We start from the raw sequence: 70898 nt of genomic DNA, 5'->3' as shown, positions 1-70898 counted from the left end.
CAATTTTTTTAAAAAAATATCATATTTTCATCCTTATACTTTAAATAAACTGTTCGGAAGGATATTAGAGTAAGACTACCTTGCTTACTTTGAATTATCTCCCACTATTACAGAAGACTCAATAAGAAGTCCATATACTCTCATATCGGAGCATAATTTTACTAACAAAAGTGAGGATTTGGTGGAAACAGCATGTCACACTCTTGCTGTGTCATTAATTATTATCATTAATTCTCATTGGTGATGCTATGCAGATTTTAAATCAGAAATTATGAACATTATTTAATGGGTAAAGAATGGGCCTCATCTTTCCAAATAGTTTCTCTAGACCAGATCTCATCTCTTTGTTTTTCAGGCTGTAGATGATGGGGTTTAACATAGGAGTTAAGATGCTATACTGAATAGAGATAATTTTATCCAAATCCATGAAGGATTCTGAACTTGGCTTCATATAGCGAAACAAACCTGAAATGTAAAATAAGCACAGGACAATAAGATGGGAGCTACATGTGGAAAAAGCTTTCTGCCTGCCTACTGATGATTTAATTTTCAGAATAGTTAAAATGATGTAAATATAAGAGACAAGTGTGATGAGAAATGAGCCAGAACCAAATACCATCACAGATATTAGAAGAACAATATAATTTGTGAAGGTATTTGCACACGACAATGCCAAGAGGGAAGGAAGTTCACAAGTATAGTGTCTGATTATATTGTTGCCGCAAAAATGGAGATTTAGCAAAGGTACTGCATTCAGTATACCATGAAATAATCCAAGAAGCCAAGCTCCACCCACCATTTTAATGCATATTTCTCTTGTCAGGTATCTGCTGTAATTCAGGGGATCACATATAGCAACATATCGATCATAGCCCATTGCTGAGAGGATGAAGACCTCTGCAGCAGCAATTTGTAAAAAGAAAGCAATCTGTGCAATGCATCTTTCCCAAGAAATGGTTTTCTGATTTGTAATAAAGTTTGCCAGCATCTTGGGAACAGTTACTGAAGAATAGCAGATGTCAGCAAAAGCTAAATGGCTGAGAAAGAAGAACATGGGGGTTTGAAAGTGAAGCTCAGACCTGATCACTAATATAACACTTATATTTCCCAGGATAGTGAGTACAAATATGATCATAATCAAAAGAAGAAGAAAATCCTCTATGTATGGATCATTTGAGAGTCCCAACAAAATAAACTCCATTATTGCAGTTTGGTTTTCTATTTGAGATGATTTGAGAACCATAGGATCTGTTAGAAAAGAAAACAAAAATGGTAAAATGTCAAATTAATATTGAACGCTACATGGAAATTCATTATGCTGGATTTCCTAATTTTTCTTTCTTTCATAAGAGAGCCAACTTAAGTGTTGCCTATTTTCTTGAAATTTTAATTCATTTTTTGTTTTAAAGTATACTTGTTAGTATCATTTGCGTATCTAGCTGGGCTTTTATGAAGTAATACATTTTCTTTGATTACAGCACTGAAATTCAAGTTCTTTGCATAGGATAAAATTCTATTTGAATTAAACTTTTTATTAGTTAATATGTATTATGCCAAGAAAAAGTAGTTTTAAGGAAAGATTAATACACACTACTATAAATGTCTATTCGTTCAAAATGCAGAGATTTCAAGATAATCAAACATGTTAAACTTTTTTTCTTTTGACAAAACTATCTCCTTGTCCTACTTGGCCTTTTTTTACCCTGAGTTTTTATGATTTCTCACTCCAGTAAGAATTTGGATTATTGAATCTTGCTTATCTATTTTTAAAAAAATCTTAGCCAAGTGTATATAAATGGAGATATCTGCTGTGAAAAATTGAAAAAAGAAAACACTAATGGTTGAAAATTACAAAAAAATATATCTAAATTGATATAACATCTACATCATCTTTGCTTCTTATAAAATGGGAGGGATTGTGTGACATTTAAGATTAACCTATTTTTTAACAGAATATACTTATATGTAACTCAAAGTTTAAAAAATACTGAATGTTAAGATTGAGCAGAATTAATTTTACTAACCCCCTAAAACAGGTTGGGTTCAATCATGATCTATATGTAACAGCCAAATAACCCAACTGTAATATTGCAATTCAAATTAGGTTTGATTGAAAAAAAAATTTCGCAGTCATCTGTTCTTAATTCTGTCAAGTATTGCAGTAAGCTGTGAAAGAAGACCTAACCTGTGTTAGAGAACTGCCTATTCATAAAACTGCTTTCCTTTCTCTTAACCCACACTCCACATTAGACATGCATTTACCTTGCAGGAAATAGTTCTTTTACAGTAGAAAAACACTCTGTATCTTTGGCACCCTCATCTAAATGTGCAAGAGGCTTTCTTTGAGCAAGATAATTAAAAAGGATAAATTCATACTACTATTTGTAGCAGAGCAGAGAAAACCAATTGGGAATGGATCATCCCCAGATAAAAATACACGAAAGGTAGACATATCAAAGATATTTTGCTTAGTTCTTTTTTCTTTTTCTTTTTTCTTTTTTTATTTAAAATCATAGCATATATATATGATTTGTTGTTATTGTTTCGAAATCCACACAACATAAATAATGGTATATGAAAGAAATAAATATTTCTGAATTAAACCAAATTATATTTAATCTCCACAAAAACAAAGATACAAAAAAGGATAAAAGCCACACCAAAATTGAGAATACTTTTGAATAATCCTATGTCCAATATGATAATCAGGGAAGGGTTCATAATACTCATCCCTCATACTACTACTGGTGTAGTGGGTAAGAAACCAAATTAGAAACTGGGAAACCATGAGTTTTAGTTCTGCCTTCAGCAAGAAGACAGTTTGATGTCAGTCCTTCCAGCTAAAACAGATAAGAAACATGATTGGACAAGCTAATTCTACTTTATCGTAAGATTACATTAATATTTAATGTTAAAATGTTAGAAGATTTAAGAGAAAGGGGCGTTGTCTTACCTGAACGCCTTTTCTCAGCATGATGATGGAGAATCCACAGATGGGTTGTCTTAATCTATCTGCTCCAATTAGACTAAGTCTGAAATTTAGTACCGCCCCCTCTGTGCCAACTGCACCCCAGTTTTAGGCTAAGGCGATACTCAGACTTTAGTCCGACGCGTCTGAACAATATGGGAACCAGGCCAACTGACCTAATGGGAGGGAGTGGATTCTCCATCATCATGCTGAGAAAAGGCGTTCAGGTAAGACAACGCCCCTTTCTCCAGCATGATTGGATGGAGAACCCACGGATGGGACATACCAAAGCCCTGTGTCCCTAGGGTGGGGAATTAGATTGGGCCTGGGTCCCATCCAACGTTAATGCGTGTTCTAGAACCTTGCGGCCAAATGAAGCCGTAGAAGATGCATATATATCCCTCTTGTAGTGACAGACAAAGGAAGAGGGCGATGCCCATGTTGCTGCTCTACAAATTCCCTCTACGGAGGCCTGAGTAGACCAGGCAGCTGTAGTAGCTGCGCCCCGGTGGAATGGGCCGTGATATGCCTGGGATCTCGCAGTGACTGAGACTGGTATGCCAGAGAAATACAAACTCTAATCCACCTGCGTATTGTGGTTGAAGAAACCTTCTGACCTAGTGATGAAGGGTGATAGGACACAAACAGAGCCTCTGTTCTGTGGAAAGATGAGGTTCTCTGTATATAACAATATAAGCCCTGCGCACATCCAATTTGTTCCACTGAACCTCTATATCATTAGATGGGTTAGGACAGAAGCCTGGCAAAACTATTTCCTGAGATCTAGGATACAAGGACTTGACCTTAGGCACGAAGGAGGGGCCTAGCCTAAGGGTTACCCTGTCCTTATGGAACGTACACAGGTCCTTCCTCACTGAAGAGTAGCCAGTTCAGATATCCTTCTCGCTGAAGTACAGCAACAAGAAATTCCACCTTCATCGATAACTGTTTAAACAAACCAGTGTCAATAGTTCAAAGGGTGTGAAACAAGAGCCTATAAACCTGATGAAGATCCCACGAGGGGTATCTATGTACAGTTGATGGTCTGACGTTGTTAGCTCCTTTTAGGAAGGAGCGTATCATAGGGTAATGTGTTAAGGATTCATTGCCACAGGAAATAACTGTGGCAAGTGCTGCTACCTGCCTGTGGATGGTGCTTGTGGAAAGCCCTTTGTCTAGACCATCCCTCAGGAACTCCAAGATAACTGGCATTGAAACTGCCAAAAGGTCAATTTTTGGAACTGAACACCAATTACAGGAGTCTCTCCATGTGGCATCGTATATTCTATTCGTCGAGGGTCGCCTGGATTGCTGAATCATAGCTATGACCCTTGATGAATATGAGTCTCAGCCTAAGGCCTGCCTCTCAAGTGCCAGACGGTTAACTGGAGTCATTGAGGGTCTGGATGGCGTAGTTCCCCCTGAATGTGGGAGATGCGATTTGCTGGGATCCTCCATGGAGATGATGCGGAGAGCTCCATCAGGTCGGCGACCAAGAGCGTCTCGGCCAATGCGGCGCAACCAGGAGGACCTCTGCTCGTTCGCGAAGGATCTTCCTGATCGTGGCAGGAAGAAACGGAGAGGAGGGAAGGCATAGAGCAGTTCCCTGGGCCAGGGACTGCGGAGCGCATCTGTTCCCTCCGCTGATGGAGGTGGGAACCCGGAAAGGAATCTGGGAAGTTGTGAGTTGGTTGGGGAGGCAAAAGATCTAAGGTTGGGGAACCAAACCTGTCCACGATCTCTCTGAACACCTTCGGATCCAGCTGCCATTCGGAATGGTCCATGGTTGCTCTGCTTAGTGAGTCCGCCTGCTGGTTGGTCACTCCGGATATGTGCTCCACCCTGATGGAGGCAAGATTCAGTTCCACCCAGGACCCCAGCAATTTGGCCTCCTGCATGAGAGGCCTGGACCTTGTCCCCCCTTGTCTGTTGACGTGGGCCTTGGCTGTAATGTTGTCGGTTAAAATCAGGACATGTTGGCCCTGTACTATATCGGTGAATCCCTTTAGGGCCATATGTATGGCTCTGAGTTCCAGCCAGTTTATATTGTTCTTTAGGTCATGTTTGGACCACCGACCTTGAGCCCAGTGCGTGTGGAGGTGTGCCCCCCACCCAAACAGGCTTGCATCTGTGGTAATGGTTAATCCTGTCTGGTTCTAATACTGCTCCCCATGACAGCGCCGGGGAGTCCCACCATTGAAGGGAGTTCAAGTCTCTGAAATGGAAGGAGAAGCCATGTAATTCTCTGGCGTGGAGGCGTGCCCATGGCACAATTTGCACGCAGGACACCGTCTTCCCCAGTAGCTGTGATAGGGAGGCCAATGTGACTACTCTGGCCCTTTGGATCCGACGTACAAGAGTCTGAATAGAGTTCCTTCGGTCCTGAAATAGGTAGACCGTACAATTGTCCATGTCTATAACAGCGCCCAAATGGAGGAGCCGGGTTGTTGTATGACTTTTCTGGAAATTAACAGAAAACCCGTGCTCCTGAAAGACCTTGATGGCTAGGGCGAGGTCTGACTGAGCGTTTCGGAATGATGATGACTGAATTAGTATGTCATCTAAATAGCATTGAATTCTGATTGGAATTTGTCTAAGGTGGGCTGCGAGCACTGCCAGTACCTTGTAAATACCCTCGGTGTCGATGAGAGGCCAAATGGTAGGGCTCTGTACTGGTAGTGGGCATAGCTGAATCTGAGGAATTTGCGGTGGTTAGGAAACATGTATCAGTTAGGTCTATTGAGGTAAGAAAGTCACCTTGCCTGATGCTGGCCAGGATTGATTGAAGTGGTTGCATCTTAAACTTCTTATACCTCAAGTAAGGTTTAGACCTTTCAAGTCTAAGATTGCCCTCCAGCCCCCCAAGTCTTAGGGATGACAAAGAGGTTTGAGTAAAACCTTCATCCTTCTTGGTCTTGTGTACTGGTTCAATTGCTCATTTGCTCGTATTTGTAATAAATGAGCTATGGCCTCTGACATAAAGTCAGCCCTGGACCTGCTCGCTGGGATAGGGCAAGAGCGGAATTTGTCAGGTGGTTGAGAACAAAATTCTAGTCTCAAACCTTGCATGACAGTGGCTAACACCCATGCATCTGTAGTGATGGCTGTCCAAGTGCTGGAATAAGGGGCCAGCCGGCATCTGTAGTGGTGACTGCCCAAGTGCTGGAATAAGGGGCCAGCTGGCTTCCTATGGGAAGTGAGACTGTGAGATCACTTGCCTCATTTAGAGGAACGGCCCCTCGGCCTTGAAGGGGCTGCTTGGCCTGGATCTGTGGTCTGCTTCTGCATGCTGAACGATCCTGCTGTAGAGGGATGCCTGGGCCCAGTCCCAGGATGGAGCTGGTCGAAAGGCAGCCTCCTGTAACTGCTCTGTGATATGAGTTAACCAGAGTTTTACATTTGTCCTTACCTTCAGTTAAGTATGGTTCTAGTGCCTTACCAAAGAGATGTCCACCTGTGTAAGGTTTAGAGGCCGTAGGCCACTTGGTCTTGGTGTCTGCTCACCAATTCCTGGGCCAAAGGAGCCTTCGTGCTGAGATGTCTGCAGCGATGGTCTGGCAGTGTATCTAGCCATGTGCAGAGAAGCGTCGGCTAGGTACTGGGATGTAGCCACTAACTTACCCAGATTTTGGTGAGCTCTGAGCTGGTCCAGAGGGATCCTGTCCTGGAGCTCACGTAACTCAAGGGCTGAAAGCCTGGCGAAGAAGGCCATGGACATTGCCGCCTTTGTTGCCCAGGCTGATGCCAGATGGGAACTACGCAATGCGGAGTCAATCTTTTTATCCTCCGCCCTAAGTGCCTCATTTATGTCCCCAGGGATATTAGCATTGGGAAACAATGAGTTCAAGACTCATCAATCTCAGGAATCTCCAATAGGGAGGCCTGAGAATGGGCAACATTGAATAATGTTCCCTCTACTGCACCAGGGCTTAAGAAGGATCCTAAGTTCTCCCATTGTTCTTGAACTATATTCAGAAAAGGGGAGGGCAGGGAATATTGTTCTGCGAGACTGAGGGCTCGGTGTATATGGTGTGGTGACCCTTGGACGTTGTAGGTGGGGTCTCCTGTTCTTGGGGGAGGTTTGCAGTAGTGCAGGCCCTGAGTAGCAAGGAATTAAGGAATGAATGGTCAAAGAGACCGACAGGAGGGGTGGGGTCAGAGGGAGTGATGCCCTCGTCCTCAAACAAAATCAGGCCAGATTGTTCAGCCCCTATAGATTCCAAATCCGATGAGGGATCCTCCATCAAATCTGGAGATTGTGGATGATACGCGCCTGGGGGGGTGGCTTTTTTTTGGGAATCCATCCAGCGAATGGATTCCCAAAAAAAAAAGGCCATTAGAAGAAGAAGGCCTTGAGGCCTGTGGCCTAAGCTGCGATGAGCCCTCATTCCGAGGAATCGCTTGGGCTCCTAACGCAGTGAATGGATTCCAAAAAAAAAGGCCATTAGAAGAAGGCCTTGAGGCCTGTGGCCTAAGCTCCAATGAGCCCTCGTTCCGAGGAATCGCTTGGGCTCCTAACGCAGTGAATGGATTACAATTAGGTGAGCTGAGAGAGGCTGAGGCAGGCCGAGGCCTAGTAAGGCCTCCAGGCTTTGAAAATTGGATCGGTGCCAAAAACTTTCTCCTGCTGCTGGGGCGGTCTGCTGAGGCCGAGGGACCTAGAAAAGGCTCCCTCCAGGCCTGATGAGCCTCGTCGTCCCTTGCGGAGCCCCCCAGTCAATTGGCAAGCTTACCCCTGCCTCTAAGGCCTCCAGGCTCTGGTTAGAAGAATGGAGCCTCTGATGCAGAGGAACGGCCCCTGGTAGGAGATTTCTCTTGCTTCTGGGAATCCAATTTTCAAGCTGATTGTGAAGCTGAAAGGCTCTCAAAGGGAGAAAGGGAAAGTTTCCCCCCCCCCCAAAGGGAGGTTTTGTCAGCCTGTCAGCCTGCTAGGCTACAGGTTGGGATGAAATAAAATAGGAATACACAGTCTTCTGCTCCAGGAGCGAAGAAAAAACGCGTCTTAGAGCAAAGAGACTAAGTCTAAAACTGGGGTGCAGTTGGCACAGAGGGGGCGGTACTAAATTTCAGACTTAGTCTAATTAGAGCAGATAGATTAAGACAACCCATCCGTGGGTTCTCCATCCAATCATGCTGGAGAACAACAGATTTGTAAGTGATCTTGGAGATCTTCTAGTCCAATCCCCTGCTCAGGCAAGAAACTCTATACCAAGGGTGTCAAATTCGCAACATCACATAATGTGTCACAATGTATTGTGACTTTTTTGCCATTGCCGGCAATGAGGTCAGCTCAGTTTCACTATGATGCATCTGGCCCATAGGCTGGCAGTTTGACACCCTGCCCTATACCATTTCAAACAAATGGCTGTCTATTATCTTCTTTAAAACCTCCAGTGGTGGAGGCAAGTCATTTCACTGATTGTTCTGTCAGAGAATTTCTCCTTGGTTCTAGGTTGCTTCTCTCCTTGATTAGTTTGTATCATTGCTTCTTGTCCTGCCTTCAGGTGTTTTCGAAAATAGGTTGACTCTCTCTTCTTTATGGAAACCCCTTTGTGGCAACCCCTAAGACTGAAAGTACAAACTTCCCACCTGCCACTTTTACTTGCTTGATCCACTGGAGTATTGGTTCTTAATTTATTTTTGTAACTGTTAAGTGACTGTGGGCTTCTGCCCATCTTGTCTGATTATTTCTAGGTAGCATCACTTCTTCTCTTTCTCCATTTCATTACATGCAGAGGCTTAGGAACAGTCTGCAGGAATGAAATTTCAAACCACTTTTGAAATAATGGCAAGAAAACTGCAAAGATCAGTTCAGGCAGTTACCAAGTATCAATACTGACTTGAGGACACACAAGAGATGCAAAGTCCAATCTATTTGGGAAGTTCATCTTTGAGTTCTGTTTTTAATATTATTTTCATATATGAATGCTGCTTCCTTGCCATGTTGTTATTGTACAAGATTTGTACAAATGGGTTTGTCCCAATTAAAGGTCCATTAGAGAAATAAATTGGGTAGCCCAACCCAGCGTGAAGCATTGGATTAAAAAAAACCAGTAGTCCTCATTCCAGATAACATTCTTTATATCTGCACAGCATTATTTTCATCCTTGGTTTTTTTTTGGGGGGGGGGGGAGGATTATTATTTATGCTCTTTATGTACATGCTTTGGAGGAATAATGGATTGGTTTCAGATCCAATAGATACATAATGATAACTATCCTGAGAGACTAAAATGAAAAAAAAGTATGGTACCCATCATTTACATAAACAGCTAATAAAATTACTATTACAGTAATATGGCAACAAAAAATAAAACCACAGTGGATATTTTCTTGATTCTTTAAAAAAGTGGACTCAGATGGATATCAGTGTGACATCACTTTGCTTCCTTTGAATTATTCCTTACTATTACAGCAGGGTGCAACATGAAATCCTCATACCTTCATATCAGAACATAATTCTAATGTTGAGGACTTGGGGAAGTAGCAACAGTCATTCCAGCTGCCTCATTACTTCTTATTCTTTTCATTGTTGGAGCTGTTGGGATTTTAAGAAGAGCAGCCAATACTTTTTCATGACTAAAAAATGAACCTACAGTTTCCAAATAGTTTTTTTACACTAGAATTGATCTCTTTGTTTTTCAGACTGTATATGATTGGATTTAACATGGGTGTTAAAATGCTATACTGAATAGAGATCACTTTGTCCAGATTGATAAATGATTCTGAACTTGGCTTCATATAGCGAACAAAAGCTGTAATGTAAAACAACCCCACAACGATGACATGTGAACTGCATGTGGAAAAGAGTTTCTGCCTGCCTTCTGCAAGTTTAATTTTCAGGATGGTTGAAATAATATTAACATAAGAAATCAGAGTGAAAAGAAATGAGCTAAAACCAAACATAAACACAAATATTAGAAGAACAATGTAATTAGTGAGAGTTTCAGCACACGACAAGGCCAAGAGTGAAGGAAGCTCACAATTATAGTGTCTGATTATATTGTTGCTGCAAAACTTGAGGTTTAGCAAAGGCAGAACATTCCCTATAGCACATAAGGAACCTAGAATCCAGGCTCCACCCACCATTTTACTGCATATCTCTTTTGTCAAGTATTTGCTGTAATGAAGTGGATCACATATGGCCACATAACGATCATATCCCATTCCCGAAAGAATGAACAGTTCTGTGCAACAGGTTTGTATAAAGAAGAAAATCTGTGCAATGCATCCTTCCCAGGAAATGGTTTTCTGTTTTGTAATAAAATTTCTTAGCATCTTGGGAACAGTGACTGAGGAATAGCAGATGTCAACAAAAGCTAAATGGCTAAGAAAGAAGAACATGGGGGTCTGAAGGCAAAGTTCAGTCCTGACCACTAATATAACAGTTGTATTTCCAAGGATGGTGACTAAAAAAATTATCATAAATAAAAAGAGAAAAAAATCCTCTATGTGTTGATCATTGGAGAGTCCCAACAAGATAAACTCTGTTATTCCAGTTTGATTTTCCAGCCCAGAAGATTCAGGAAACATAGGATCTGTCAAAAAATAAAACAGTTAATTATGCAGTAAACAAAGATATATGGTATGATGATTTCAATTAAACATACATATTAATTTAAGTATCACATTTTCTTGAGATCTGTACTGAGAATTATGAGATAGGTGTTCTTTTTTTCACATCTATCATCAAAATGAAAATTTAAGTGCTGCCTTTCTCACTTTAACATTATGTTTTCTTGATTGTTATGATATTGTAATTCATTGGTAATCAGTCTTTATTGTGAATACCTAAGAAACCTAAGGAAAATGTTAAATATTATCTGAGACTTTGGTTTCTTCATAAAGTCAAAATGGAGAGATTTCAGGGAGTTGAAGTGCAAGGGATTAAGTGGTAGGACAATCTATAGTATTTATTTTGGCCATATTTGTCCTGTTCTATACCGGGTATTTACTGATTTGCTTTCACTGTATTTCATAGGCAGTTTCTCCATCTTCATTGTTCCCTTCCAACTCTCAAAAATCTCTCTTGCTGGTCCTACTATATATGATTGCATAGACACATTCGCTTTGTTTTTACCCCCTCTGGCAGTAACACAAAAGTAATTTATTTCATTCTCCCACAAAGCTTTGTTCTTTTCTTTTCAAGCTATTGGGGTTTTAATTTTTGTTTTGGCCATTTTCCAAATGTAATTTTTTTAAGAATAGCCAAATAAGGCTAAATAGAGGCATCTACTATTGCAAATTGGAAAAAAAAAACATTTTGTATGTTATTCAAAAGTGGGAGGGGTGGTATAAAATATCCAAAAGATTGTATTTCACAATGGAAATTATGATAGGATTTTAAAAAAATCAACACACACCAAAAGTGTTCTTACTCTGAATTATTTTTATATATATATCTGATATAGAACTGAAGGAGAAGGAGAAGGAGAAGGAGAAGGTGATGAACATAATAAATAATAAATATAGTTGAACCTTTATTATAATGTGCTAGTAATGATCAGTTTATAAGAGCTACAAAAACCCAGCCAGAGTTAGTTTGCTTAGATTAGATTGAAAGCTTATTTTAAGAAAGCATTTAATTCAGTTATTTAATCATTTTTGTCATTAATTCTGTACAAAAACTGTAGGGTTAATGTGAAAAGTAAAAAAAAAAGACATACAGAACTGAAAATGCAGTGAGATTTTAAATGAGCAGTTACCTTGAAGCTTAGAGATGTTTAGCATCTTATATTGACCTGTGCAACCTTTCTGTTAAGACTGTGTGAGTACAATCTGGAGCAAGATAATAAAAAGAGAAGGGAACTGATTCTTCATTCCTTCTGGAATTCATGAAATTAATTTCATCTCAGAATACATATTCCCCAAACAACAGTATGTACTGTTTAAATGAGTCAAAGATACATTTTGCTTCCCCCCTCATTATTTCCCAAAAGTTATAAATTTAAATATCTTTTTTTTTCATGATGTGATACAAGATCTGTTAAGACTGTGTGAGTACAATCTGGAGCAAGATAATAAAAAGAGAAGGGAACTGATTCTTCATTCCTTCTGGAATTCATGAAATTAATTTCATCTCAGAATACATATTCCCCAAACAACAGTATGTACTGTTTAAATGAGTCAAAGATACATTTTGCTTCCCCCCTCATTATTTCCCAAAAGTTATAAATTTAAATATCTTTTTTTTTCATGATGTGATACAAGATGGGGTCCACGGCAACTTCAACTTTAGTAGGTTTATTGTTAAGAAAAAGATGGTATACTTTATTGTCTTACATGGAACTCAAAAGGTCTTTTCTTCTGCTTAACCTAAATGCTGAACTTATTGAAAGTCTGAAGAACTGCTTGAAAGCCTTGGTGTATGTTCAATAAGGTAGAGGCAGCCATGATGAAATAGCACACTTAGAAGGTGGAAACACAATCTGGAGTGTACCTTATCTATCCTATCTATTCCAGTGGGAAAGATAAATATTATTTGGTGATCTTGTAAATAATAAAGTCCAATGCCATGTAGGGTGATAATCAACATCTTGAATTGAATCCAGAAAAAATCTGAAAGCCTGTGTAGCATGGGTAATAGGAGTGTAACAGAAACAAATATATAATACTCTGTGTGCTGCTACATTATACAAGTTGTAACTTCCAAGTAGTCTTCAAGGCCACTTCAATATAAAGCACATTTGTAATTCAAACAGGAAAATGACTAAGGCATGAGTGATTATGTTCAATACTTCCCAGTCCAGGAAAGGATGCACAATATAGTTTTGTAAACCCCCCCCCCAGCCACAGCTGCCACCCACTCATCAGGCAGGTGTCATAAGTCTTGGACGACCCTCAAACTGAACACCAGCTTGATGGAGGAGAGCAACCTCATTCAGAGTGTAAAATGACAAGTAACTAGACCCTGGAAAGCCAAAAACTCAGAGCTACTTTGTTTTGCCAAGCTTGAGGCAAAGAAGATTCTTTCCCATCCAGACCTTTATATGCTATAGCACTTGGAAAGTATGGCAAAAGCACCATCTTTCTGGATAAGGGTAGAAATGTGTAGCTGAGTATCATCAGTATAGTGAGGATGCTATAACCCATGCAATCAGATGACTGCAATTAGCAGTATTATGTAGATGTGAAAAAGAAAATGGAAGAGACTTGAGCCCTGAGGAACCTTACAAGGGCCTAGGGTTTAACCTCTTTTCATCCATCAATATCAATTGCAACTGGCAATAGGAAAAGACTAGATCACCACAAAATCCTGGGGAAGATACTGAGAAGGATACTATGGTTGATGGTATTAAAAACTGCCAAGAGATCCAGGAGAGCCAGGATGGTTTTACAACTTCACCTTGGGCCCTCAAGTTCATCAGCAAGAATGATTTATGCCCTTTAGTGCTGTACCTATAATTTGGCTGAATCCGCACTGGAAACATTCAAGAGAATCCATTTCATCTAGGCAATGAGAACACTGTCTACATCAATGAGGATAAACCAGCTCACACTCCTCCTAGATCAGAGATCCCCAATCTTTTTGTGTTCGCGACCAGGAGGGAAATGAGCAAATGGGGCCACAAGCACACACATGCCTCAAATGGGCCATTTGAGCACAAGTGGGGCTGCTAGTATCTGTGTGACACAAACGGGGCCACTAGCACCCACACGATGGTGGTGGTGGTGCTTGCAAAAGTGGGGGGTGAGTGTGAGCCACAGCCACAGCCCACAGGATCATTTCACATTTAAACAATTAAATCATTATGTATACAAAATGTATTATATTAAACAATGTTATTTACTTATATTAGTGTATCACTTGACAGTATTGCAAATTTTGAAAGAGGTTATTTTGCCTATAGTTCAGCTAAGCGCTAGACTGCCCTAGCAGCCCATTGGATGTTTCAATCTTGAAATGTCTTCATTTTCAAAAGATTTGCAAATCCATGAATTTGAGATAGGTAACATATTATAATTCACACATCTGTGTTATGCTTACACCTCTTTTGGTATACAAAAAAATAAATCAGATCGGTGGTATAGTTTTGGGACTACACTGAACCTGTTTGTTATGAAGTCCTGATGATGTTTTACTTTTTCAGAAAAAAATATTTTGTGTTTACCTGAATTTCTATTAAGAAGTCAAGTATAAATAATTATTTTAATGAGCTGGGTAAAATGAATAAAGGGCTTTAATTTCTACTCTGGTACTTATCTGCTGCTTTAAAGGAAAATTGATGCTTTTTCCCTTTTTCCCCACAAGTATTTCCTGCTGTCCCTTTTGTATCATCTGGTAATAAAAAAAAACAGCAAGAAAAAATAGCTACTTTGGAGTAATTTGGAAACTAAAAAGAATAAAAAAGAAGCTTCCCATTGATTTTAGTAGAAGAGGAATTGGCCAAAGAACTTGATTATTTATTTCTTTTCACCTGAAAAAACAATCCACAGGAAGTATTTTCTCTAATTCTGAGAGCAGGAAAAATAACAACAGATGTTATTGCTGACACAGTATGAACTAAAAGGAAATAGTATTTATTATTATTATTATTTTTACTCAAGCATCATCAAGAGTTGAAGATAATTCATGCAAGATTTGGTTGAGTTATCTCCAAGAGATATGTAGAATGAATCCTTTTTGTTATCACAAGTTTTATGAAAAGGATGATGGTATAAGTTATGAATCCATTTCCTTTAACTGTTTAAAAGTAAGCATTAATTTATTCACTACAGATGCATACATCACTCCAATTTCACTATAAACCTATAATACTTTTTAAACTAATAAAACTAATAGAACAAAAGCTTCAAAACCTCTAAACAACTTTGTCCCCTGAATTGAGCTAAGCCAATGAAGAAGCTCCCACACTTTAACTGTCAATGAACTAAGCAAGACATCATCATGCAGATTTAAATTTTTTGTATATCTGTAACTTCCTACTCTACTGCTTGTATCCTGATATCAGATGCTGATCCCCAGATGAAGAAGAACATAAAAGAGAGGTCTTATGTGCTGCTTTCATTGAAGCTAGTGTATTATAAACATTACTTAGACTTCCTTAAGTATTGCAAGGCAAATTCTTTTACATTAATGTTTTTGGAAATAATTTATTACAACATGGCAAGTTGTTCAGTAATTCTTTATTTTATGAACAAAATAACAATGGATATGCCTTTACAGTATTTGTAGTAAGTTTAAAATTGCCCACAATGCACATAGAAATGGCTAGCTAATATTTCTGTCTGGAAGTCTATTCATGGGAATCAAATTACATGGATTTTGACTAGAAACTCTATTAAGTCAATAATATGAATGAAACAATGAACAGTGAAACATAAATGCACGATTCATATACACACTATAGTTGGGCTGTTGTCACTAATGGCCTTAAGTAAGTATAAAGCTGATAGGGGTTTTTAAATATAATGTAGTATCATAAATTCTGATACAAAATGATAAATCCCAACATCCCAGATAAATGTGCTTATTGTTCATGGGATAAAATATATTGCATCCTTTATTTGTTTTAATTTTGCAGCTCAGTTCTTATATAGTCTTTATAAAAGATCTTTAAAAATGGATATTATTTTGGAAAATATGTTTATATTACATGCTTCAGAGTAAGATAGAGCAAGGGGGTGTCATATTGTAAGAAGAAACAATTAAGAAATATATATCAGTGGGTACTTTCATCCTGATTCTTTAAAAAAAATACTCAGGTGAATATTGGAGCAAGTTTACTTTTCTTCACTTGAATTACCCCACATTGTTTCAGCAGTGCTCAATTAGGACTATTCATATACTCCTATCACAGGAAAACTCCAAAATATTAAGGATTTTGAGGAAGTAACACTCATCCTTGCTATGTTATTCTTTTTTCTCTCACACTGTTGAAGTTGTGGGGATATTTAATCAAGATTTTTGAGTATCATTTTATGATTAAAGAATGGACCTACATTTTCTAAATAATTTCTCTGCACCAGATCTGATCTCTTTGTTTTTCAGGCTATATATCATTGGGTTTAACACTGGAGTTAAAATTCTATATTGAACAGAGATTACTTTGTCCAGTTCTATAAGTGATTCTGAACTTGGCTTCATATAGCGAACAAAAGCTGTAATGTAAAATAAGCCCACAACAATGAGATGGGAGCTGCACGTGGAAAAAGCTTTCTTCCTGCCTTCTACTGATTTAATTTTCAGGATAGTTAAAATAATGTAAATATAAGAGACAAGGGTTATAAGAAATGGACTAACACCAAAAACCAACACAGATATTAGAAGAATAATGTAATTCATGAATGTGTTTGCACAAGATAAAGCCAAGAGGGAAGGGAGCTCACAAGTATAGTGTCTGATTACTTTGTTGCCACAAAAATGAAGATTTTGCAAAGGTACTACATTCACCATAGAATAAAAGAAACCCATCAGCCAAGCTCCAACCACCATTTTATTGCATGTCTCTTTTGTCAAGTATCTGCTATAATGCAAGGGGTCACATATAGCCACATATCGGTCATAACCCATTGCTGAGAGGATGAAGACTTCTGTACAAGCAATTTGGAAAAAGAAGGCAATCTGTGCAATGCATCCTTCCCATGAAATGGTTTTCTGCTTTGTAATAAAATTTGCCAGCATCTTGGGAACAGTGACTGAGGAATAGCAGATGTCAACAAAAGCTAAATGGCTGAGAAAGAAGAACATGGGGGTCTGAAGGCAAAGCTCAGATTTGATCACCAGTATAATTATTGTATTCCCCAAAATAGTGAGTAAAAAAAGGAGGAAGAACAAGAAAAGAAAATAAATTTCTATGTGTGGATCATTGGAGAGCCCCAGCAAGATAAACTCTGTCATTATTGTGTGATTTTCCAGCTCAGAGGATTCAGGAAACACAGGATCTGGAAAAGAAAAAGAAAAACAAATACCAAATCATTGAGTCAGAGTTAATTTCCATTAAATTGTATGCATATATTTAAATTTAGCATCTTCAGATTAATGCTTAAAAATTCTTAGGAATGAATGATGATCTGTTTCTTCCTTTTTATTTGTTTCATTAATGGGGAAATATAATTTTTGACTTTTTCTTTTAATTATGTGTTTAATTTTTCTTTATAGTTTTTCATTCATAAATTTTGGTAACATGTATCTTTTCTGCACCCATTTGGCTTACACCTCTGTGCATTAATGAAGTTTACCATGTATAAATAAAAGAGTACTATTCATGAAGTTACATTCAATTACACACACACACACACACACACTAATTTATCCACATGAACATTAGTTATGCATTCTGCAGGAGAAGCTGTTTCTAAGGACAGTGTTAATGCATATTATTACAAAAGTCTATTGTATATGCTATATTAAAAGTAGTAGCATTTTAGGAAGTTGAAGTATATGGTTTGAAAATGCTGGACCATCCTTTCTTTCCACTATGGCAATGAAGGAGATTCTCTCCTTCTGACAACCTATTAATTTGCTGTTCATGTATTCAATATGTATCCTACTCTACCTTTATTGACAGGGAAATCATATTCTCCTGCTGACCTTCTGGAGACTATATAGAGACATCTGTTTTAGAGTTTTATTTCACAACAGTACTAAAATGATTTCTATTCCTTTTTTTCCATTTTTTGTTCCTTTTCAATTTTTCAGTTCTTATAGTTTGGGGTTTTTTATCCTAGTTCTGATGGAACTAGTTTCAGCTTCAGATCATGCTTTTTTTTTTTTTTTGCTTAAGAATAACTTTTCCCCCCAGCAAGCTGATCCCAATTTTTACACTGAATTTTGATTATGCATATTTGACTTGAAAAATACACAAACACACACACACACACAGTCATGGTACATATCAGCTAATCATGCTCAGATAGAAAAATAGAAAGACATATCTGTGTTTGTATCTATGTCTATATTTCTATCTATAATATGTATATTTATACCTATTGCTTTATCTTTCTCTCTCTTTACTAATGGCCATAATTACAAAATTGCTTTCTTTCCTTTAATCACAAATCACAACATACATGCACACACACAAAGATAAGAATAGCAGTTACCTTCTAAGAAGTAGTTCTGTTGCAGCAAAGCCATATTCTGCATCTATTTGAGTAGAAGTTTTCTTTGAGCAAGACATTAAAGAAGGAGTCAGCTAATGGCTTCCTCGGTCATTTCAGAGCAGTAGAAATTCAAATGTCATGGTTCTGACAGACAGAGACAAATAAAGCAGAACTCCAAGACTTGAAGATTCCTCAAAGAACATGTTTCTTAGTTACAAAGTATCGGCATGATCAAAAGTGAAACCAAGTCTGAATACACATAATAATTGCCCAATTACAAAGTTAAATGTCCCACCCACAAAAGTATGCAAGCAACTATGTTCCCCAATATACTTACTTGACGGGCTTTTTATGCAACACCCAGTCCCTAGTCTGGGGAGCAGCAGATGACCTTGGTTCCCACAGGACAGAAGATTATATTGACTAATGAAGCACCTGGGCAACCCTTCTCCCTCTGTTCTATGTGGCAACCTAGAATGAGAAGAAAAAATGCCACAAAGTTTTTGCCACAAAGTTTTTGTTTATCTTTCCTTTATTTTCCCTTATTTAAAACAATTGACAGTTAAAATACTTAGAATAAAAATAATCTACTTTAAAATGTGAAGTCATTATGAAAGGAATGCATAAGCGTAAGGATTACATATGTTTGGATAAACATGATTTATCAAATGGAAAAGAAGTATTAATGCCATGTGGAATTTAAGAGCATGTTTGAATGGTTCAAGGTCCTCTCTGTTTGGAGCAATCTATCTTAAACCCTACTTGGAATATATAAGTGCTGTATACCTGTACATATTACCGAATTTTTTACAAAGGAAAATAAAATTTAATATAAACTAATATGAAGTGAGCAGAAAAGAAAAAGAAATCAAAGAGAAAGCTAAAAGTGAAAGAAAAATAGAAAAGTTATAAGTTCAGTTATAAGTTTATCTCTTACTTACTATGGTTATTACATAACTCTCTTCTGTCTACAATCTGTTCTATCTAATCATCAAGACCATAAGTCATAAGTTAATTACTTTCTGCTTTATACAACAAATCAATAAGGGTTTCCAATCACAAATAAATATAAATATTATCTTATCTCTGATCAAAGAAATTAATTTAGGCATTTTATAAATGCTGTGTACATGCTGATAGAGTTATTCAGCCTTGTGGTTTGACCTGGGTATTAAGGTTTGTATAAATGAGAATTATGCCAATTGGGGGTGCAGTGTAAAGGGAGGAACAAATCATGTTGCACAGCCCAGAATGATTATGGATTAACATGAATGATAGTACTCATCCCAAAGTCACTTTGTTCCCAGCTGCATAGCAAATAAGCTGCTAGGGAGAGCTCTCTGCAAACTAGCTGTTATGCTTTTGTTAGAATCTGGTAATTGGCTTGTAACATGCATATGGTTTCTGAAAAATCATGGTCTTGGACTCAGGATAAGATAGATGCAAATTAATGTACTGTAGTATCCTGATACACATGATAGTTTGACTGGATAGCTGTGGATATTAGCCCTCCCCCTCCACCACCACCACCCCGGCTCTGAGTACTTTCCATTCATACTCTTGGATAGGGTAATATATCTCCACTCAAGAATGGTTCACAGTCGGTGGATTCTTTTAGACTCACAGTTCTTTCTCAAAGAGCAGGGTGCAGATGTGATCAAGGGGGTCTTCACTCATCTCCAAAAAGTATGACAGCTGTTTCATTTCAATGGTTCAAACAGACACTAATGATGTAACCATCTCAATGCTTGTCTACTGCAATGTGCTGTATTTGGGGCTGCCATTAAAAACCAATTGAAATCACCAATTAGAAAAAAAAAACACTTAAAAAAAGACCCTTGAAAGAGGGGTCGAAGAGGCCATCTACATTACAACTGAACAGCCCTCTCTTAACAGAGGTGGAGGGTTATGACACCACCTATCTCCTGTTTACAACATAGTTCTTTCAGCAGTTCCAAGAAGGTTCCACATCCATTTGCACTATTCTGGGTGTACAGTGCCTCAACGACTCTGAGAGAGAGTGCTAACAACCAGATGATTGCAAGGAATATAAATCCTTCCATTCTCCACCATTCAGTTAAAACTAAAGAAGCTTCTTGGATAGGAAGTGAAATGTCTTCAAGGAAAAACAAAGAAGTCCAGTTGCTTTTTGAAAAAGCACCTTTGGGAGTAACCTCATAGATTTTCCCCATGATGATATTTCCCTAACTTGTGCCTTCATTTCTTCCATTAATGATGCATCACCACCATAACTGAGTCCATCCACCTTGCTGCTGATTATCCCTTTCCATTTCCTCCTACCTTTCCCAGTTTTAGAGACTTGCTCACACAGCTAGCTTTTACGTAATGTGCCTGATATATTTGAACCTAATATATTTGTGCCTGGAATAACAAATTTGGGTTGATTTCTTGATGACATATAAATTCATTTTCCTGGCAATCATAATATATTCAGGATATTTTTCCAAAATCACATTTCAAAAGCATCAATATTCTTTCTTCCTATTTCTTCAAAGTCCATTTCTAATTTAGGAGTCATATAAAATTGAAATATAAACTATATGCAGAGAGAAACTCAAATTATCAGTTTGTCATAAATTCATGTACTTCATTGCCATCCAAGAGTTGATTCCAATTTGAAATAAATTATTTTGAGATTTTAGACATCAAAGCATACTTCCACAATTTAGTTAATATTCTTCTGTATCAAATATCTTTTTCAATAAAAGGTATTGCTTAAGTTAGCATTTACAAAATGAGTTTAGTGTACTTGTAGGAATATGTAATTTCACAAAATATAATAAAATATCTCAGGCTAAAATGAGAATTCAACTTTTAAGGTTTATTTAGTCATTGTATAAATCATTTTCATAAAACATTTAGATTTGCAGCATTGCTACTACACTATAAAATAATGATCTGTTTATGGTATTTCCACCAATTTTAAGAAAATAAACTATAAATCATATACCGATTTTCTCTAAAATTTGATGTAAATGTAATATTTTTCTTTGACTGAAAATCCCTTTGTTGGACATTTAATGCTCATCTAAACTCTGTAGCAAACTGATCATACTGTCTTTGACTTGTTCTCTTTTTGAATCATATTTCACTAGCAATTTTTAAATAAAGTTCAGCAGATACTCTGAATAAGAAGTTTTTCAAACTAACTGAAATGTCTAAGAACAGGTAGTCCTGAACTTACAACAGTTTATTTAGTGACCATTCAAAGTTACAATGGCACAGACAAAACTGACCTATGACCATTTTTCACAAATAACAGTTCAGCATTCCCCTGGCCATTTGATCAAAATTCAGATGCTTGGCAACTGACTCATAGTTATGACAGTTGTAGGGTTCTGGAATTATGTGGTCACCTTTTGTGACCTTCTGACAAGCAAAGTCAATGAGGAACCAGATTCATTTAACAACCATGTTGCTAACTTAACAACAGCAGTGATTGACTTAAAACCTATGGCAAGAAAGGTTGTAAAATGGGGAAAGTTCACTTAACAAATGTTTCACTTAACAACAAAAATGTTGGGCTCAATTGTGGTCTTAAATTGAGGACTACCTATATCTTTCTTCTTTCTGAGGGTGTTTTTTTTAAAGTGTAAACATTGTTTTGATGTGATCTAATTATAAAGATTAGTTAATTTCCAATCAGGTACAGCAGATATAGTTCAGATATTGGAAGCTTGATTTATTAATCTGCAATGACAATTCAAATAAGGTTACAATTAGTGGCATTTCCAATATAACATGTCTTGTACTTTTGCATTTTGAAATGATGTATACTAACTACATTCATGGCAAAATTTAGAATGTAATGATATTAGTTTTATGTAACATACTAATAAATGTAAGAGAATAGAAATATATCATAACTTTCTGTTCTCTACACATTTGTCATGAAAGAACTAAAAATAAGTGATGTAGTCAGCACTAAACATTAGAAGTAAATTAACAGTAAAAGTTAAACAGTAAAAGTCTGATAGGTTTATGATGTTACATGTCTTTGATATTGCAAGAGAGACTCCAATACATATTTGAGTATTTGGAAGAATACATTTGGAAGAAGATGAGTAAATTTCCTTGGATTACCAGAATAAAGGGAAACCCTCTGTTGGGAAACAGAAGGCCAATCTGTGCTGGCATCTGACTTTGATTCCAACTCTTTTGCTAAGTGAACAGGTTCAGGTTCAGAGCTAGCTGTTCCATCTAAATACATATTTGCTTCTGTTATAGGAACAAAGTGTTGGTTACTTCATCAATAGCCAATATTGTTGCAACAGGTACATTGGCACTGAGAAGACTGGATGAGAGTTATACTGATGTTCCAGGTTTTTCACTTATAGTTTATCAGTACTCCTCAAGTTACATTCATTCATTCAATAATTGTTGAATGTTATGAGATCACCAAGATAGCAGATCAAAAGATGTTCTAATCCTTTGTGATAGTAATAAATCAATTATGGTGGGAGTAGTGAAAATCAAATCAGACTCTCAAGGTCCTCAACAGTGTTTCAATACTACAATTGAAGCTTCCAATTTCATTTGGCTTAACATGATAACTAGGTCCAGGCTTGTTGAAATTTCTCAGACACAAAACATGAAATGGCTAGATAAGAATTTTTAATGGTCACTAGAAGACAACCAACCTGGATTAGTTTTGAAAGCTCGCTAATTCAGCATGCTTGGAGTAGGAATTAAAATAACTTTGCCACTGATTCTAGTAGAAGTGATATTTGTCAAAGCACTTGGCTTTTTCTTTCTTTCATCCCAAAAACAACCTTATAATTTTGGTCAGTATAGTTCAGAAAACAGATGTTATTGCAGACTGAATATAGGCTGAAGAGAATTAGGGTTTTTTAAAAAAACAAAATGTAGTCAAACACACTCATGTTTTCAAAGGAATTCACTTCATAACCATTTTTTGTGCATAAAAGCTGTTTGACAATTTAGCATTTTTATTGCAAGTGCTATAGCAAGGGAAAGAAGTATGTTACATTTATTTCAAAGGTTAATTTATTTATTTACAGGACATATATGGTTATGTAACTCATACTCTAGCTGGTTCAGAACAATCCATAAAACATGGATAACATTTGTTCTTTATCTTAGGGGCCAGACCAAACATCCTTATAGTGCAGTGGTTCTCAACCTGTGGGTCAGGACTCCATTTGGGGTTGAACAACCATTTCACGGGGGTCGCCAAACAATGCAGTCTGCCATTTTTCCCCCTTTTCCTTAGCTGTGCTACTTCCTTTTATTCTATTGGCTTTTGAAAGCCAATAGAATAGACTCCCTTGAATAGAATCCAATTCTATTGGCTTTCAAAAGCCAATAGGAATTGTCCAGGCTGTCTCTGCCCTGCTGAGCCCGCCAAAAGTCCCATTCTGCAAATGGTGCTGCACCAGTTGAGTAGTCCTTCACTTATGACCGGTTGAGTAGTCCTCAACTTATGACCGGTTGGGGGGTCACGGCATTAAAAAGGTTGAGAACCACTGTTATAGTGCAACCTGCCATTCTAGTCCAATGCCTGGAAGAATCTAGATCTTCAGAGCTCTCTAGAACAGGGGTCCCGAACCCCTGGGCTGAAGCTCACTACCAGGCCTTGTGCCATTTGGAACTAGGTTGTGGAAGTGGTGGGTGAATATGAGTGTGCACATCTCCACTTCTGTGAGCAGCGAGGGAGTGTGTGTGTGTGTGCAGGCTCCATTTGTGTGAATGTGTGTGCTTGCCTACTGCTTATGCAGAATCATCCCCTCCCCCCGCCAATCTGCAAAGTCAAAAAGGTTGGGAAACCCTGCTCTAGAAGGCTAAAAAGGTTTGAAAAGTATGCATTTAATCATTTCCTTGTAGGTCACCATATTGCCAATAATAATAATAATAATAATAATAATAATAATGTAACTTTATTGTCACTTTGAATGTACACCAATTGGCACAGATCAAAATAAAATTTTGTTGCATACAGTTTTCAAAGGGTCACCACCTTCAATATACACTCCTTGTTTGTGGTCAGCTCAAGTTTCAGATCATCCATTTTAATCTCTAGGGAGTGAATAATAGCAAACAGGACAGATGGAAATGAAGCTTTATGTGGATTAGCTCTCAATTTAGCTTGTGTTCTGCATGACAACGTCGCTTCCTTTTCTTCTTCTGATCCTTTTTCTTCCACCTTTTCCTTAAAGAGGCCTTGCTTCTTTTTGCCCTGGAGCACACTGCCACTGCCACCAATTCCTCCAAAAACCTCTCTCTCTCTTCCTCTGGGCCTGCCGACAATTTCATCCAGTTCCTTCGCTCCATAAGCCCTGGGACTTCTCCTCCTTTGCCTCCTTCAGAAACAACCCTGATTTGCATAAGAATCTGTCGATGGGCCAGCAGTCAGATCTTGCTGCTGGCAGAACATTTTCAAACAGCACCAATGACTTTTAATGGTCTCATCAACAGTTCCGAAACAGCTAGAAACTTGCCATGCCAGCAAAGACTGTCGGTTCAACCATGTTGCTCAAACACATCAAAACTTTCCTGATCATGTGGCCCATATCTCTCAGTATCCCTCCCAAAACTTTTTACCTTCGAGAGCCAATGCAGCCGCAGCCGACCCAGGTGCCGCCATTAAGCAAATTTTATGACTTAGAAAAACAAAAACAAATCATATAGAACATTTTTTTAAAAAAAAAATCTAAAGTTGAAAGACTTAGCCCAAATTAACAGACTCCATTGATTCAAACTCTGTTAAAGATTCTTTTGTGGCAGGATTTCAGGAAGCAAAACAGTATTCATTAAATAATTAAAAAGAAGCACGGAAACCATAAACTGGGTTTTTATCATTATATGATGAAAAATATACCTTTAGAACATTTGTAATTTACACTTTAAAATTCTTCATCCATAAAATATCCAGTTAATCTGTGTATAGGTCTATCAATGTGAACCAGATTATGTGGATTAGGACTAAAAAAATAATATCAAGACAACAGAAGCAGCGACTTCCGGTGGATCTGCGCGCGCGATGGCGGCTACTTTGTAGCCATCCTCCTGGGTAAGTGTTTGAATCGCTATGAACAGCGGACATCAGCTGTTCAGTGGTTCAAAATCCCCCTCCCGGGAAAAGGGAGGGGGAAGAGGATTGTCTGAATAGTGGTAGAGCCTCTTATGCACCCCCAAGGCTTTTTTTGGGGGGTGAAAAGAGTGCTCCCACGGAGTTCAGACTGTCTCTGCTTCCCAGCTGCTTTTGTCTCTAGGGACAAAACAAGCCGCTGCAACCGCCTCCGCGATTAAAGTGATCTGGTGAGTTTTTCTTAGAAGCGGACAGAGCTGAATAGAGGATTTTGGTTTTGCTTTCTCTGATCTTATTTGGATTTTAAGTTTTAAGATTTACTTTTATATTCCCTCTTTTTATTTTTTTTCCTTTGTTGAAAGGGAAAGTAAAATGGTGATCGGCAGGCTTTTCGGTGTTTTTTTTTCCTTTTTTTTATTGACTGGAACGGAATGTGGACTTGATTATTTATAATGATTTTTTGATGTTGGGTTTGGATTTTAGGAGGATTATTATTTTTGTTTAACTTTTTTGTTTTGTTTTTTGTACTTAAAAAAAATGGAATGGATTTTTTCTATTTAATCATTTTTTTCTCTTTTCCTTTTCTTTCTTTTAACTTTTTTCTTTTTATTATAATGATCTCCTTTTGAAGGATTTTTTGATTTTTTGGAGTTAATCTCTCTTTTTCTTTTGCTTAACTTTTTTTTCCCCTTTTTTTGGGGGGGTAATTTTTAAGAAGGAGTAAAGATTTTTTTAAGATGGCTCCAAAGCGTTCAGTAATTCCTACAGTTCCTAAGGTGGTTTCTTCTTCGGTGTTATCATCAGCGCAACAACCTAAATCAATAGCTTCACCCTCTTCTTTGGCACAGTCAATAATGGTGAAGGATTTGCAAGACATGATGGGAAATGTTATATCTCAAATTAGGGGAGAAATGAAAGAGATTTTAGAGGAAAATAATAAGATTTTGAGGCAAGAGATAGTTTTGGCTTTAAAAGGAGTTGCCTCTGTTCTTGAAAAGCTGAACTTTCGCGTAGAAGAGGTAGTAGAAAAAGTGGAATTGATGGAGGGAAAATTTGAAAGCATGGAAAAAGAGATGGAAAATTTTCAAGATGAGATTCTTATGCTTCAATATAGACAAATGGAATATGCTTTAAGAATTAGAGGCTTGAGAGAGTCTGTGCAAAGAGATCTGAGAGAGATGGTTGTAAATGACTTTGCTGTGATTTTAAATAGAGAAAAAGAGGAAATACTTAGTTAAATTGAAAAAAACATTTAGAGTTAACTCTGTGGTGGCAGAGCAAAAGAATTTGCCAAGAGATGTGGTAATTTATTTTGGGAAAAGATCCCTGTGCAACGAAATTATACAAGCTTTTTATAAGAAGAGGTTTCAAATTGCTTCACAAGATGTTATAATTTTAAAGGAGATCCCATCTAAAATTTTAAGAAGAAGAAAGGAGTTTGCTTTTTTAGCAGATGAACTTAAAAAGAGGCGAATCTTGTTCAGATGGGATGTTCCGACTGGAATGGTGGTGAGTTACCTGGGGATACGTTATAGACTTAATACTGTTTCTAAAGCAAAAGACTTTTACACTTCAGTCCTGGGGGTATGTTCATCACCATCTATTACGTTTAAAGCTTTGGAAGAGAAGAAGGTAGAATTGCAGTCCGAAGAGCCTATACTTATGAAAATTGGGAAATCTCAGTTCAAGGGGCCTCAACAAGTTGAGATGGAGGAGCAGAGGATAACCTGTGCAACATATAATTGTAAAGAAAAGGAGCAACAGAAGAAGGAGCTCAAGGAAGCCTCACAAGTATTGGTTTCTGAATCTGAGGGAGAAGTAAGATTTATAAACTTTTTGGAGCAACCTTTAAGGGTAGAATTGCAGTCTGAAGAGCCTATATTAATGAAAAATGGGAAATCTCAGTTCGAGGGGCCTCAACAAGTTGAGATGAAGGAGCAGAGGATAACCCGTGCAACATATAAACGTAAAGAAAAGGAGCAACAGAAGAAGGAGGTTAAGGAAGCCTCACAAGTATTGGTTCCTGAGTCTGCGGGAGAAGCAAGATTTATAAACTTTTTGGAGCAACCTTTAAGGGCAGATTTCAAAGCACTTCTTTTGAGATTTATGGATAAGAGAGACTGATAAGGAATGTGTTTATTGTGGATGGAATTGGTTATTGGTAAAGATTTAAATATGTATAAGGGAATTTTAATGTTTTAAGTAATGTTTAAATTTGTGTTTTGGAGGGAGTTTATAAAGAATGATGGATAATAATATAAGTATGATATTAGAAAATGTTTAGAGTATATTATAATGTGTTTAATGATTGTAATTATAAAAAAAATTGGTTTTTTTATTATTATTTTTAAGAGAAGATAACTTGTTTAATTTAATGTATTTAGATTTGCTTAGGATTTATATGTGTTTTAAGTTTTTTTGATAGGAGAGAAGATTATGGAGATCGAATGAAAATTTTAGATAAGAACTTTAGGTTTAGCAATTTAAGGAGTATTCAAAAGAGTATTTAGTCTTAATGGTATAATGAATGTTTATATGTTTATTTTTGTGTCTTAGGATAAAGAAAGAGGGAGAGATTAGATTTTATATTGTATGTATAGATATCTAAGGAGTATTTAAAGGAACATTTTGCTTTAAATATGTATAAGGGAATTTTAATGTTTTAAGTAATGTTTAAATTTGTGTTTTGGAGGGAGTTTATAAAGAATGATGGATAATAATATAAGTATGATATTAGAAAATGTTTAGAGTATATTATAATGTGTTTAATGATTGTAATTATTATTTTTAAGAGAAGATAACTTGTTTAATTTAATGTATTTAGACTTGCTTAGGATTTATATGTGTTTTAAGTTTTTTTGAAAATTTTTAACTAAGCCTGTACTCAGCTCTGGGAAGGTTGGGGGAGGGTATGGGAGGTTTGGGAGGTGGGGGAGGGTATGGGAGGGTTGGGGGGGTTGGGGAAGGGAATTGTTTTGTAAAATTTAAAAATTTTCAATAAAAAAAAGACAACAAAAGCAGCAGCAACTAAAAAAGAGCTGCATGATGAAAAGATGCAATACATTCTCAGACTGTTGTTGATGACAGCTATGTGGATATATAAAATTAATGGAATTTCTAAACAGTACCTGATATTAAATGAGAGATTCCAACTTCCCAAATAAATATGCACATCACATTATGGTATAAAATATATTAGAAATTCCATTTACTTGATATTGCAAATAATCAGTTTGATATCTGTCTGGTCTGTCTATTATGTCTGTCTGTCTGTCTGTCTGTCTGTCTATCTATCTATCTATCTATCTATCTATCTATCTATATCTTTCTATATATCTGCTGTATGTTTGTGGGTATGTGTACTTGTGTGTTTGTGTTTGGGTGTTTAGAAATTAGATTTGGGGTAATATAGATTTTAATATATAATAATTATATAATATATATAATTAGTGGAACCAATTTTTTAAAAAATACATTTTAAATGGGAATGCATGCTTTCATTTTAAAATAGTTTGATGAAATAGGAGATATCTATTTCTATCTTTCTATCTATATACATATATTTCTTTTTTCAGCAGTTTTTAAATATATTATTGAATATATTATTATACATTTTAGCCTATTGTATCTTGGCTCTCTTATTCAATATTAGTTAATATTATATCAGTCCCCAAATAAGAAGCTGTCATAGAAAGAGAGGGAGGCTACCCTTAAACCAATAAGATGGGAGCTGCATGTGGAGAAAGCTTTTTCCCTGCCTTTTGCTGATTTAATTTTCAGGATGGTTGAAATGATGTGAATGTAAGAGACTAGGGTAAAAAGAAATGAGCTAAAACCTAATGCAAACACAAATATTAGAAGAATAATGTAATTAGTGAGAGTCTCTGCACAAGACAAAGGCAAGAGTGGAGGAAGGTCACAGGTATAGTGTTTAATGACATTGTTGCTGCAAAACTTGAGATTTAGCAAAGGAAGGGCATTGGCTATAGAATGAAAGAAACCCAGAAGCCAAGCATCACTCACCATTTTATTGCATACTTCTTTTGTCAAGTATCTGCTGTAGTGTAGAGGGTGACATATAACCACATATCGGTTATAACCCATTGCTGAAAGGATGAACATTTCTGCACCAGCAATTTGGAAAAAAAAGACAATCTGTGCAATGCATCCTTCCTGGGAAATCGTTTTCTGCTTTTGGATAAAGTTTGCCGGCATTTTGGGAACATGACTGAGGAATAGCAAATGTCAACAAAAGCTAAATGGCTGAGAAAGAAGAACATGGGGGTGTGAAAGTGAAGCTCAGACCTGATCACCAATATAATTAACATATTAGCCAGAATGGTGACTAAAAAAATGATCATAAACAAGAAAAGGAGAAAATCTTGTATCCTTGGATCATTGGAGAGTCCCAACAGAATAAACTCTGTTATTACAGTTTCATTTTCCAACTCAGATAATTCAAGAATCGTTCGGCATGAAATTTGACAGAGACACTTTATGCCAGTCACCCTGTCTCAGTCCACGATGTCAGGGCTGAGTCAATTCCTGGCAAAACCAAATGGATTAACACTTTGTTGATCCAAAAATTGAACTTTGAAATTGTAGAAAAACACTAGGGAGAAGAAAAAGAAGATTAAAAACTATGTTTGCACATACTGCACAGGAATGAAAGTGATAGTATACATGATATATGCTCTCTGTTTATTGCATATGAGTTAAAGTCAGGTATTATATTAGGAGAAACTGTTTCTAAGGACAGCCATGCTGAAAATACAGATATGTTTGGAAGATGAAATGTCAGTTTATCAACTGTTGTGCTATCCATTATTTTTAATGTGAATGCACTTGCTTAGTTATCTCTAAGAATTCCTTAATTTCCTATTCATGTAGTTAATGAGAATTCTTTCCTACCTTTTACTGATAAACACATCATTGTATTAATCTGATTTTTTGGTTACTAGATATATACTGTAAATGCCAGCGTATAAGACGACTTCCGCGAGCGCTGAAATCGGCGCCAAAGACGGGGGTCGTCTTATACGCCGAGTCATCTGATACGCTGGAAATACTGGTAGTTTCCGGCGTATAAGACGGCGTTCTAGGAATGCGGCCCAGATATAAAGACGGGGGTCATCTTATACGCCGGGTCGCCTAATACGGCGGCATATATGGTATGTAGATTTAGCAACAGTGTAGAATTGTTTTGCTACTATCTTCTTTGCAAATCTTTCTCACCCTCCACCTCATCTTTACAGGCATGCACTTTTTTTGGCATTCTGTCCCAGTAGTAAGTACATGATGCTGTTGTTTTTTAACAGTAGTCAGGAATGGCTAGATCATGGTATTTACTGTGAGAAATTGAAGAAAGAAAGATTCAAATAGTATTTGAAAGGTTTTGGAAGATATCTGAATGGAAAAGATATATGCAAGAGCTCCAGTTTTTCAAGTGAATGGTTTGTCTGGCAACTTTGATAAGATCAGTGCTTTTTTTCTAAAAAAAAAAAAAAAAGGTGCTGAAACTCACACATATCATACAAACCGCCTTGTCTACCCTACAAGGTTCCATCCAAAAAAGGTGCCGGAACTCCATTTTGGGCATTCTATGAGAAAAAAAGCCCTGGATAAGATTAACACATTTTTCAGCAAGAAACCCACTTTGAGCCCTATAGATTTACTCTGAGTTATTGCAAAAATTGAAGCAAATGACACTGAAGTGAAGGAACTCTGCGCACATTTCTATGTGTGGAGCAGAAGTCAATAGTCTATGCCCATGGGAACTTTTGGTGGTAGCCAAGATAACCCAACCCAATTGCTGCTAATGCATTTTATTGAAAAAGGCTGTTTTTTTCCAAATCATGCCAGTAATTCTGTAAAGAGATTTCAGGACTAAAATATGAAAAGAGAACACAACTATCTTTTTCATATTATAATAAAAAAATAATTCCTCTTGCCACAAAACACAGGAGATAAGCAGTTACCTTCTAGAATATAGTTGCATTGCAGCTATGAAATGCTCAGCATCTTTACAATTGACATTTAAGTCTGGGGAAATCTTCCTGGGGAGAAAGATAATAAGAAAAGGAGTAAGACTAAGAATATGACTGAGAAGGATAATGAAATTTTAGTTAGACTTACAGGTTTTCAGATAGTGAAGAACGTTAAATATTTGGGAGTATATATAACCACTTCTAATGGGAAATTATATAAGAATAATTATGAAATATCATGGACAAAAGTAAAAAAGGATTTAAATGATTGGAACAAATTGCAACTGTTGTTGTTGGGGAGAATTTCAGCTGTTAAAATGAATGTTCTACCAAAGTTTCTTTTCTTGTTTCAAATGATACCCATTTTTTTTTAAAAAAAGATGTTAATTTGGATGAGTGGCAGAAGGGTATCAATAAATTTATATGGGCTGGGAAGAAACCAAGGGTGAAGTTTAAGATTTTGCAAGATGCTCGAGAAAGAGGAGGGCTTAAAGCGCCTAATTTGAAATTATATTATGATGCAGCCACATTAACTTTGATAAGTGATTGGCTTAACTTAACAAATAAAAATATTCTTTCTCTTGAAGGGTGGGATTTATTATATGGTTGGCATGCATATTTAATTTTTAATAAGAAAGTAGATTGGGCTTTTAAATCGCATATTTTAAGAAGTGCCCTACTTCGAGTCTGGAAGAAATATTATTATAGGTTAAATTATAAAATACCTATTTGGGGGATTCCTGGACATGCAATTGAGGGGATCTCTAAGGGGATGAATTTTGAAAAAAATTCATATAAAGAATTACTTATTTGTTTGGGTAATGACTGGCAATTAAAATGTTTAGATGTATTAAGGCAAGAAAATATTTTACAGTCATGGTTTCAGTATTTACAAATAGTGGATAGGTGGACTTTAGATAAGAAAGTTGGAATAACATTAGGAGATGAAAATTTGGTTATTCAGATTAAAGATGAGAATAAGGCTCACATAAAAAGAATTTATAATGTGTTAATAGAATTGGATTCGGAAACGGAATTGGTTAAAGATTGTATGGTTAAATGGGCTCAGAATATCCAGGAACCGATCCCATTGGATTTATGGGAGATAGTTTGGATTAGAAATGTTAAATTTACACAGGCTCAAAATTTAAGGGAAAACTTTTATAAAATGCTTTATAGGTGGCATTTGGATCCTAAAAAGTTGTCTTGTATGTACTCTAAATTACAGCCCAAATGTTGGAGATGTGGTAGTTCTGATGCAACTTGTTTTCATGTTTGGTGGACTTGTAAAAATATTAAGGCTTTTTGGATTATGATTTGGTGGAACATTCAAATTATTTTTAAAAGGAAGATAAAGTTTACTTCTCAACTATTTTTATTAGGGATTTTTGAGGATTTTGATGTCAAAGAAACTATTTTAATATTGAATTTAATTACAGCAGCAAGGCTATTGATAGGTCAATATTGGAAGAAAGATTCGTTGCTTACAATAGAAGAATGGACACTTAAGGTTTCTAATTTAGCAGAAATGGCTAAAATTTCTGCTTATTTAAAGGATCATACACAAGAAAGATATATTATGGTATGGAGAAGATGGATAGATTATATTCAGATTAAATATAGAACTAAAAATTTCCATTTATTCTATGATTAAATTTTAATATAATAAATATTATTAATAATATTTTATAATTGGAATTATTTAGTTTATTTACTATTATTATGGTTTTTTATAATAATTGTTTAAAAAGGGATTTGTTTATAATATGTTATTAAGGTTTAGGGAGTTACGGGTTAAGTACGAATTTAGTTGTTGTATAAATTGTTACATTTAATTAGATTATGTTTAACCTATTTGTTAAATTTAATTAGATTATGTTTAATATGTTTGTAATAACCCTGTACTCAGCTCTGGGAAGTGGGGGGGGGTAGGAGGGTGGGGATGGGTGGGTTAGTGGGTTTATTCTGTTAATTGTTAATAAAACTTTTTAAATTAAAAAGAAAAAAGAAAAGGAGTAAGTTGATGCTGCAATTCCTCCTGGAATTCAGAAGAATGGACACCAATACGGAATACATCCTTCCCAACTAATGATATGTACAGTTTAGATATATCCAAAGGGGTTTGTTCAGTGGTGGGATTCAGCTGGTTCGCACCTGTTCAGCAGAACCAGTAGCTATTTTTTTGTTGCCCAGGCCCAGAATGGACTTCTGGAAGCAGCATCACACAGAGAATCAGTTGTTCACATATTTGAATCCCACCACTGGGTTTGTTTGTTTTTCTTAAAGCAGCAACATTTCAAATAATATTAAAAGTCTACATAAAATGTTAATGTATCAAGAATGTATCAATAATATACTGTATAACAGGATGAACTCATTTTTTTGCCAAATAAGAATGAAACCTTAAACTGATGGGGAGGTGGAGAACATGCTTCAAGAACTCAATATCGTATCTGTTTGACAATGGCATACTTTAATCCTGTTTAATAACATACTTTGTAGCAATAGCTGCCTGGTTTTATTAATATAACTATAAATATAAAAGAAGTCCTAACCCATATGACATCTTAGTGTGGTCTGTCCTGTTGGGCTGACATCAGTCTTGCAAGTCTGAATGTCCTTCTCCCTCCCACACTTTATCTTTCTGTGAACAAGGGAGTGGCTTGGCTATCATAAATTTTGGAAACCCATTATGAATTTTTAGATTTGTAAATGGAAGAGGAGAATTATAGGAAGAAGTGGATTTTATAGGGGGTGGGGAAATACCAAATAAATTTATACATGTCAAGAAGATTTGGAGTCACTTTTTAAAAATATTCTGGTTTTTATTTCTTTTCATTTTCCTTTCTTTCTCTTTTTGAACTTTTTATTTTTTACCTTTCTATTTTCTTTATTCTTTTTGGCATTAATTTGTATTATCTTTTGCTGCAGTATTCAAATCTTTAATAAAAGATTTTTTTTAAAAAAAAGAATAGTAATTAAAAGATTAAATAATATAAAGATGAGGAATTGCATTTTATAGGAATAGAAAATTGTGGCCCAGTCATAAAGTATAGTCTTCCATAAGATCATCTACACTACATCTTTCTTTCTTTTTTTATCTCTCTCTCTAAACACCACAGCCCCTTTCCTGAAAGCTATGTTGTTTTTAGTTAAAGGATCCCAGCTCTTTTCTCAGGTTGGGAATAGCATTCACTTCCATCAATAGCCAAGCAAATATTCAATTAACAAAAGCCTTTCTATTTAAACATGGAATGTTATTACCTTGCCACTGAAGTGTCATCTATTTATCTACTCTCATTTGCATGCTTTTGAACTTCTAGATGGGCAGGAGCTGGGGCTAGTAATAGCTCTCACCCTGTTGTGAGGTGCTGAGGTCCTGGGTCTGGAATCTGGCTATCAGCTTTCCAATTTATAAGCTCAGTGTCTTTAACTGCTGAGCCATTGCAGACCCAAATATCTTCAGACAACGTTGACTCCCTTGGCTAAGAAACAGAGATAAGCACTGCCCCCTAGAGTCAGACACAACCTTTACCTTTAGAATGTTTTAAATTTTTTAGTCACGTACTAAAAAGTAGGGAGTTTGTGTCTATTATGAAGACAAATTAGATATGATATAACATCTTCTGGTGAAGTTAATTTTACTATATCAGAATTATAAATTCTCAGTGGCTAAATTATGGTTTTGTTCCCTAATGCTGTTCTTGCATCAGAGCTCTAATATTCACAGTGAGTTCAGACATTTTATAAGGTGGTTTATTGCTGAAAATATATTCACAAATAAACTAAGAAATAGGTGTGAAAATGCAATGAAAAATTCAGGTTCAGTTTATCAGTCTATCCATTCATCGGTGTATGGGATTATCTACATATATATGATGTGACACTTTTTAAAAGTACCAGTATTTCCATATACTTATGGAAAAGACCATCTGAAGATTAAGCAGACCTTCAAAATGTTAACCAAAATACCATGAAAATTACATATACATAGCTGTCACTTTTCATGGTATTTTGGTTAAAAATATGATCAGCTAATCTGATGATGTGCTTATATGTGAATATATATGGTAATCTTCTATTCATTAACCCCTTGATCTCTCTCATCCTTCAAGCACCTTCTACAGGCATTAATGTTCTTCCATATTAAAAGTTTGTTTTAACACCCACTTTTCCCATTGTTGCTCATTTCATTATCCCAACCTATACTGTTGGTATTAACTTACAACATTTTTTTTTTAAAAAAATGCATATACCAGAAGGTGTTCCCCAGGCCTTGGAAAACATACATTTAGGAAGATGTGTCAAACTTAGGACAAGTTAGAATATTAAGATTTACTCATACATTGAAATGTATATAAGTTTCCTTGGCATAAGCAAAGAAATAATTTCCTACTGCTTTCTTTTGGATTTGTACCCTATCAGCCATGATTTTTTTTCTACTTTCATCCCCAAGTACTAACCAGTTCTATTCATGCTGAGCTGCATTATTATTATTATTTTTAAAAAAGAGAGATACATAATTTGGTGGGACACATTTTTATTGGAGAAAGAACATTCAGGGATTTTGTGTGAGGAAAACATGTAAGCAGACTACTTTTTTCATTCAGAGTAAAGAGATTCCAACTGGCAGAACAGTCTAGAAATCTTAACAAGATTAACCAAATCTTCACAATTTTTTTCACAAGATAGATCTTATCTTTTCACAAACCTATTTATTTCCAGATATATAGCAAAAGAAGAAAGTGTAGAAAAATCTTTAAGTAGCATTTTATGATTACTATTTTGTTAAAATCTTAAAGAAGAAACAAATTAAACTAATTTAAATTCCTGAGTTATATAGCTGTGTATCTGCATCTATATTAAAAAATAGCAAATGTTTTGGTGGAGATCTATGGCTTTATATCAGCTGGCACAAATAAAGGCCAGAAGGATTCTCACATTGCAAGTATAATTATCCTCCCATCTTAGTTAGTGGGGACTTTGGAGAGATATGGAAATCATTCTGTATATTTTCCTCCTAGTTAGACCTAGAAGAGCTATGGTGTTCAGAGTAAACTGCAACAGATGATTTTTCATGGGTTAAAAATGGGGTTATATTTTCCAAACAGTTTCACCAAAGCAGATTTGATCTCTTTGTTTTTGAGACTATATATGATGGGATTCAACATTGGTGTTAAGATGCTATACTGAATAGAGATCACTTTGTCCAAATCCATGAGTGATTCTAAATTTGGCTTTGTATAGCGGATAAAACCTGTAGTATAAAATAAGCCCACCACAATGAGATGGGAACTGCAGGTAGAAAATGCTTTTTGTCTGCTTTCTGCTGAATTAATTTTCAGGATGGCTGAAATGATGTATATGTAAGACACCAGGGTGAAAAGAAATGAACTCAAACCAAATATAAAAATAGAGATAAGAAGAACAATATAATTGATGAGATTCTTCTTACAAGACAAGGCCAAAAGTGAAGGAAGTTCACAGCTATAATGTCTGATGGTATTGTCACTACAAAAATGCAGATTTAACAAAGGCAGTGCATTTACCATACCATACAAGAAACCCATGCCCCAGGACACACCCACTAACTGTCTACAGGTTTCTTTTGTCATATTTATGGTATAATGTAGTGGGTCACATATAGCAACATATCGATCATAAGCCATTGCTGAGAGGATGAATACTTCTGCACAAACAGTTTGAAAAAGGAAGAAATTCTGTGCAATGCATCCTTCCCAAGAAATTGTTTTCTTCTTTGTTATGAGGTTTCCTAACAATTTTGGGACAGTAACTGATGAATAGCAGATGTCAACAAAAGCTAAATGTTTGAGAAAAAAGAACATGGGAATCTGCAGGGTAAACTCAATCCTGGTCACCAGTATAATCACCATGTTGCCCAATAATGTTATTAAAAAGATTATTAGAAACAAGACAAAAAGAAAATCTTGTAGATGAGGATCTTTTGAGAGTCCCAAGAGTATGAACTCTTTTATTTCAGTTTGATTTTCCATCTCAGATTATTCAAGAAAAATAAGATCTGTCCAAAAGAAAATCAAATTGATATTGTTTAATATAGGATGCACATAATCACTGCAAATTTTAAAAAAACCAAACAAACAAAAATGTAAGCATCTATCTCTTTAAGTTATAAATAAATATTCCAGGGCACAATGAAGAATAGATTACAAATGTGTTTGTTTGTTTATCTGTTTGTTTGTTTAAGAAAAAAAAAAGAATGAAACCACTTAACAAAGGGTTAACCTATTAGCAAAGGGATAGTTTACTGGATTCTTTTTTATGTGTTTTAACTGGTTTTTCACAGTTTTCAATTCTCCTATTAGTATGTTTAATTGAGACAAAAATTAATTAAGGAATTAATATATTCTGGGAAACTATATTTTTTAGAAACATTCCAAATGTTGATGGATAATCTTCTGTGTAATATATTTTATTTGGTTTAAAAATCACTCAAAGGCAGCAAATAATTCAGAATCCAGAATATATGCTCATTATCTCAGTAACAGCCAACTAGGGAAACACCTTACACCTATACTATAGGCTTTATAGTATTAAAGTATTTAAAATGTAAATAAAATAATAAATCAGGAAAAATGCAAATCCTGACCTTCTTACAAGAATTACAATTCTAAGAAAATTGTACAATTCCAGAGTGAGTTTATTTTTAATAGACTTGGATCATTGATACTGTCATAAAAACACTTACTGAAAGTTATTTTCCAAAATGATTTTTGATGTTTGTCCAGTAATGTAGAATGCTGTTGTCATTTCATTTAATAGATAGAAATAAAGTCAGTTCATCCCCAAAGTTTATGATATCACAATTAATATTGATTTCCATTTTCAAAACTACATCTTTTTATCACAAGGAAGTAATTGCTTTTGTTTTTTTCTTCCAAGCTGTAGAAAATATTTTGAAATATAATAACCATTTTTGTGGACCATCTATTCATATCTGGACAAACTACTTCATGATTTGGAGAGAAACAGTAAAAAAGGTTTGAACATAATGTGCATTCTTTAGAGCAATGTAGATTTGAGCTTCTTTAGGTCACTGAAGAATTTTGCCTTAAGTAAAAATGATTTTTAATATTTCTATCTGAGCAAATCCTCTCAAAAATTATTTGGAAGCTGAGAGAACTTGGAAAAACTGCAGAAATACATTTTAACACCCTTTTAAAGAGTATCTATATTTACTTCTATATTTTTATCTACAGTATATTTGCATCTACCTAGATAGAAATCTTATATTCTCATTTATCCTTTCCATGCACATGAAAGACAAATGAAGACAAAATATATTGAATATTAATCAATAGGATGAAGTACACCAGCCAAAAGACAAGTGGTGCAATTTGTAACAATTTTACAAAATCTGAAACAACTAACTATGCAAAGGAGCTTAAAATAACACAAACAAAGAACCACCTAACTGAGAATTGATTGGAAAAATATTTCAAGTAGAACAGTAATTTTAGAGTATTTTTTTCTAATGGGTTCTAGGGAAAAATATTCTCATTAAAATGTGAAAATATAAAGGGATGAAACTCACTCATATTTCAATCTTGATATATTTTGTTTCAAAGATACAAATACAGGTGCATCTTTTAAATGATGTAGTCTTTATAAGAATACAGGAATTTTTTTCTTTTGTTTTTTTGAGTTCTTTTTTAAGTTAAAAGATGAAATCATTTCTACTACGACTCTTGAACTTATATCTCTTCATTCTATCTAATTTCCTTCGGGAATGCATTTACAAACCAAGCCAGTTGAGAATTTCTTCTCCACAAAGTAGCATAAGTACCTTATAAGTATTATGACTTAATTTATAATAATATATTTGCCATATATTAATATGCATATTTTTGAATACAAATTTATTAAATATATGTAGTCAGGCATATAGAATAGAATAGAATAGAATAGAATAGAATAGAATAGAATAGAATAGAATAGAATAGAATAGAAAGAGTTGGAAGGGATCTTGGAGGTCTTCTAGTCCAATCCCCTGCTCAGGCAGGAAACCCTACACCATTTCGGACAAATGGCTGGCCAGTTTTTTCTTAAACACTTCCAGTGTTGGATCATTTATCACTTCTGGAGGCAGGTTGTTCCATTCGTTATTTGTTCTAACTGTCAGGAAGTTTCCCCTTAGTTCTAGGTTGCTTCTCTCGATTAGTTTTCATCTGTTGCTTCTTGTCCAGCCCTCAGGCGCTTTGGAGAATAGCTTGACTGCCTCTTCTTTATGGCAACCCCTGAGATATTGGAACACTGCTATCATGTCACCCCTCGTCCTTCTATTCATTAAGATAGACATACCCAATTCCAACAACCGTTCCTTATATGTTTTAGCCTCCAGTCTCCTAATCATTTTTGTTGCTCTTCTCTGTACTCTTTCTAGAGTCTCAACATCTTTCATGGTGACCAAAACTGGATGCAGTATTTGAAGAGTGGCCTTACCAAGGCATTGTAAAGTGATATTAACACTTCACATGATCTTGATTCTATCCCTCTGTTAATGCAGTCTAGAACTGTGTTGGGTTTTTGGAGCTGCAGCATACTGCTGGCTCATATTTAAGTGATTGTCCACTAGGGCTCCAAGATCCTCTCACAGTTACTACTACTGAACAAGGTACCACCTATACTGTACCTGTGCATTTGATTTTTCTTGCCTAAATGTGGAACCTTATTTTTTTCATCATTAAATTTTTAAATTGTATGCAAAGTAAATAGTATGATTACTTCATTTGAGTGTGTCTAGGGACATTTAAAAATCAGGAACCTTGAACTTTGGGTTCATTGTGCAAAACATAGATTAGATTAACCCTATCTATGGTAAGGAATAGGTGTTTAGGAATTAAATAGATGTTCTTTAAGGCATGGGTGTTTTTTATTTTTGTTTTATTTTCCCATTTTTTAAAATATAGTTTCCCATTAAGTTTTCTTTCTTTTTCATTCTTTCTTTAAATTATGAAGAATTTATGTGCTTTTCATTGTTCAGTCATAGCAATAGCACTTAAACTTATATATTGCTTCACAGTGCTTTACAGCCTAATCTCTAAATAGTTTACGGAGTCAGCATATTGTCCCCAACATTCTGGGTCCTCATTTTATGGACCTCAGAAGGATGAAAGGCTGAGTCAACCTTGAGTTGGTAAGACTTAAATGGGAGAACTGCTGGCAGCCCACAATCAGCAGCAGTAGCTTGCAGTACTGCATTCTACAACTGTTCCACCATGGCTCATAAGGAGAAGCTCACAGGAGAAATGAGTATAACTGTAAACTGTGTTAATTGTTGGCAAGGAATTTTCATGTGGGAATATTGCCCCTTCTGAGATACCTTTTTTTTAAGATTGTGGAATGTATGATACCTTTGTATAGAATGGATAATAATATGTCAAGGATAAATCAGCCAATATGTTGGTTTGGAAAAGAACATTGGACTTGATTTTGTTCACTTAACAGAAATATAAATAAATGGGCTTAGAGTTGGGGATATCATCCAGTCCCTACCTTAATGTTTATTTCAAATGGTAAGGTAAGTGCAATCCTTCTGGTCGTTTCCTGCAAGAACATTCAAGTAAATTCTTCTGCCTTGAAAAATATTCCTGATTATTTCTTGAACAGTGAGCAATTCTAAACCTAAGTACATTTCCATTTTATTGATGGCTACAATTGATTAATAGGAAAATGCTAATGATTCAAAAAATCTGTACCTCTCAAATATTAATGGAATGCCAATATATGTCACTTTTTAAAATAAAAATGTTCTATATTCATATAGCAACGTTTATATCGATTCATTGGATGAGACTAGTACAGACTCCCAAAACTTTACAGAACTTTCTAGGGCATGTTCCAATTCAGCTGATCAACTGAACTTTGGACACTTTGGAAATAATGTAGTAGTCATGATAGCTAAAGTAACACTCAGAGAATTTATTCCTTTTTTTTAATTTTAGGAACCTCAATGAGCTTTAAGAAAATTCCAAGTTTTCCAAGAATACAACTTGATAACTACCTCAGGAATAGACTACATTAGGTAGACTTAGAGCTTAAAGTCAACATGTTCTCAAATTTTATTAGTTTTAACTTTGCATCTTAAGACATCTTCCCACAAATTATTCATGATTGTGTGTGTGTGTGTACATGTGTGCATGTAAAAGGGAGCCAAACTTTTAATCAAAACCTTAATTGAATGAAATGAGAGTTGAAAATAGAAATGTTTAATATCATCTAAGCTAAGCCATAATTTGCCTTATATCTTTATATATATTTGTATATACATTTGTTTTATAGATGAGTAAATAAAAATGGAGAATCAAACTGATTCATTCGTCTTCCTTTTCCTTGGACTTTCAGGTGATCCTCAACTACAGATTTTCCTTTTCTTGATCTTTTCAATATTTTTTCTAATTACACTGTTAGGAAACATCACAATAATTTTGATCATTAGAATGGATCCTTCTCTCTCCACACCCATGTATTATTTCCTCACCCATTTGTCCTTTGTTGATATCTGTTACTCTACTGATATTGTCCCTAAGATGTTAACGAACTTTCTTATGAAACAAAAGACAATTTCCTTCACTGGTTGTATTAGCCAAATGTTTTTCAGTTTTCTACTAAGTGTTACAGATGTTTTTCTACTTTCAGCAATGGCATATGACAGATACATTGCTGTTTGTTACCCACTTCATTATATAATGATCATGAATAAAGTAATATGTACTTACCTGGTTACAGGAGCATGGCTAATGGGTTTATTATCTGCAACTATAAACACATTTCCCATATTTGGCTTAAAGTTTTGTGGCCTTCGAGAAATTAATCACTTCAGATGTGAACTTCCATCACTATTGAAAGTATCTTGTTCTGATACTTTTCTTAATAATGAGATTCTTTTATTTTCTGTATTGGTTTTTGGACTTGGTTCCTTCTTACCAACTTTGATCTCCTACATTCACATCATGACTAGCATCATGAAGATCCATTCTGCAGAGAGCAGAAGAAAAACTTTCTCCACCTGTAGCTCTCATCTCACTGTGTTGGGTTTGCTATACATCACTGGAATGTCTCAGTACATGAAACCTAGCAGTGTATCTTCCATTACACTGGATGAGCTTTTCTCTATTCAGTACAGCATTTTGACCCCCATGCTGAACCCAATTATCTATAGTCTGAAAAATGAGGAAGTGAAGAAGGCACTTAGAAGAATATTTACAAAAAAGCAAATGCTAGATTATCCTTAAAATGCATAGCTCAAAAAGTGAATTTCTCTTTCTCTGGCTCTTTTCTGCTCCATTCTTCTCCTGAACAAGCAACCCTGAAATTTCTTCTCATTGCATGGGGACTCTATCATATTGAAAAATTTTGTCCTTTCTTAATTTCTATTTGTTAATACATTGTACTTTATTTAACTTGTATTATTTTATACAATACAAATTATTAAAATAATAGCAAATTTCAGTTTTTAACCACAGTAATTAACAACTCAAAATCACTAGGATATAATAACTTGGATTGAAGCAGATACTCATCTTGCTGTTATAAACAAAATTTTTTATGACAATTTCAAAGTTTACTTACACATTTACTATAGAAAAGGTGCTTAGACAATGTGTTTTTGAGAATATTGACCTTGAATGACTTTAAATTAAACTTTGATATAGAGAAGTTATGTTCCGCACCAGTGACTGAGAATTGATAACATTCAATATAATATGACAGCTGTAGAAGTATTCAGAAATGTGTCTAGTGTATTATTGCTGTGAAAATATTGTACTGCTTGAACAGAAGTCAGGACAGCTTTTAGAGAACAAATTAAAGCTTAGAGTTCCTCATGCATCAATGTACCATCAACATCACAACATCATCAACTTGTGAATTTTCTATCAATTTCAATTGTAAATGTTTACATATCTGCAGTAATTCACATTCATTCCAACTCTAAATATTCCACGTGATCTAGGATACTGAAAAAGCTATATCAATATAATATTATAAATCAGGGGTCCCCAACCCCCTGTACGTAGACTAGTACCGGGCCGCAGCATGCCAGCAACCATCCACACAAATAAGCAAAGCCCCATCTGTAAGATGCAGGCAACACACAAAACCACGCACCCTTTGGTCCGCAGAAAAACCTCTTTCCACAGAACCGGTCTCTTGTGCCCAAAAGGTTGGGGACCTCTGTCATAAACCTTTATTTTAAGAATAGTGCTGTTGCATCTAATATAGACAAAGTTATTTTGAAATTTATTTTTAGATCACAGATGAGATTTGTAGTCAAAATAAATCTTCCTTCTTTTTCTGCTGCTTTTATTTGCGAGAATTTGGTGTCAATGAGAAAAGATTCTGCAATTTCTTTGGTAAAATGATCTTTTTAGCCTTTTTTCTTTTTCTTTAAAAATATGTTTCATAGTTCGAAACATATTTTTAATAAATGTGTTTCAATGTTCTCTAATTTTTATTGAGCCTAAAATTTCATTTTATGATTTTTGTATAATATAAAAGAATTTTGTGGTTCCAAAATTGTGGAATGTCTCAGTATATGAAACCTAGCAGTATATCTTCCATTACACTGGATGAGCTTTTCTCTATTCAGTACAGCATTTTGACCCCCATGCTGAATCCAATTATCTATAGTCTGAAAAATGAGGAAGTGAAGAAAGCACTTAGAAAAATATTTACAAAAAAGCAAATGCTAGATCAGTGGTTCTCAAACTTCCTAATGCTGAGACCCTTTAATTATTTTCATTGCTATTTCATAAATGTATGAATCGTAATGTAAATATCTGATATGCAGGATGTATTTTCATTGTTACAAACTGAACATAATTAAAGCATTATATGTAATTATATATTGTGAAATATTTATTTCTAATTACAAATAAATGAAATTTTGTCTTGAAGCATGGTATAGCATGGGTAACAGTCTTAATATAACAACAGTAAACTACATTGCTACATTTTGTGACAGTATGCATAAAAAGCCAATGTCAGTGCGAAGGTTGAGATTGCTTCTTTCTCACCAGATCAGAAATTCTCGGAGCAGTCTTTGCAAAGGCACAACTAAAATGGCATGAATGAGAAGTATACAAATCCGTATACTAAGTCAGAATATCAGCAAATAGCCCGAGCCTGCAAAGATGAAGTGAGGAAAGCTAAGGCTCAAAATGAACTAAGGCTTGCGACCAAAGTCAAAAATAACAAAAAAAAGCTTCTTTCAACATGTAAAAAACAAGAAAAAAGTGAAGGAAATAATTGGTCCATTAGTGCAGGGCTTTTCAACCTTTTCACCGATTGTACCACTTTTAGAATATGGCAACATTCGAGTACCAAAAGTCACCTAGTGAGGTGTCAAAAACATGATGACCAAAAAAAAAAAAAATGGAAAAAAGTGATAAAGTACAGGGAGTCCTTGACTTACAACAGTTTGCTTAGTGACTGTTCAAAGTTACAACAGCAGTGAAAAAGGTGACTTATGACCATTTTTTACACTTATGACCATTGCAGCATCCCCAAGGTCATGTGATTTACATTTAGATGCTTGGAAACTGATTCATATTTATGATGGTCACATTGTTCCAGGGTCACGGGATCCCCTTTTGCAATCTTCTGACAAGCAATGTTAATGGGGGAAACCAGATTCACTTAACAACCATGTCACTAATTTAATCTCTCTCTCCCTCTTTCTTTCTGTCCCCCCCTCTCTCTGTCTCCCTCTGTCTTTCTCTTTCTCCCTCTCCCTCTCTCCCCCTATTTCTCTCCCTCTCTCTTTCTTTTTCTCTCCCTGTCTCCTTTTCTTTCTCTCCCTCTCCCTCTCCCTTTCTTTCTCCCTCTTTCTCTCTCCCTCTATTTCTCTCCCTTTGTCCCTTTTTCTCTCCCTCTCTCTCTCTCCCTCCCTCTCCCTCTTTCACTGCCTCTCTCTCTCCCTCTATTTCTCTCTCCTCCCTCTCTCCCTTTCTTTCTCTCCCTTTCTTTCACTTCCTTTCTTTCTTTCTCTCTCTTTCTCTCTCTCTCCCTCTTTCTCTCCCTGTCTCCCTTTCTCTCTCCCTTTCTCCCTCTCCTCTTTCTCTCTCCTTTTTTCTCTTTCTCTCTCTCCCTGTCACTCTCTCTTTCTCTCTCTCTCCCTCTCTCTATTTCTCTTTCCCTCTTTCTCTCCCTCTCTCTATTTCTCTCTCTCTCTCTTCCTCTCAAAGATCCTTAAAATCCTTAAAAATTATGTTTGGGTGGAAGACTTTTTCTTTTACAGATGGGTGGTTGGCAGACAAGTACTCCAAAAAAAAAAAAAAAAAAAAAAGGAAAAAAAATGTGAGTAGCTATCTTGAAGTTTGAATGACTTCTTTCTCTTGCCACCAACTTCTAGGAGGAGTAAAAGTCATCCAGCACTGCAACCAGATGCCCTGGACTGGCCATTCCAGGGCTTCCTGCACCAGCTGACTTAGTTGTCTGCAACCTCCTGTTGTTGCTTGAGGAGGGAAGTTATGTTGGACCGTCAACTCTGTGTCAAGCCCTGTGGGCCCGATATTCGCAGGTGGGCACCGCCATCTCCCCATTGCCCTCCACACCGGCCGGCTCCATCGCCAGACCTCCCAGCTGACAAGCGCACATTCAGGGGGTTGCCAGCTGACGGGCGCAGAAGATCAGTACCACGGCAGCCTCCCAGCCACTTGCTTCTTTGGCTGGAGCAATTGCCAAGGCTTACATGGTTGCCGGCAGAAGGGAGCGCATCAGCAGCCATTAAGGATGCCAGCGGTTCTGTGTCACTGAGGCTTGAGGCATTGGATGTGGATCGGTGTGGTGCCATGGGAGGCGGCAGGAGAGGGAGGAGGGGTTACCTGCATCCTGCCGGCCGAACTCTGGAAGCCTGCCTGAATGAAGAATTTTAGGGGGAGTTGAAAGCGAGACAAGTTCCTAAGAACATTGGAAATATGTGTTTTCCGATGGTCTTAGGCAACCCCTGTTAAAGGGTCATTCGACCCCCAAAGGGGTCGTGACCCACAGGTTGAGAACCCCTGTGCTAGATGTGCAGGAATCCAAAAGTGAATTTCTCTTTGTTTGGAAAGCATGGTGGTCTCTCTCTCTCTCTCTCTCTCTCTCTCTCTCTACTCTCTCTCTCTCTCTCTTTCTCTCTCTCTCTCTCTTTTTTTTTTTTTTGCTCCATTCTGCATGGAAAAGATCTTCCCCTGAAAGAGAAACACAGTAACCTGGGTACACTCTCTTTGCATTGCCACTTTATCATATTAGAAAAAGTCTTTCCTAATATCCTTCTTTTTTGTTAGTATATTTGTACATTATTTAACCTCTATATTTCTTCTAAATGAAGTTACTAACATAACAACAAATTTGAATTTTTAATCACAATAAGTGGTAACCCAATGTCAATAGGATATAGTAACTTGGATTGAAACAGATACTCATCTTGTTCTTACGAAAAGAAAATTAATTATGATAGTTTCAATGCTTACTTACACATTTACTATAGAAAGGGTGACTAGATTTTATAGCCTGTTATCTGTCAATGAAACAATGGAACAGCTTGCCTCCCAAAATCATGGGTACTCCATCACTGGAGATTTTTAAGAAGAGACTAGACAGTCACTTGTCTGAGATGCTTGAGCAGAGGGCTGGACTAGAAGACCTCCAAGGTCCCTTCTAGCTCTATTATATTCTAATGTATACCTTAAACTGAGAAGTTATGTTCTCCATTGGTGATTGATATATCCTTTGAGCGACTGAAGTATTCAGAAATATGTTTAGTGTATTACTGCTTGCAATAATATTGCACTGCTTGAACAGAAATCATGTCAGCTTTTAGAAAATAAAGTTTAGTGTTCCTCATACATTTGTGTACCATCAACATCTCATTCTTTGCTAAATTTCTGTGAATCTCAATGGTAATTTTTATATAGCTGTAGTAATTTGTATTCACTGTGATTCATCGTGTTCCATATGATCTAGGATACTGAAAAGGCTATAATATTGATATAATATCATAAACTTTATTTTAAAGATGGTGCTGTTGTATCTAATATGGACAAAAGAAAGTTATGCTGAAATTTAGTTTTAGATCATAGATGAGGTTTGTAGTCAAAAAGAAGTCTTGTTTTTCCTGCTATTTTCCATTTTAGAGAATTTCATGTCAATGTGAAAAGATTCTGCAATTTATTTGGTAATAAAATCTTGTTAAACACCCTCATTTTGTTTTTCTTCAAAGACAGTTTGAAATATATTTTTCGAACATATGTTTCAGGGCTCTCCAATTTTTCATTGAAGCTCAAAATTAGTTTTATAATTCTTGTATGACATAAAATAACTTTGTGATGCCAAAATTAATTTTTGTCCATGATTTACAACCAAATTTAAAGAATGCACAGAATGAGGAATATACTGTGCTCTAGAATTTTTCTCAAGGATATTCTGTTGTAATTTGCTATGTTTTCTGCATTTATTTATTTGATTTTTTATTATATCTTTAATATTGCTCAATTCAAGGGACCACACATATTTAATGTACTTACCTCCTATTTTCCTCTCAATAACAAAAACTAACTGGGTGGAGCTGAGACAGAGAGAGAGATAGAGAGAAAGAGAGAATAGCTTGCTGAAAGTCATGCAGTTGGCTTTATGCTTGAAGAAAGAGTAGAACTCATAATATCCCAATTTCTAATGTCACTCCAGTTTTGTTGACTACTAGACAAAATGTTCACATATAGAAATATATTCATGTATTTGTTCTATTTGGCTTGTGTAATTATTGTATCTAAAATAATGAGTTAACATACAGTACTAAACTTTTAATTATTTCATTTTGTATTTCGTCTATAAAATGTGCAATAGTTTTTAGTGTTGATGTTTCTATTCTGTAAAAAAATTGCCATAATATCAAATGTTGCTGTTTCTGCCAAAATAAGGGAAATTTCATTATCATGTTTATATTTTTTGAATAATGCTCTGAACTATTTCCTCTGAATATTTCTTTGATATTCAATAAAGGAACCAAGTTCTAGTGATTTTTTTTCATCATTTGGAAGAATTCACAAGTAGTGTAAGTTAAAAATAAATTTCTTATTTCAGGTGCATAAGAGTGCCCTATTGTTCACAGGCACGTTTATCCATATTCTCATGTTGTTCTCTTGTAGAGAGGGCATTAGGTCTGCAGCTCTAAAGGACTGTGGTGGAAGGTTGATATCAACTGGAGTCAATTTTCTGGATGTAGCACTGAGGCATGGGCATGAACTTGATTGGGTTCAGGATTGGGACAATATATTCACCCTTCTCCTCCTTTATCTCTCAATGAGTTTCAGTACCTTTCATCATAGTATATTTCTGAACAAATCCAATGGGAGGTAATGGTTCTTCAACTGTTTCTTCCTTCCTCTGGGATATGTGTGTGTATGATGGAAGTGTGCTTTCTCTTCTATTGTATCTGTCCTTTGGTTTTTATTATTATTATTATTATTATTATTATTATTATTATTATTATTATTATTATTATTATTATTTGGGGGAGGTGTTGTTTCTATTTAGTTTCTTTTTTTCCTTTTTAAAGAAAAATAGTTTTTATCATTTTTTTAATTTCTTTTTTTCTTTTAAATATGAAGAATTAATGAGCTCTTTCTTGTAAAAACAACCACTGGAGGAATAAGCCTCTGATAATTATTGGCAAAGAGTTTTCATACCTCCTCGGAGATACCATTTTTGTAGGATTGAGGAATGCATACTCTATACAGAATGGATAATAATACATCAGGAGTAAATTCTGCCAATTGATTTTGTTCACTGAAAAGAAGGATAAATAAATGAACTTTAAGTAGAGGGTATTATGTAGTCCATATCTTCATGTTTATTTCAAGAGGTAAGGTAAATGTAATCCTTTTGCTCATTTTTTGCAAGTATATTTAAATAAAGTCTTCTACCTTGAAAAACCTTCATGATGCTGTGCATATAGCTTGAACTGTGAGCAATTCTAAATCTAACTACATTTTCACTTTATTTTTTGGTTACAATGAACTAACAGGAAAATGTTAATGCTTCAGAAAAGCTGTGCCTCTCAAAAGTTGATGGATCCAATGTATGTATTTTTTAAAAATGTCCCATTTTCACATAACATCTTTTTCATATTGAATCACTGGATGAATCAAGTACAGGCTCTCAAAATTTGCAGGAATTTCTAGGGCATGTTGTACACTTTGGACATTTTAGAAATAACTGTAAGCACTGAAAGCTAAAATAACACTCGGGGTATTTTATACTTTTAACTTTAAGAACCCAAATGAGGTTTAAATAAAATTCCATATTTTCCATGAATGCAGTTTGATAACTGACCTATAATATACTACAAGCAGAATATACTACTCATTTTGTTGTTAGACTTAAAATTTTATGTTAATATGTTGTCTAAGTTCTCTAAATGTTAACTCTGCATCTTAAGACTTCTGCCTATAAGTCAGAATTATCTATGATTTGATATAAATTATGGGTCAGACTCTTCGTTCAAAAGTTTAGTTGAATGCAATCTAATATTATTGAATAATTGATAACTTTAAATTATATGCAAAGTTAGCATTAATAGAAGTTAGACAATATGTTATATATCTATATTTTTGCTTTCAGCTCTCAACACATTCCATTAAGCTCATGCATCAACAGTTTGACCTCTTTTAGAATACATTTATTGCTCAGTATGAACCTGAGTGAATATGAGAAAGAATTGAAAGGAAAAAGATTTAATATCACCTAAGCTGAATTGTACTTTGTCCTATATCTCTACTTACATGTTTATTCTTATTTTACAGATGAATAAATAAAAATGGAGAACCAAACTGATTCATTGGTCTTCCTTTTTGTTGGATTTTCCAATGATCCTCAACTACAGATCTTTCTTTTCCTGATCTTTTCAATCATTTTTCTACTCACGATGTCAGGAAACATCACAATAATTTTGATCATTAGAATGGATCCTTCCCTCTCCACACCCATGTATTATTTCTTGTCTCATTTGTCCTTTGTTGATGTCTGTTACTGTACAGATATTGTTCCTAAGATGTTAGTGAACTTTCTTATGAAACATAACAAAATTTGCTTCACCAACTGTGTTATGCAAATGTTTTTCAGTCTTCTATTAAGTGTTACAGAAGTTTTTATACTCTCAGCAATGGCATATGATAGATACACTGCTGTTTGTCACCCACTTCATTACATAATGATCATGAATAAAGCATTATGTACTTATTTGGTTATTGGAGCATGGATAATGGGCTTGTTGTTTGCAATCATAAACACAGTTCCCATATTTGGTATACAGTTCTGTGGCCTTTCTGAAATTAAGCACTTCAGCTGTGAACTTCCACCATTATTGAAAGCATCTTGTTCTGACACTTTTCTTAATAATGGGATTCTTTTATTTTCTGTATTGGCTTTTGGACTTGGTTCCTTTTTACCAACTTTGATCTCCTATATTCACATTATCATCAGCATTATGAAGATCCATTCTGTAGAGGGCAGAAGAAAAATTTTCTCTACCTGCAGCTCTCATCTCATTGTTGTGGGTTTGCTATACATGACTGGAATGTCTCAATACATGAAAGCCAGCAGTGTATCTTCCATTACGCTGGATGAGCTTTTTTCTATTCAGTACAGCATTTTGACCCCCATGTTGAACCCAATTATCTATAGTCTGAAAAATAAGGAAGTGAAGAGGGCACTTAAAAGAATATTTACAAAAAGGTAGAATGCTAGAATTGTTTTTATGCCAGTGTTGCTTTATTTTGTAGACATTTTTATTGAGTTTATGTTAGAACTGCTGTAAATTATGTTCCTATATTATCATTGTTTCAAAAAGGTTTTGAGTTACTCATGAGAAACCTAAGCTTTGTTATTCTACTTTAGTGAGTTTAGGGCTTACATGTTAAACTTATTATTATTTCATGTGAACACTTTCATTATCACTGTCCATTCTATGTGTGTATAGATTTAAGTGTTTGTCAATTGGGCTTCTCTGTTTTGATGGCCATTTATTTTTCAAAGGATATCTTGCTTCCACTCAATGCATGTTTTTATCTCTTGATTAAAATTTGAAAAGTCTCAATTTATACCCTAAATATATAAAGTGCATTATCAACTGATAATTTATGACCTAATTCTTTAGCAAATTCATATGTATATTTTATGAGCTTGCCTGGATCTTTTTTATCCATTTTTCCCCCAATATGTTTTTAAGCTGGTAAAGATTAGTGAATTGCAAACTCAGAGTGTGAGGATGTTTCCATAGTGATAATTCTTTCTTTTGGGGACAATTCTAGCCATTTTTTTCCCTTTTTGGTATATTCTGAGAGATATTAAATAAATAAATAAATATTAATTATCCCTAAAAGAATGGCTACATATCTGCTGAAATACTTTCATCAGAATTTACTAGATTGAATAAATTATAGAATAAGAATATTTTCATGTGGGTATATTCATACTTTCAAAAGAACTATTATATCCTTTTGCCCTGATCATTTTGTTTCATCTACCCCACTATACATTGTCAGTTCCTTGCCATCTTCCCCTTATTTCTTAATTAACTGCTGATTTGATTCATAGATATGCTATTTCTTTTGATTTGTTAGACATATATTTAGTGACATTTACTAACATCAGTGGCATTTAGTGACATCAGTGACATTTTGTGACATAGACTTTCAAATGTTCAAACTGATAACAAGACATCTAGTAGTATAGCTTTTTTCCCCCTGAGTTCAAGATAAAATATGGAATTTAATCCTTGTTTTTAAGATAATTTATTGTATGGAATAGTGAGAATTCAATACAGGGTAGGTTATTTTATTTTTTATTCTGAAGTCCAAAAAGTAGGCTGCTTCTAAAATTTTCCATGGGCCGTGCTGCCTCTTTGCTTTGGAAATATTATTTGAATATAAATTATCCCCAATTTTTCAGTTTATGAAGTATGCAATGCTTTACCCATTCCCTTAGTACAGAGGTCCCCAACCTTTTCAGCACCAGGGGCTGGTTACATGGAGATAAGTTTTTCCCCAGAGCAGAGAGGGTGTGGTTTTGTTTGCTGCCTGTGGCTTTCCTTGTTTGTACAGACCTGTTGCTGGCATGCCATGGCCCACTACTAGTCCCCTTTGACCACAAGGCATAGAGGGAGGGGCCCTGACAGTGAATGTTCCATGTAGAACCTCCCCTATTTGGAAATAGTTAACCCACAAAGGAGGGCTCCACTCATGACCATCTGGAAGTAGGTGAAAACATTAAGAAGTTTAGTGTCATACTAAATGTTAAATTTTAATAATGATTTTGAATACAATTGTAGTTCTCACTCTGTAGTGGATAGCCCAATGTATTTTCTCTCCTCTTCAGCTGTTCTCTGTTTAGCTGAGAGTCACATCAAAGGGACAGATTGTTATCTGTTTCTAAGTGTCTTGTCAGTTTCTGAGCCAAAGCAGCTATAAATGTATACTCTAGTCCACCACTAGATGTCAGTAACTATTCATTTTCCAACTTTTAAAACAGAAAATTAGTTTCTTGTAGTTTCATCAATACTCTTTCAAAAGAAAGATCTTAACAATTTCCACAATTTCCAGGCTTATCCAGACTGTAGCTTTATATTAAATTCCATTTCAATATGTGTCTGTTCCCTGTAAAAATTAGAGCTGCTTCCTTCTGTGGTAGGTGAGACGATCCCCTTCTTTCTCACTTTCAGAGGATTTTTTCTTCTTGGGGATCTTTTCCAGGAAATCAGTTACAAGATAGAAGAGAAAAGATTTATATTCTCACCAAGTTTCAAACACACTGTTCACAGTCTGTTCTAGTTGGTGCTTTTGGATTTTGGCTGCAGGCACCTTGGTCTAGTCACTGAGGTGCAGCTAGCCTTTCTCCTGTCGGGTTGAAGGGCTTCCCCCAGATCAAACGGATCAACCTCCATCTTTCTGTGATCAATGGGGGGGCATCCTTCTTCAGTGCCTCTCCGGGGTAACTTTAGACCCATTTAGGGTCCCCTGGAAAGAACGAAATCAGCCGTGGAGTGCAAAGTCCTGCAATCGCTTAGCTGTGTTGCTACGATGCAAAACCAGAAGTCTCAAAATAAAATCTATTCCTATCACTGTAGGCATGTCCTTCATTAAATCTGTACATTGGTAATTTGAGACCTGATTCTTAAAGGACATCCTCTGCCCATTTTATGACCATGCTGAAGACTTTTAATCAATGTTTAAATGTTTTTGACAGTATTTTTCCCACATGATTCCTTATCAGTGATTATGGCTGATAGTGATGATGATGATGTAGTAATAGTTACCTGATGATAAAATACTTAAAAAGGCATGTTCATCATCTCTCAAAGAATGGCTACAGATATGCTGAAAGATTTACACCCGAATTTGTTATATTTAATACAAATGTATATTAAAAATACTTTCAGATTTTCCTCTCCCTATCCCTCTCTATCATCTCTATCTATCTGTCTATCATTCTGTCCCCCCATGTATATCAACCTCTATCTCTATTTCTATCTTTTTTTCAAAAGAACTACTATATGTCTTTCACTCATATTTTTAACTACAGTGCAGGTACATTTTTTGTAAAGAAACCAACTGGAACCATACTTTACTCTTTTAGAAAGTGTGTGCAATCCAAAATTTTCAGAAACATATTTCAAGCCCCACAATGTTTTTGAAATGGGGTCTGATGCCATGAGACCTAGCTGCACACATGCTCATGTTATACTGTGTCATCTACTAAAGGAGCTGCCAGTAAGTTCTCATATGCAATTAAATGTTCTGTTTTCTACTCATAAAACCCTTTATATCCTAGAGACTAAATATCTTAAAGACCATTTTTTACCAATTGTTTGAGTACAATCTACTTGAACAATTATGGAGTACATGGTAAGAGTCACCTTCTGTCACAAGGCATAGAGCAGGCATGTCAAACTGCTGGCCCATGGGCCAGATGCATCATGATGAAACCACGATGCATCATGATGAAACCGCGCCCACCCCATTGCCGGCAATGGAGAAAAAGTCACGATATATCGTGCGACGTCATGTGATATTGTGAATTTGACATGCCCTGACAGTGTATGTTCCATGTAGAACCTCCCCTATCTGGAAATAGTTAACCCATGAAGGATGGCTCCACTCATGACCATCTGGAAACAGGTGAAAACATTAAGAAGCTTAATGTCACACTAAATGTTAAATTTTAATAATGATTTTGAATACTTAAATTGCAAATATGATTATGGAAATTTTGCATTTTATTTTCTGAAATCTACAGTTTTACATTTACACTGTAAATTCTGTGAACCATTTAAAGTCTTGCAAGTGTCAAGCAGTAACCAAATTCTATTTTAAACAATTAGTGAATGAATGACATAGAATAAAATATTTTATTTTCCTGAAGCTTTATAATCAACTTGAAATAAAATCTGACATTCCATTTCATATTAAGTTCAAAAACACTGACATCTCAAAATAAATCTTTCTTACTGTATTTTTTATCCTAAGCGCATAACTCGGGGAGAAGATAAGCATTAAAGAACTTGAAACATAAACAGAACAAAAATGAAGAGTGAAACAGGATATAAAACTCACAGAATTGGAAGGTACTTGGAAATCTTCTAGCCCAACCCCCTGCTCAAGCAGGAGACTGTATACTATTTCAGACAAATAGTTGTCTAATCTCTTCTTAAAAACCTCCAGTGATGGAGGAGGAGGGGGGGAGAAGTAGTTTATTGCATGTTTGTAATATACTGCACCCAAAGAAAAGTCATGTCATATTTAAAATAAACTTCGTATGTTGCATGTGAATTTTCTAAGAACAGCATGATGTAAGTGCAGCTATGTTTGGAAGATGAAAGCTGAATTTATGAATTGTTGTGCTATTCATTATTTTAAGTGTGACAGCATATACTTCCTTCTAAAAAATTCTATATTTGCTACTAATTTAGTCAATAAGTACCATTTCCTGCCTTTACTGACAAGGACATCATTGTGTTATTCTGGTTTTCTAGTGACTTAGATGCATAAATACATTTAGCAATATTTTGCTAGATTTCAGAATCTCTCCCCCATCTTTCCAGCCATGGAGTTTTTTGGTCTCCTGTTCAAGTACTAGTTAATAAATGATGCTGGTGTTCAGAAAAGGAGTTGTTCAAAAGGAAGAAAATATATAAAGCCATGCTGATTAATGTATTAATGATGTCACCCAGAAAACAATCTTGGCAAAATATACTTAAAATTGAAATAGAAAACAGGTAAACTTTACAAAAAAGGACAGTTATAATGGAAACAACATAAAAACAATCTGGGTTGGTCAATGGGACCAGAAGTTATTTTTCCAAGCTTTCAAACTGTGCTGGAGCTCATCTTCAGGGAACTTCTAATCTCCAGGATATTTCCACACATCCTGGAGATTGAGAAGTTTCCTGAGAATGAGTTCCAGCATGGGTGTGGAAGCTTGGAAGAACAAGTCTCTTGTCCTGGTGGCTGACTCAGATTAGATCCTGCAAGATTATACTGGGACACATATATTTGCCTTCATTAGCATTAAACCATGGTTTTGGAATCCCCTAGATTTTAACCAGCTTAAATACAGTTTGGAGAAGAAACCTGCAAAAGAATAAGGTTGGCTAAATAAAATGGACATAGGGAGTCCTAAAAGAATTGTAGTTTATCAGATTGCAGTCATCTGCATTGTATACTTATATCTCCTGGATATAAATTGAAGAAACCAGACCATTTGAACTACCAATCAACAAGAGAACCAATCAGCTGCTCAGAATTTAAATATAACTCCAAACAAACAACCAATCGCACAACCAGCTGACCACACTGGCACACAAGACATTTATAAGCTAAGGAGAATAGGACAAGAAAATCCTTCTGCTGATGTTACCTAGTTTGATTAAAAAAAAAGCCTTCAGAAACTATATGAAACAAGCTTGGAGAGCAAACCACTGCTAAAATAAATTGAAACTTTCCAAATGTTAATGAACTTTATAAGCAGTAAAACCAAATTCTCTTTTCTTACCCTCTTCTTACCTCTTTACATATACAAACACAAAAATAAGCAGACTCATCTTTAAAGTATCCATATGTAACTAATGGGTACAATAAGTTAGATCACGTATTTATTTTTTGCTTAAACATTCCTTTAAGTGCTCTCTTCACTTCCTTATTTTTCAAACTATAGATAATTGGATTCAGCATTGGGGTCAAAATGTTATACTGAATAGAGATAATCTCATCCAGTATAATAGAAGAAACATTGCTGGGTTTCATGTACTGGGACATTCCTGTCATATACTGTAAACCTACCACAATGAGATGGGAACTGCATGTAGAAAAAGCTTTACTTCTGCTCTCTGCAGAATGGATCTTCATGATGGTGGAGATAATATGAACATAAGACACCAATATTGGTGAGAAGGAACCAAGTCCACACATAGCAGCAAAAGACAAAAGGATCACATTACTTAGAAAAGTGTCAGAACAGGATGCTTTCAATAATGGAGGAAGCTCACAGCTGAAGTGATTAATTTCACGAAGGCCACAGAAGTGTAACTTAAAAATGGGCACTGTGTTTATTGTTGCAGATAGCAAGCCTATTAGCCATGCTCCTAAAATCAAGTAAGTGCATATTGTTTTATTCATGATCATTATGTAATGAAGTGGGTGACACACTGCAGCGTATCTATCATATGCCATTGCTGACAGTAGGAAAATCTCTGTAACTCCTAGTAGAAGGGTGCAAAACATCTGTAAAATGCAGAAAGTGAAGGAAACAGTCCTTTGTTTCATAAGAAAATCCATTAACATTTTAGGAATAATATTAGTTGAGTAACACATATCAACAAAGGACAAATGAGATAAAAAATAATACATGGGTACAGAGAGAGAAGGGTCTATTCTGATTATTAGAATGATTGTGATGTTTCCTGACAGTGTGATGAGAAAAATGATTGAAAAGATCAAGAAGAACCAGTTCTGTAGTTGAGGATCACTGGAAAGTCCAAGCAAAATAAAATCAGTTTGGTTCTCCATTTCTGATTATTCATCTGTAAAACAAGAATAAACATGCAAGTAAATATATGGAACCAGTGTGGTATACCAGTTAAAGGCACCAGGCTAGAAATGGCACCCTATTAGTATCTGATGGATATTTCCTTATTGATCAGTCTACTTGTAAATAAAGAGGAACATTCAGGTGGTTTAACAATTGATCACTTCTTTCAGAAATCTGATTGTCATTGTGAAGATTCTTGAAGATAGAGGAAGATTGAAGGAAAGGAGGAAGAAAAAAAATGCACTTACCTTTTAAAACAAACTTTTAAGTATGAAGGGAGCACATACCCCAAAGTTAAAGCTCACTCATTTAGATGAGTGTTTAGTTAATCAAAACACTCTTTTTGTAAAAATGCCCACGTGGAAAGTATTCTGAGGATAATATTACCTGTTTTATATAAAGGTGATATCCTATCACCTTAAAAATATTTTTTTTTTCAGAAGGGAAAATACTGTCACTTGAAACTTCTTGCCAATAATTATCACAATTTAGTAATACACCTACTTCTCTAGCAATACCCCAACAAACCCTATTATAAGAAGCTACCTGTGTAGTAAAACATGACAAAACAAAGAGGAGGAGCTCTTCTCTGGGATGAAGGGAGTTTTGAGTATACTAAGACATTGCGTAGGGGACAATGAATCAACTCCTTTCATATCAGTCATACAAGGTGTACAAGATCAGTAGATTCCCAAAGGAGCAAATAGTTTACGGGATTTCTTGTGTGATCACACGGAGTTGTCAGGAGAAGAGGGGAACAATACCACTACATTTCATTCTCATAACTCATAATCTATTTTCTTTGGGAACTTGTGAGGAGAGGAATATTCTGAAGAAGAGGGTGATGTAATTGGATGACCTCGGGGAACAAGGAGAAGAGATGCTGCCTAGGAAGCAATCAGACAAGAGAGGAAGGAGCCCCCCTGTCTTAATGGTCAGAGAAAGAAACTGAGGAAGGATTTACCCTAATGAATCAAGCAGTTAAAAGTGGCAATGAGAAGTTTTTACTTTTAGACTTGTATGATTCTGTTACTGTAGCCTTAATATAAAGCAGAATTAGCTCATCTAGTCTTATTTCCTACCTGGTTTACCTAGAAAGACTGATAATATCAAACCCAGATTTGTGGATTTCCAAATTCATTTTATTTTTATAAAACTGTAGTGCAGTTTAAGCTTATATTTGTAAAAATGAATACAAACTACAAAATAAAAAATAAAAGAATAGAAAGAAAAAGTAAAACATGCAGAAAAAGGAAAGAATAGAAAAAAAAGTAAGAATAGAGAAAAAATAAAATAAATATTTAAAGAAGTGACTTCTAACCTTCATCACGTCAAATTTAAATTATTTCAGTAACTTAATTCCTTTTAATTTATAACCAATTGTTTCATGATCCCATGTCCCATTGCTTATCTATAAACAAATCCATAAAAAAATCCCATCGTTTCAAAATTGGTGTTAAAAATCCATTAAGGGTTGCCAGAAATAACAGCATAGCTATTTTAACCTTGATCAAATAAACCAAATTTATATTCCTTCATTTTGCTTAATGATTACTCTATTCAAGTAATCTCCTTCATGGATTACTGCCTTGTCATGGTGAAGGGGCTTGCATAACTCAATGAAGCTATGAGCTATGCTGTGCAGGGCCACCCAAGATGGACAGGTCATAGCGGAGAGATCTGACAAAATGTGATCCACTGGAGAAGGAAATGGCAAACTACTTCAGTATCTTTGCCATGAAAACCCCATGGACAGTAACAAAAGGCAAAAAGATATGATGCTGGAAGATGAGCCCCTCAGGTCAGAAGGTGTCCAATATGCTACTGGGAAAGAGCAGAGGGCTAGTACTAGCCCTCTGCTATTTCCTGGCAAATAGATGGAGAGGAAATGGAGGTAGTGACATATTTTATTTTCCTGGGCTCCAAGATCACCTCAGATGGGGACTGTAGCCAAGAACTTAAAAGACACTTGCTCCTGGGGAGGAAAGCTATGGAAAATCTAGACAGCATACTAAAAAGCAGAGACATCACCCTGCCAACAAAAGTGTGTATAATCAAGGCCATGGTTTTCCCATTTGCAATGTATGGATGTGAAAGTTGGACTATAAGAAAGGCTGAGAGACAAAGAATTGAGGCCTTTGAAATATGGTGCTGGAGAAGACTCCTGTGAGTCCTTGGAATGCAAGGCGTTCAAACCAGTCAATCCTAGAAGAGTTCTGCTCTTTAGAAGGCCAGATTCTGAAGTTGAAACTCAAGTACTTTGGCCACCTAATGAGAAGGAAGGACTCACTGGAGAAGGGCCTAATGCTGGGAAAGATTGAGGGCAATAGAAGAAGGGGACGACAGAGAATGAGGTGGCTGGATGGAGTCACTGAAACAGTAGGCATGAACTTAAATGGACTCCAGAAGATGGTAGAGGACAGGAAGACCTGGAGGAACGTTGTCCATGGGGTCACGATGGGTCAGACACGACTTCGCAATTAACAACAACAATTCAAGTAATGTCGTAGAACTTGATTTCTTTATACTTCTTTTTTATTCCTTACACAAGATTTATCCAATCTTTAACAAAACTCTTTTTGTATATAAAAGAATTTTATATACAACATAAAAGATAATATAAAAGAATTATCAAGTCACTCTGATTGCTTTATTATTCGTAATTCCCTTTTGATTTTTAAAGCATCAATCAATTTCTTTTGAATATCCAATAACATTTCTTTTTTCATGTCATTCTTGTAGCCTGATATTTGTAGGTCTATTTTCAGGATCAGCTTCTCTGTCTTATTAAATAAGACTTATTCCTCTTCTGCCAGTTCTTCTGAAACATCTTTCGGACAAAGTCTGTCCATAGAAGCAAACCTCACTATTGCCATTACTGACATTAACTTCTGGTTCCATTTTTCCCCAAAAGCATCCTTTAATATTTCCAATATTATAATAGTGGAATATTATAACATTTTGCATCTTCAATGTAAATTGCAAGTTATAACTGTTTATCTTTTTATGTCTTAGAAAATTAATAATAATAATAATAATAATAATAATAATAATAATAATAATAATAATAATAATGTTGGAAAGGACCTTGGAGATCATCTAGTTCATGGCAAGGATTCTTTACAATTAATTCAAAAATTTTATTTCAGATTTATCCAGACCTTTAATATGTTTATACATTTTAAAATGAAAGTCTTAATGAACTTTTTAATCTTAACAATTATAAAAGATACTATGCAAATTTAGTGTAATTTTAAAGATGCCAACTGCAGTTTGGAGCAAGATGGTATCCCCTTATTCTCAGTGTTCAAAATACTTTCTACACTGGAAACTGCTGTCTTGTAGTCTCTTTATGAGGAGTAACTGTCTGGAATATTTATGGGTAATCTCACATCCTCTCTTAGTCCAGACAGGTTTGAAGTATGCCTGGCTGAGGAATTCTGGGAGTTGAAGTACACAATTCATAAAAGGGCCAGGTTTGAAGACCCCTGGTCTAATCCAACACATTTGGAAGTTTATATTAAGTTATTAATGAAGAGGAACCCATACATATTTTGTATAGAGTATATATAGATAACTATCTGTTAAAAGTAGATAATAACATTATTTTAAATGGAAAATGGGAATTTTGAAAAAAAAAAGATAATTTTACTAATTCTAAATTGGAAAAATATAGAAACATATTGACTTAAAAACCTACCCTTTAAAATATATGTGGCTTATACATTAACAGGGTGGGGCTTTGAAGCCATCCTTTTCATTCCCCTTCCAGTGGGTGTCCCATCCTAAGCATGTACTGTACAAGCATACATATGACAGCATTAACATTTAGTATGCAACTTAGTGATGGTAACTAATCTGAAATAAAAAGATCTTAAAGAACTCTCCTTGATTCTAGATAGTTATATCAACTAATACCCCATCACAAATATTATTTTTTTTGGGGGGGGGGTAGTAAATGCTTGAAATGTATTTCTTGTACCAATCTATATTGATTGGGGATTGATTCAATGTAAAATGTTTTCTCAAGCTAAATTATAGAATACTTTTTCCTGATAAAATGTGTGAATAATTAAATATATGAATTATAATAATAAATCTAATAGCACTCATACAGATTAGAAAAAACATATTAACTTCTTAAAGATAGACTGAGTGTTTGATAATAAATTTTCTAATAAGTATAAAAAACTTTATCTTACCAGAAAAGGATATTTCCTGATAAATATGTGGGATGGTATACCTCTATTCTGCTTGTTATGCTCATAATATACTTTCTTTGATAAGCCTGCAGTCTACTTTGGATTAAGTTATTGTTACCCCAATTTTACTAACTACTTCTTAAATTCATAAAATAATTCATAAAATTATGCAGTACTTGCTGAATTTTTTGCAAATTTCAGGAAAATGTCAGGAAGACTCAAAGACATTAGGACATCATATAATAATTTTTTACAAGGCTATGACACTTCGAAGACACCTAACAGTTTTAATGCATGTTTTAATGCATTATCCCAACCAGTTATATACATTTGAATATAGCTGGGAATTTGCAGTGTTATAATCCAATACAGGTGGAAAATATATATATATATATTGAGGAGGGGGAGCTAATTCATTAATCCTTTTCTAATGCAGCTTTGTTTCATTGTGAGTCCATGTTTCCTACTAATAACTCTCTTCAAGGCTTTTTTGACTTCTTTGTATCTCAGGCAGTAAATGATAGGGCTCAGCATGGGAGTGACCACTGTGTAAAACACAGATATTATCTTGTTGAAGATCACTGAACTGTTCAAAGTTTTTGAGGTTGGACGCACATACATGAACATCAGTGTGCCATAAAAAATAGCGACTACAGCCAGATGGGATCCACAAGTAGAAAAAGCCTTTCCCCGGCCTGTAGTTGAGGGGATTTTCAGAATAGTGACAATTATGAGAATATAAGAGACCAAAATTAGGGAAAATGAACTAACAATGACACTAGTAGCTACAATGAAGTTGAACAATTCAGTTTCATGAGGATTTACACAAGATAGTTTCAGTAAAGGTGATGAGAAATGGTTGATCTCATTTGGTCCACAAAATGGCAACCTAGAAAGAGCCACCAATGGGGGAATATTAATTAAGAAGGCACCAATCCAAGAACATGCAGCCATTTGATGGCAAATATTGTTATTCATCAGGTTTTGATACCGTAGAGGATTACATATAGATAAATAGCGATCAAATGCCATAATTGCCACAATAAAACATTCAGCTATACCAAATGAAATTAAAAAGTATAGTTGGGCAATGCAGCCAGTATAAGTGATATATTTGTTTTTTGTTAGGAATACTTCTAGCATTTTGGGTATAATATTGGATGTGTACCATATTTCTAAGAAGGAGAAGTTGCTGAGAAAAAAGTACATGGGGATATGGAGATGTCGGTCAATGTAGACTATGCTGATAATGATGAGGTGTCCATTTAAAGTCAAGACATAAATGAACAGTCCAACAAAGAAGAGGAGAAACTGAAAGTTCTTCAGACTAGGAAAGCCCGAAATGATAAAATGGATTACTATGATTTTATTGCTAATGATCATATTTTTCAACTAATGGAATATTAAAAGAAGGAAAACAAAACCACAAATATAAGATAGGAGAATATGACAACAGATCAAAATGGAACTATTCCAACATTTCTTTGCCTTTAAATTGTGGTCACTGTGTGAACTGAAGTAAATTTATACTTTAAAAATGATCATTTGCTTTTAAACAGATTGCTGTAATACTAAGAGGGTAGAAAATGAGTCAGCATGAGGAATGAGGAATAAAGTATAAAACAGCTTTCTTAGTGAGAGAGAGAAATATTGCAAGTTCTATTTAAATCTCCATGAGAGTTGAAGTGTCTACCAAGATTTTCTATAGCTCTAAAGAACTAATTAACAAAAATAGAAGAGGGTTTTTTTTATAATTTAGGAAATTATTTGCCCCTTTATCCTTTATTATATTAAATGCAGCAAGCAAGAACCCAGTGCAAACAGGATTTTCATTCCAACTGAGGAAGTCCAGTGACATACACACACACACACACACACACACACACACACACACAGAGAGAGAGAGAGAGAGAGAGAGAGAGAGAGAGAGAGAGAGAGAGAGAGAGAGAGAGAGAGAGTTATATAAGCACACAAATCTTTATTTTTTTTTTCTGAAATGCAAACTCCCAGATATCTTAAATTTTGGAAATCAATCCTTTGTTGTCACAAACTGAACAGGGCAAAAGTTCTCTTTACCACTTTAATTTATACAAGTGTCTATATAAATATGGATAGTTTGATTTTTGTTTATAAGTTATTAAATAATATGCTATGAATCAAGCATAGCAATATTCTGGTTCATATACTGATAACATCATTGACATCTCTCCAGAAATCTACATTATTACATGTAAACGTATTAGTATTATTGCTTTAACATTGTCCATTTTTTGTACTGACATCAGCTATTCGTAATTGGTGTTGAAAGTATTTCTCACTACTAGCTACTTTACATAATAGTATAGGTAGTCATGATAGGAACTGATTTTTTTTCTTAAAACTCTTTTGCTTATGGATAATATCTTTTTTGAGTGGCATGTAACAATTTCCACATAGCTGACAAAATAATTATTAATCAAGGGAATTCTTAATAAGAAAGTGATTACAAGTCTTTATAGTAGTTAATTTATAATTCCCTCTTGGTCCATTAAATATTTCTGGGAGAAATGTAAGATTTCTTGACTTGTAGTTACTTTTTTGTTATCATAAAAATTGTTGAAGGAAACAATATTTTAATGAAACTATGAATAAGCTTCAATAAGTGATCACAAGTATATGAGTATCTTGTTGACAACACATATACTAATGAGTACAAGAAAAGTTGTACTTGAAAATATATGCTTCCTAAGATTACATTAGATTGTTAGACTTTATTTTACAAAAGAGGCAATTAGCTATTTCAAATACAGAAAATCACACCATGTTTTAAGTAAGCATTTAGAGAAAGACCAGAAATTACACTGAAAACCAATCTATAAATAATTCTAGTTAGGTCTTTAAATGAAATGTTATCTGCTAGTATTGTAAAATAAGAGCAATTTGCAGGTGTTTTCTAGAAAAAATAAGTGTGTTTTAGTCCTTCTAATCTCCATATTAGAAAGAAAATATTTTCTTCAGATTTTTCAATTATGTATGCTGCAGGCACATTGTTTTAAATGTCAGAGGATTTGAACCTCTAGTTTGAATCCTTTGCTTTAAATCTGAAGAAGCAGGGAAATGAATACAGCTATCAAAAAACTACTAAGATACAAAATGTTGATTTTCAATGTAATGTTAAAGAAAAGGAAAATGAAACATTTTCAAAATAAAATCTTTATTCATAGTTTTGTTCTGATGATCATGATGACAAAAATGATAATGATGATGATGATTTTAGTGGATTTATGGTTAAAAACCAAAACCTACAAACTAAGAAAAACAGACATTACCAGCAATAAATTTTACAATATATATTTTGGGGAGGCAGAATTAATTTATTATTCTTTTTTTAATGCAGCTTGGTTCCATTGTGACTCCATGCTTCCCACTAATAGCTTTCTTTAAGACATCTTTGACTTCTTTATTTCTCAGGCAGTAAATGATAGGGTTCAGCATAGGAGTGACCACTGTGTAAAACACAGATACTGTCTTGTTAAAGTTCACTGAACTGTTGGAAGTTTTTGAGGTTGGATGGACATACATGAACATCAGTGTGCCATAAAAAATAGTGACTATAGCCAGATGGGATCCACAAGTAGAAAAAGCCTTTTCCCAGCCTGTAGTTGAGGGGATTTTCAGAACAGTGACAATTATAAGGATGTAAGAAACCAAAATTAAGGAAAATGAATTAACAATGACACTAGTAGCCACAATGAAGTTGAACAATTCAGCTTCATGAGGATCTACACAAGAGTGACACATCACAGAAGAAATGGTTGATCTCATTTGGTCCACAAAATGGCAGCCTACAGAGGGCCACCAGTGGAGGTATGTTAATTATAAAGGCACCAATCCAAGAACATGCAGCCATTTGATGACAATTTTTGTTATTCATAAGATTTTGATACCGTAGAGGATTACATATGGCTAAATAGCGATCAAATGCCATGATTGCCAGAATAAAACATTCAGCTGTGCCAAATGAAATGAAAAAGTAGAGTTGGGCAATGCAGCTAGTATATGTGATATATTTGTTTTTTGTTAGGAATACTTCTAGCATTTTGGGGATAATATTGGATGTGTACCATATTTCTAAGAAGGAGAAGTTTCTGAGGAAAAAGTACATGGGGGTATGAAGACGTCGGTCAATGTAGACTATGCTGATAATGATGAGGTGTCCAATCAAAGTCAAAAACATAAATGAACAACCCAACAAAGAAGAGGAGAAACTGAAGGTTTTTCAGACTGGGAAAGCCCAAAATGATGAAATGGGTTACTACGGTTTTATTGCTAATTATCATATTTTTGACCTGTAGAGGAAAAAGTAGAAGAAAAAGGAAACTATAAAAAACAAAATAAGATAATATAACAACAACAAATCAAAATCCAACAATGCGAATATCTCTTTGTCATTAAATTTTGGCCACTTTGTGACTGAAGTGATCAAGTATTGTGTTTATAGTAAAAATATAGTCATTTACTTTCAAACAGATTGCTGAAATGTTAGAGAGGAGAGTAATAATGAGTCAACAGCAGGAATGAGGGATAAAGTATAAAGCAGCTTTTTTAAGAGAGAGAAAGTAGATAGATTATCATTATAATCATTATTATTATTGGTGATCAGATGCTCACTTACAAGGTTGGATTTTGAATTACTTTTTTCCTATAGATCACCCAACGAATTTTGGATTTCAAAAGTCTTAGAATCTTGAAGAGCAAATTTTAAAGATCTTAAGATGTTACAAGATGAGGACAAAATTGTTTTCTCAGTTCTATAAGTGGAATGATATCTAAAATTTGAGCATTGGATTCTGTCTTCTTCTGTCATTTTACGTGACAGAAAAAATATTCAATTATGCAATTCTACAATCTATATAATTCAACTCTAAAATTCAGATACAATTATGGTCTAGATGAAATTAACTTCTGAATCATAAATTCTAGAGAAGTGTCTGTTTTTTCAAAGACTTCTAAAAATGAAGCAGTTTAAGAGATACCTAGAAGAACGATAGAGAAAAAGAAGAAATGTGATTGTTTTGCACTTATGTGTAACTGTGTTGTGTGGTCCCTGGGTCCCTGGTTTAATGTCTACATATTAAAATAATTAATAGAAAAAAATAAAATTTACATTTTTATGCATCATATAATTTATACAGTTATAAAATGTAATTTGCCACATAGCAGACATGTCTGTCTAATCAGTACCACTTATCCCATTTGTCTGTTAAATTAAGTATTTATCAATAATATTACCTTATATTTAGTATTTATCAATAATATTACCTTATCAAAAGCTTTGGCATTCTATATTAATCCAGCTTAACCAGGCATATAATTGTAACAAGAATGAGATGTCATTTGTCAACTGCAGCAGAATATTTTAATGAAAGAAAATGCTATACTTGAAGGAGATTTTCCACCTTGGAAAATACTATAATGATTGAAAATAAGAAATAAAAATCTAGATGATGTTTGGGGAACCTACTAGAGTTAAGATCTTTCACAAGTTATTCATCAGGTTTTGAAGGCGAAATGTCACTGGTTGTAGGAAATTTACCAGTAGGCTGAGCCTACTGATCAGAGTTTGGAGGTAAAGGATGATTCAAAGAAACAGAGGATGACCCATGCTGTGTATAGACGTAAAGAAAAGGAGCAAAAGCCAAAAGCTAATTCTGGACCAATGACATAAGGCCCGATTACTACAGAGCCTGTGGGAGGAGCATGACGGAAGACATCAACGTCTGATCTTCAAGTAGTGTTCCAAAGGCTAAAGGCCACTAAGGATGGCAAAGCTTTTGACATGGAATGTTAATGGCCTGAATTCACCACAGAAAAGAAAGAAAGTATTTCACTACTTGAAACAACATAAAAATGACATTGTTTGTTTCCAGGAGACTCATATTGTTGTGAAAGATCAAAACTACTTGATTAATTCTCAGTTTGGATCACATTTTATAGCTTCTGCCCCAGATAAAAAGGGGGGGAGTGGTTATTTATGTAAGAAGAGATTTATTGGGTAGATTAATTGAAGCTGATATACAAGGAAGATATGTTATCATTGAACTAATGCTACAAGGCAAGAAAGTTCTTATTATTGGATTATATTCCCCTAATCAACAAGAAAAAAGTTTTATAAGTTTTTACATCATAAACTAACTCAATTGGATTATAAATCTGTTATTATGATGGGTGATTGGAATGGAGTTTTGGATTCAAGTAAAGACAAGGAGGGATCTTTCAAAAATTCTCCTAATTATTCTAAATTACCTAAAGCCTTTTTTGATTTGAAAGATGATCTGGAATTTAGGGATATTTGGCGAGAACGGAATGTGGAAGATAGAGACTTTACTTTTTTTCGGATAGGCATCAATCATTCTCCAGAATTGATTTTTTTTAATTACTACTGATCTTTTCTTCAGGGTTAAGAATGCTAAGATTTTTCCTAGAACATTGTCGGATCATAGTCCTATATGGTTGGAGTTATTTGCTGAAGATGGGAACAGAAGATCTTGGAGACTGAATGAAAATTTATTTAGATATGAGATGCTTTCACAGAAATGTAGAGAACACTTGAAAGAATATTTTGCTTTGAATAAGCATAAACGTACTTCGATGGCAATGGTTTGGGATGCTAGTAAAGCTTATGTTAGAGAATTTTAATTTCTCTAATTGGTGAAAAATAAATCAGAACCTCTTACAGTTGACTGCATTTAGCTGATTCAAATAACTTTATATTTATATAAAAATATTTACAATACCATTCTTCTTTACAGCAACATAGCTTAATGAAGACTTCTTACAGAGACAGACCAGAGACAAAACTTGAGACTGGAAATCCAGCTCCTAACTCAATACTCTTTTTGCACAGACTCAGTAGCACTTTCTTCACTTGGCTGACTGAGTTACCACATGACTCTACCTGCTCATGAATATTCCAACACTTCTCCCTTCATGACAGGAAGAGACATCAGACCTATTGACTTAACACATTCTCCATAGTGAGCACTACCCAATGGTTTAGTCATCATGTCTGCCAAATTATCCACAGAAGAACAATGATGTAAACTAATCAATTTTCCTTTTACAGCTTCCCTGACATTACAATACTTAATGTCTATATGTTTACTTCTGTTCTTCACCCTGTCACCAGTTGCCATTTTTATACAGGCAGCATTGTCTTCAAATACCTTTACAGATTCTTTTACATTAATATTTAAATCTTGCAACAACTGTACATACCATGTAATTTCAGAACACAATTCAGATAAGGCAATAAACTCTGCTTCCGCTGTTGAAATAGCAACAGTTGTTTGTTTTCTGGACTTCCATCCAATCAGAGTCCCTCCAAACAATATTATAATCCCAGAATTTGATTTCCTTGTGTTTATGTCATTTGCATAGTCACTATCGACATAACAGTTTAATTTCAATTCCTCAGTAATCTGTATTTGAAGACCCAAATTTATAGTTCCCTTTAAATATCTAGGAACCCTTTTTATACCCATCCAATGTAACTTTGTAGGTGCAGCAATAAAACGACTCAAAATGCTTACTGCGCAAGCTATGTCTGGTCTGGACCACTGTGATAGATATAACAAACTCCCTATTGCTGAGTGATATATCTCTTGATCACAGGTTTCACCTTTGTCCGCACTTAAACTATTATAAAAATCTGCACTCATAGGTGTGGGAGTAGTATTGCAATCTTTCATATTATATTTCTCCAATAACTGCTCAATTTTTCTCCTTTGACTGAGAATATAACCACCTTTTTCATTTTTCTGTATCTCTACACCGAGATATTTTTTTATTTCTCCCAAATTCTTTAATTCAAATTTCTTTCCTAATTTATCAGCAAATTCTTTGACTTGTGATGCATCCTTTGCGATGAAGCAAAGATCATCCACAAATGATAACAGTAGACAATTCCCTCCTTGTAACTGTCCAGTATATATACAGTTATCAGCTTTGCAACTTTTAAATCCAAGATCCTTTAAAGCAGTATCTAAACAGATATTCCAGTTTCTGGCTGACTGCTTCAGCCCATAAATAGCCTTGTTTAATTTATATACCATGTTAGGTTTTGCAATTTCATATCCTGGTGCTTGGATCATATAAATTTCTTCCTCTAACTCAGCATTGAGGAATGCAGTTGTGATATCAAAGTGCCAGATTTTATGCTTATATGCTGCTGCCAACGTCAGTGCTAATCTTATACTCTCACTTTTCACAGTTGGCGCAAATACTTCATTATAGTGCACATTCTTTAATTGTGAAAAACCTTGTGCCACTAACCTGGCCTTATATTGTATATCATTATTTGGCAATACCTTTTTCTTATATACCCATTTACAACCCACAGCTTTGGTTCCCTGTGGCAAAGTCACTGATTTAAATACTTCATGGTCTCTCATGGATTTCATCTCTTTATCCATGGCCTCCTTCCATCTTTCTTGTTCAGCTTTTGGTAATGCCAACACCTCTTTATAACTTCTTGGCTCATACCACACATTGCAAACCTTTACCTTGCTGGCAGAATACCTGTCAGGCGGAATTCCTTTATTATATCACTCTGACCTACATGGTATTAACTGCTCATGTGTCTCAAGTCTTTCTGGCTTCACGTCTTGTTCGGCCTCTCCTCCCTGAACATTGACATCTTCAATAATGATTTTTTCATCATTAGATGAATTATTGTCACTAAACAGATCACCGTCATTAAGTAAGACATACCCAGAATTTGCATTAATTCTGTCCCAATTTTTTTCTGCAAAATTAGCAGACCTTGAAATTATAATTCTTTTACTTCCATCACTAAAGCGATATCCTTTTGACCCTGGTTAATAGCCCACAAACCTGAGCTTTCTTGCCTTTTGCTGTCCCTTTCCTCTGATTACTTTTGGAATATGTACCCATGCAGTACTTCCAAAAATTCTCAAATGTGCCAGTGATGGCTTTCTCCCATATAGAATGGCATATGGAGTATTATTAATGGAGGAACTCCACAGCCTGTTAACTATATAATTGGCAGTCAATATGGCTTCTCCCCAATATGACCTGCTCAAACCAGAATCCTCCAATAATGAATCTTTCATTGTTTGCAAAACACCATTCCTTCTTTCAACTACACCGTTCTCTGCTGCTGAGTAAGGATTTGTATGTCTGTGTCTTATCCCCAACTGCCCCAACCATTGTTGGAATTTAGTTGACATAAATTCAGTACCTGTCAGTTAGCAACTGACACACTTGTTGTCTGTACCTTCTCTCTACAAAACTTACCCACTGTTTGAATTGTTGTAGCACCTCTGTCTTTCCTCTAAGCAAGTAGCAAAAACTATACCTGCTATAATCATCAAGAATTACCAGTGCATATTTTGCTCCTCCCAAACTGGCTTGCATAGGTCCCACCAGATCTGCATGGACCAGCTCTAGAACTCTTTTTGTTTGTCTTGTGCTACATTTACTAACTGGGAATGCTTTTGACTTTGATGCTTTGCATACTGCATA

General features: G+C 35.2%; 8 protein-coding genes and 2 pseudogenes across 14 annotated transcripts in view; 2 read left to right on the top strand and 8 right to left on the bottom strand.

Moving 5' to 3' along the window:
* The window catches only part of LOC120296617 (olfactory receptor 5AN1-like), a 3005-nt gene extending 502 nt beyond the window's left edge, over positions 1–2503 (bottom strand). Inside the window, exons 1-2 of the mRNA XM_039318441.1 lie at positions 2263–2503; positions 1–1248 (exon numbers count right to left, since the gene is read on the bottom strand). The exon at positions 1–1248 is cut by the window's left edge and continues 502 nt beyond it. Of these exons, the coding sequence (XP_039174375.1) occupies positions 263–1243 (981 nt within the window). The 5' untranslated portion in view covers positions 1244–1248; positions 2263–2503 and the 3' untranslated portion in view covers positions 1–262. The remainder of the gene's footprint in view (positions 1249–2262) is intronic.
* Positions 2504–9102: 6599 nt separating this feature from the next.
* Positions 9103–11718, bottom strand: LOC120296614 (olfactory receptor 1052-like). Its single transcript, XM_039318436.1, has 2 exons — positions 11673–11718; positions 9103–10505 (listed from the first exon to the last, which is right to left on the bottom strand). The coding sequence occupies exons 1-2, from the start codon at positions 11695–11697 to the stop codon at positions 9547–9549; spliced, it is 984 nt and encodes a 327-aa protein (XP_039174370.1). The 5' UTR covers positions 11698–11718; the 3' UTR covers positions 9103–9546.
* A 4108-nt stretch (positions 11719–15826) lies between these two features.
* LOC120296603 (olfactory receptor 1052-like) lies at positions 15827–18268 on the bottom strand. The gene is made up of 2 exons (XM_039318415.1): positions 18013–18268; positions 15827–16851 (listed from the first exon to the last, which is right to left on the bottom strand). The coding sequence occupies exons 1-2, from the start codon at positions 18053–18055 to the stop codon at positions 15893–15895; spliced, it is 1002 nt and encodes a 333-aa protein (XP_039174349.1). The 5' UTR covers positions 18056–18268; the 3' UTR covers positions 15827–15892.
* A 10476-nt stretch (positions 18269–28744) lies between these two features.
* On the bottom strand, positions 28745–29361 carry LOC120320419 (annotated as a pseudogene).
* Positions 29362–35607: 6246 nt separating this feature from the next.
* Positions 35608–38758, bottom strand: LOC120296608 (olfactory receptor 8S1-like). The gene is made up of 3 exons (XM_039318425.1): positions 38642–38758; positions 37796–37989; positions 35608–37108 (listed from the first exon to the last, which is right to left on the bottom strand). Exon 3 carries the CDS (start codon positions 37080–37082, stop codon positions 36144–36146), a length of 939 nt encoding a protein of 312 aa, XP_039174359.1. The 5' UTR covers positions 37083–37108; positions 37796–37989; positions 38642–38758; the 3' UTR covers positions 35608–36143.
* A 1758-nt stretch (positions 38759–40516) lies between these two features.
* Positions 40517–43839, top strand: LOC120296611 (olfactory receptor 5A1-like). Of its 3 annotated transcripts, none has more exons than XM_039318428.1 (2): positions 40517–40627; positions 41052–43839. In XM_039318428.1, exon 2 carries the CDS (start codon positions 41403–41405, stop codon positions 42339–42341), a length of 939 nt encoding a protein of 312 aa, XP_039174362.1. In that variant the 5' UTR covers positions 40517–40627; positions 41052–41402; the 3' UTR covers positions 42342–43839. The 3 variants fall into 3 exon arrangements, with proteins under 3 accessions (XP_039174362.1, XP_039174361.1, XP_039174363.1); XM_039318427.1 differs by having other exon boundaries at positions 40523–40627; positions 41389–43839; XM_039318429.1 differs by having other exon boundaries at positions 40603–40627; positions 41452–43839.
* A 4619-nt stretch (positions 43840–48458) lies between these two features.
* On the top strand, positions 48459–51595 carry LOC120296613 (olfactory receptor 5V1-like). Of its 3 annotated transcripts, none has more exons than XM_039318433.1 (2): positions 48459–48952; positions 49893–51595. In XM_039318433.1, the coding sequence occupies exon 2, from the start codon at positions 49907–49909 to the stop codon at positions 50825–50827; it is 921 nt and encodes a 306-aa protein (XP_039174367.1). In that variant the 5' UTR covers positions 48459–48952; positions 49893–49906; the 3' UTR covers positions 50828–51595. The 3 variants fall into 3 exon arrangements, with proteins under 3 accessions (XP_039174367.1, XP_039174368.1, XP_039174369.1); XM_039318434.1 differs by having other exon boundaries at positions 48459–48957; XM_039318435.1 differs by lacking the exon at positions 48459–48952 and adding an exon at positions 49063–49168.
* Positions 51596–54357: 2762 nt separating this feature from the next.
* On the bottom strand, positions 54358–58084 carry LOC120320420 (olfactory receptor 5A2-like). 3 transcript variants are annotated; one of them, XM_039318411.1, is made up of 2 exons: positions 57718–58084; positions 54358–57163 (listed from the first exon to the last, which is right to left on the bottom strand). In XM_039318411.1, exon 2 carries the CDS (start codon positions 57147–57149, stop codon positions 56229–56231), a length of 921 nt encoding a protein of 306 aa, XP_039174345.1. In that variant the 5' UTR covers positions 57150–57163; positions 57718–58084; the 3' UTR covers positions 54358–56228. The 3 variants fall into 3 exon arrangements, with proteins under 3 accessions (XP_039174345.1, XP_039226002.1, XP_039226003.1); XM_039370068.1 differs by lacking the exon at positions 57718–58084 and adding an exon at positions 57420–57675; XM_039370069.1 differs by lacking the exon at positions 57718–58084 and adding an exon at positions 57559–57664.
* Positions 58085–61781: 3697 nt separating this feature from the next.
* On the bottom strand, positions 61782–62756 carry LOC120320418 (olfactory receptor 11L1-like). Its single transcript, XM_039370067.1, has one exon. It carries the CDS (start codon positions 62754–62756, stop codon positions 61782–61784), a length of 975 nt encoding a protein of 324 aa, XP_039226001.1.
* Positions 62757–63551: 795 nt separating this feature from the next.
* On the bottom strand, positions 63552–65701 carry LOC120320417 (annotated as a pseudogene).
* Between the last annotated feature and the right edge of the window lie 5197 nt (positions 65702–70898).

This window comes from Crotalus tigris, unplaced genomic scaffold (genome assembly GCF_016545835.1).
Source record: "Crotalus tigris isolate CLP2741 ecotype Arizona unplaced genomic scaffold, ASM1654583v1 scf7180000021363.294534, whole genome shotgun sequence".
NCBI lineage: Eukaryota > Metazoa > Chordata > Lepidosauria > Squamata > Viperidae > Crotalus > Crotalus tigris.
The sequence above is the reverse complement of the archived record's forward strand: the minus strand, read 5'-3'. Positions and strand labels throughout refer to the sequence as shown.

Excerpts from the sequence above, each read along its gene's own strand:
- LOC120296614 (XM_039318436.1), bottom strand. The coding sequence starts at position 11,697 with ATGCTAAACATCTCTAAGCTTCAAG. Across the intron at positions 10,506-11,672 it reads AAACATCTCTAAGCTTCAAG|ATCCTATGTTTCCTGAATCT; the intron begins GTAACTGCTCAT and ends ATTTTTTGACAG.
- LOC120320418 (XM_039370067.1), bottom strand. The coding sequence starts at position 62,756 with ATGATCATTAGCAATAAAATCATAGTAATCCATTTTATCATTTCGGGC.
- LOC120296608 (XM_039318425.1), bottom strand. The coding sequence starts at position 37,082 with ATGGAAAATCAAACTGAAATAAAAGAGTTCATACTCTTGGGACTCTCA.
- LOC120296613 (XM_039318433.1), top strand. The coding sequence starts at position 49,907 with ATGGAGAACCAAACTGATTCATTGGTCTTCCTTTTTGTTGGATTTTCC.
- LOC120296611 (XM_039318428.1), top strand. The coding sequence starts at position 41,403 with ATGGAGAATCAAACTGATTCATTCGTCTTCCTTTTCCTTGGACTTTCA.
- LOC120320420 (XM_039318411.1), bottom strand. The coding sequence starts at position 57,149 with ATGGAGAACCAAACTGATTTTATTTTGCTTGGACTTTCCAGTGATCCT.
- LOC120296603 (XM_039318415.1), bottom strand. The coding sequence starts at position 18,055 with ATGCAGAATATGGCTTTGCTGCAACAGAACTACTTCTTAGAAG. Across the intron at positions 16,852-18,012 it reads ACAGAACTACTTCTTAGAAG|ATCCTGTGTTTCCTGAATCC; the intron begins GTAACTGCTATT and ends TTTCTTTTCCAG.